The 72,089-nt window shown below is 39.8% G+C and overlaps 1 protein-coding gene across 1 annotated transcript; it reads left to right on the forward strand.

Annotated features, from left to right (window-relative positions):
• The first annotated feature begins 22,900 nt into the window (after positions 1–22,900).
• On the forward strand, positions 22,901–23,459 carry LOC147643629 (uncharacterized). Its single transcript, XM_086832949.1, has 2 exons — positions 22,901–23,248; positions 23,442–23,459. Exons 1-2 carry the CDS (start codon positions 22,901–22,903, stop codon positions 23,457–23,459), a joined length of 366 nt encoding a protein of 121 aa, XP_086689075.1.
• The last annotated feature ends 48,630 nt before the right edge of the window (positions 23,460–72,089 follow it).

Here is a 72,089-nt window from a genome sequence, read left to right on the forward strand (position 1 = left end):
AGTTTACTTCGAATCTGTGGCCAGAGCTACTTCTTGAAGTAACCATCTGCATTCCAATACAGAAAACTGGTGCTTTAACTAGGTAGCATTAAACTGTTAGACTTGTTACACCGTTCGTTAACCGTGGTTCATTGACATTCATTTTAGAATTTATCAATTTTGAAATTCCTACCCGCTTAACTTTCAGTGAATGAACTTTTAATAGGTTTAGGAGTCAGCTTGCTCTCACTCTTCATCCGTGGTCAGACGCCTACTATTCTAAAATATATGCATTCCTATTCGTCTGAATGTACAGAGGGCTGACTAAAGAATATCAAAAGTTAGAATTGAAAATTTTGAGAAAATAGAAAATGATATTTATGCTTATTAGCGTTAGGAAATTTTGTTGATTTTGTTTAGAATTTTTCCGTGACCTAACCCTTTAGTCGGTCTCACACCTTGGAAGAATAATTAAGAATTCCCTTTCGGTTCTTCGAATAGTTACGCTATACAGTTTGGCCCCACGTTGGACGCCATAATTAAAAAGATATTATTATAATTATTCCTGTAACGAATAACGTAGAGCTGTTGGTATTCCCGACTCTTAGCCTGCACGCAAATATATCCGGCTCTGTCTCGTCAGCAAGTGTCGTGGTGTTCATATGTGCTACAGTCATTGGGGCTCTTGGGTAATCTTTAATAACTAAAAATTGCGTGCTAAATCAAGAAAATAACTAACCGGAAAGAGGAATAAGCATAGGCGACAGACAGACTGAAGCATAGAAAGAAGAATCCTTTCAGCGTATAGCTTTCGCACCTGCAGATGTTATTGAGGTGTTTCATGCCCACCCTGCCATGGTCAATATCAACACGTAAATATTTATAATTGACCCCTTGATTCCAAGAGCTTTCACGACGACCTCCCGATCAGCATGGAGTTAAAAGTATTGCTTACTCAATCATTATAATTTGTTTATTAACATACGAAACGAAATATATTAAATTCCCTACATTCATATTCCTTTTCCTCTAATTCAGCTGTGTTCTTCCGATAATTCTTGTTTTATATTATATAATAGCATCTGAAACCAAGCTTTAAAATTTGAATTACTAAATATGTACAGTATTACTAGTAATATCATATATTAGCTAAACACAAAATATAATGATAATTCATAACAGCTTAGTTGACAGTTTTTTTTTTCTCAATTTCATTCATCACTATTTATGCTCAATTTAACTGTCGATTTAAAACGGAGGAGAGGCGGATAGTATATGTCTTAATTATTTAAAAGATTTTCGTTCAAATGATTTTTTTAAGTGCATGCATAATTATTTCTTTTCATTCAATATTCAATCATTAAATCAAGCTTTTTTGTATTTTTATTATTTCATGCTGCCAACGGGTATATCATTCGGGTGAACAGGGATTATAGTGTGTCTATACCAGATAAATATTTGGGAACGCTCACCATACTTTTATTTATCCATCGATGAAAGCGCTTCCATTTGATGGCAGTGTAGCTGAAAGTAAAATATAAGCCCAAAAACAACAAACACAATATTTTCCTTATCTGAGCCCGAAGATATGCAACCTTTTTCTATGCGTGCATTTTCTCTACTTATGTTTTTGCTTTTTGTTTGTTTACAAACTCATCAACACACTGCTCCTCTATTTCACTTGGTCGACATTAAAAATCAAAAAATCAAAAATCAAAAACTTCGTACTGATTTTAACTTTATCTTTTACCGTTTAAATAATAGAAGTAAGAACTCTTAATTTTTAATTGGAAAACCTACTACAACTAATATTACTTAAGTATATTCTTACCTATTTATATCCACTCCTTTGACTTCATATTTAGGCTTGGGACTGGGGTTCATTTGCAATTACTTGAATAATTTCATGGTGAGGAATAATCTTGACAGCGGTAAATTATATAGAGTAGCTAAAAAAATACTCCTCGACATTTCGCGAAATTAAATTAATTTAATCTTCACACCATGGTTCAGGCTAAGGCCCAATTCATGTATTTCACTGGCCTATATGCACCGATATTTTAGCAAAAACTGATATAAAATTAACGATTGGCACAAAAACAAATCCATAGCGAAAGTTTCCTGGTGATTACGGTGGCGCTTGATGAGGGTCAACAGTCATTGCTTGAAAACTCCTATTTGGCTGCCGAGCTACTGTCGGCTGCCCTTCTTGGCCTCACTTGGCTGGGTGCACGTAGCTGGGGCAGTTGGCTGGGGGAGGCGGCTGACGATCGCTTGAAATATTTCTGCCCGCAGCTGCCTAGCCGGACTTCTCAGCGCCAATTCTGTTATGGGCCGAAAGACAGGTTCTAGGCCGCCCTAAAATAATTTCCGAGCCTCGTTAGGGTTGCGTTCGAATATGGTTAATTTTGCCAGAACTCACCCCTGCAGAGCGCCTCTTCTGAATATTTTCCTTCCTTTCCTTTCGTGACCGTCTCTAACCTCTTTGGCGTGGTTTGGCCAAAGGTAATATAAAATCGCACAACTTCACTGTCTGCAAGCTCGAATTGAAAAGAATGCACGAGGCGAACAGCGTTTCCTATAAGGGTAAGTCGAACACCGTAAGCGTTAATCCCATCCCCATTAACGCCAATGCAGACCTACGTATTATCGGTATTCGTAATATGCAGACCTGCATATTATCGGTAAACTAAAATGCATTTCTATGTTTATTGTTGTTTCGCAACCGAGTCATAGATGGCGCTTCATGTATTCAACACTCGTCCGTTAGATATACGATCTAGATGGCGCCAATGATCTATACACTGCCCGTTACAACCTAAAATTACGCCGGAAAACTTCTTGGCCAATGGAATACGAAACCACGCGCGATCTCAGATTGTATCTTTCTTGATTTTTGACGTCCTGCTGTTTGGAAAGTTTAACTGCCTTATCATGAGCCAGCTCGCGAGAGTCCTCTCTGCTGAACGCGACTCCTCTATCTTGTAGCACTTGCAGAGATCTTAATAAGGCATAGGTTCCCCCGGAGGTCACCATATGTTGACCAAACACCATATAAAATGGTGAGGTGCCAATAGCTGAATGGGTGGCTGACCTCAACGCACAGCAGATACTGCTAAGATTTTCATCCCAATCTCTCTGGTTGACGTCTATGTAGGAACAGATTGCGGTAATGATCGACCTGTTCACTCGCTCTGACGCATTTGCCTGGGGCGAATGAATGGCGGTAAGCTTGTGGATAATCCGATGTTCTCTCGAAACAGCTTTTGGCAAACGGCTCAGAATGCCGTCAATTTGGGGAAGTGGATACGCGTCCTTGGCGGTCACCGCGTTACTTTACGGCTGTCGAGACACAACCTGACCTTCCCAGGCTTTTACACTAATACAACTGGTGAAGACCAGGCGCTGTCTGACTCCTCTATGACGCCGTGCTGTAACATCCGGTCGACCTCACTGTATAACAGCTTCTCCACGGCTGGCGAAACTGGAAAGTGGCGCTGACATCAATATGATGCGATAGAAGACTAGTTTTGCCTAAGCCGAAGATTAAAAACGACGGGAATTGATCTATTACTTTCTTTAATGCGTCTGTTATTCAGTTAGATTGTGAGCACTAAGCTCTGAGACTTGGATGTCTGGAGGTAATAATTCAAACAGATTCCAGAAATCTATACCTAAGTAGAGGTTTTGTTTTAAACAAGGAACTATAAACAACTGAATTGACTTAATTACTCCATTATATATATATATACTCTATATTTGATCTAATGCTACCTACTATGCTTTGCTTGCTGCCATCGGCAGTAGAAATATTGTTAAAAACACGTTTAATTGGAACATCACTTGCAAGGATTTCCTGTGCAATCTGCCCTCCTACGCAGCTCATTGATGCGCCTGTATCCATAAGACCTTTAATTCTCCTGTTCAGAATTACCACCGTTGTATATGGTCGACGATCCTTACAACTGTTGCGAAGAGCATTTAGGTCTCTTGTAACTTTCCAGAACCTTTTCAGCCTAGTTGTATTTCGCGATTTATCGTTAGTTCTAGATTTAGAATAACTTGCCTTCTTACTGCTATTATTTATCAGTCTAACTCTCTGGCGCCAACCCTCTTCAGGAGTAACCTCAGGAAGAACGGGAGCCTTGTGATGCCTGTGCGTAACAGAATCTATTGTATCTCGGTTTCGGTGGACGTGGACTGCGTCTTTTGAACACACCGAGAACGAGGAACTTGGGTGTTCTGCTGGATGTTTTTTAAACATCTTTGGCATGAAGGTTTATACGTGTTGCGTGCCCCGCACCCATAACAAAATACCTTTCGGGGAGCCGTGCAGTCTTGGTACCTATGTCCTTCCTTTCTGCAATTCCAGCAGATTAGAAACACGGCTTCAACAGTACCTTCCTCATCGACGAAAAATTCAGATTCGCTGTTCTTATTATCACCGTCGAGAAGCTCGGAGACATGGCTTTTAAACGGAGACCCTTTTTTGTAAATTTGGTCTCGCTTCACTTCCTCCAAGAAGTACTCTCGACGCCTACAAATCTCGCGAAGTCGGGAAATCGAATCCGTCTGAATATTTAAGATTTCGTGTCTTATTTCCAGGCGTAAATTTCGACGTAAAATTTCTACTAATGCCTTTTCACCCAACGGACAATCCAAACTATCAGTCAGCTGAACAACTGCATCATAAAACGAGTCAAAGTTTTCGTTTTCTTATAAGCTCGCGAATGTTCACATCACAGTTTATTTTATCTAAACTGGCGACGAAGTGCAAAACATAACTCGTCCCATCGAACAGCTTGCACCGACTTGTGATATCGCCAATAGAAGTCGTCTGCTTTGCCCTCAAATAAAGCACTTGCGTTGACACACAAGATACCAAAGTTTCCACCTAAGGTTTGGTGAGTTAACGCCTGCACCCTGTAGATAAAATTATCTATGCTGATTCCCCCAGCAGATCCACTATAACAGAGTTTCCAACCATTGATAATATGCGAAACTTTGCCTGGTCTCTGTGAAAGTTCTGATAAATTTGATCCCGGTGACAAATTCACATGCCCAGTATCTCGCATTGAAGTTGGCTGTCCTGTCTCTAAGCCGAGAAGCTGATCCATAGAGGGGCTGGCATTGGCAGCTCTACGAAATGGTTCTTGTGAAGGTCTGCTTGCCAAATTAGCTTCGATTAAAATGGTCATCTTTTCGGACAATTGTGTCAGCAACTCATTTTGCATTCCTCTTACAGCCTCAGTCACGATACTGTGAACGTCTTCACGCCCACTCAATCGAGCTTGACTTGAATCTTCTGCACCCACATTAACCTGACTGTTGTCTTCGTATTGCAAATTCACAAGCCTGTTTTGGTGTCTTGTATTCCGTGAGACACTACTATCAGTTCTAATTAAAGGTTCCCCAGGACAAACCGCTTTGCAGGTGGGACAGCTCTTCTTACTTGTCAAGTGATTTTTCATGCAATTTTTGTGGAAACTGTGATCGCATTTAGTTTTATACAAATCGCTTTCAGAAATATGTGTCTTGCACCTGGGATGACCCAGAAGCCTCTTCACCATCTGAATGATCTAACCCCATCTTAAAGAAACCAAAATGCTAAAAATAAAAACTATAAAATCGAATAAGATAAAATCACAAGCAAATAGCTTGTATTATAAAAGATAGATATACTTTTAAATCATACACTCCATTACTGATCGAGAGCTCATCCATCAAGCTCTTGTTGAAACTTATCGCTTAAAAGATTTTTTGAAAGACAAAAGAAACGAAAGGAAAATTGTGTTCGGGCAAGCCTACTGAGTGAACCGGAAGCCAAAAGGCGGTCAATCCGAAGTATGAAAACTTTACTTCCAGATTGCTTTCCAAAACCTATTGCACTTCAACAGATCCACTTTTGTTTATTTTTATCTATTTATTTATTTTTATTTTTTTTTTTTTAATCCGTGGCCAGACTTACCTTTTTTTTGTGTTTTCCCATAAAGTAATCTGGATTCCTAAGCGGACGACTGACCTACGCTAGTTTACTTCGAATCTGTGGCCAGAGCTACTTCTTGAAGTAACCATCTGCATTCCAATACAGAAAACTGGTGCTTTAACTAGGTAGCATTAAACTGTTAGACTTGTTACACTTGTTCGTTAACCGTGGTTCATTGACATTCATTTTAGAATTTATCAATTTTGAAATTCCTACCCGCTTAACTTTCAGTGAATGAACTTTTAATAGGTTTAGGAGTCAGCTTGCTCTCACTCTTCATCCGTGGTCAGACGCCTACTATTCTAAAATATATGCATTCCTATTCGTCTGAATGTACAGAGGGCTGACTAAAGAATATCAAAAGTTAGAATTGAAAATTTTGAGAAAATAGAAAATGATATTTATGCTTATTAGCGTTAGGAAATTTTGTTGATTTTGTTTAGAATTTTTCCGTGACCTAACCCTTAAGTCGGTCTCACACCTTGGAAGAATCATTAAGAATTCCCTTTCGGTTCTTCGAATAGTTACGCTATACAGTTTGGCCCCACGTTGGACGCCATAATTAAAAAGATATTATTATAATTATTCCTGTAACGAATAACGTAGAGCTGTTGGTATTCCCGACTCTTAGCCTGCACGCAAATATATCCGGCTCTGTCTCGTCAGCAAGTGTCGTGGTGTTCATATGTGCTACAGTCATTGGGGCTCTTGGGTAATCTTTAATAACTAAAAATTGCGTGCTAAATCAAGAAAATTAACTAACCGGAAAGAGGAATAAGCATAGGCGACAGACAGACTGAAGCATAGAAAGAAGAATCCTTTCAGCGTATAGCTTTCGCACCTGCAGATGTTATTGAGGTGTTTCATGCCCACCCTGCCATGGTCAATATCAACACATAAATATTTATAATTGACCCCTTGATTCCAAGAGCTTTCACGACGACCTCCCGATCAGCATGGAGTTAAAAGTATTGCTTACTCAATCATTATAATTTGTTTATTAACATACGAAACGAAATATATTAAATTCCCTACATTCATATTCCTTTTCCTCTAATTCAGCTGTGTTCTTCCGATAATTCTTGTTTTATATTATATAATAGCATCTGAAACCAAGCTTTAAAATTTTAATTACTAAATATGTACAGTATTACTAGTAATATCATATATTAGCTAAAAACAAAATATAATGATAATTCATAACAGCTTAGTTGACAGTTTTTTTTTTCTCAATTTCATTCATCACTATTTATGCTCAATTTAACTGTCGATTTAAAACGGAGGAGAGGCGGATAGTATATGTCTTAATTATTTAAAAGATTTTCGTTCAAATGATTTTTTTAAGTGCATGCATAATTATTTCTTTTCATTCAATATTCAATCATTAAATCAAGCTTTTTTTTATTTTTATTATTTCATGCTGCCAACGGGTATATCATTCGGGTGAACAGGGATTATAGTGTGTCTATACCAGATAAATATTTGGGAACGCTCACCATACTTTTATTTATCCATCGATGAAAGCGCTTCCATTTGATGGCAGTGTAGCTGAAAGTAAAATATAAGCCCAAAAACAACAAACACAATATTTTCCTTATCTGAGCCCGAAGATATGCAACCTTTTTCTATGCGTGCATTTTCTCTACTTATGTTTTTGCTTTTTGTTTGTTTACAAACTCATCAACACACTGCTCCTCTATTTCACTTGGTCGACATTAAAAATCAAAAAATCAAAAATCAAAAACTTCGTACTGATTTTAACTTTATCTTTTACCGTTTAAATAATAGAAGTAAGAACTCTTAATTTTTAATTGGAAAACCTACTACAACTAATATTACTTAAGTATATTCTTACCTATTTATATCCACTCCTTTGACTTCATATTTAGGCTTGGGACTGGGGTTCATTTGCAATTACTTGAATAATTTCATGGTGAGGAATAATCTTGACAGCGGTAAATTATATAGAGTAGCTAAAAAAATACTCCTCGACATTTCGCGAAATTAAATTAATTTAATCTTCACACCATGGTTCAGGCTAAGGCCCAATTCATGTATTTCACTGGCCTATATGCACCGATATTTTAGCAAAAACTGATATAAAATTAACGATTGGCACAAAAACAAATCCATAGCGAAAGTTTCCTGGTGATTACGGTGGCGCTTGATGAGGGTCAACAGTCATTGCTTGAAAACTCCTATTTGGCTGCCGAGCTACTGTCGGCTGCCCTTCTTGGCCTCACTTGGCTGGGTGCACGTAGCTGGGGCAGTTGGCTGGGGGAGGCGGCTGACGATCGCTTGAAATATTTCTGCCCGCAGCTGCCTAGCCGGACTTCTCAGCGCCAATTCTGTTATGGGCCGAAAGACAGGTTCTAGGCCGCCCTAAAATAATTTCCGAGCCTCGTTAGGGTTGCGTTCGAATATGGTTAATTTTGCCAGAACTCACCCCTGCAGAGCGCCTCTTCTGAATATTTTCCTTCCTTTCCTTTCGTGACCGTCTCTAACCTCTTTGGCGTGGTTTGGCCAAAGGTAATATAAAATCGCACAACTTCACTGTCTGCAAGCTCGAATTGAAAAGAATGCACGAGGCGAACAGCGTTTCCTATAAGGGTAAGTCGAACACCGTAAGCGTTAATCCCATCCCCATTAACGCCAATGCAGACCTACGTATTATCGGTATTCGTAATATGCAGACCTGCATATTATCGGTAAACTAAAATGCATTTCTATGTTTATTGTTGTTTCGCAACCGAGTCATAGATGGCGCTTCATGTATTCAACACTCGTCCGTTAGATATACGATCTAGATGGCGCCAATGATCTATACACTGCCCGTTACAACCTAAAATTACGCCGGAAAACTTCTTGGCCAATGGAATACGAAACCACGCGCGATCTCAGATTGTATCTTTCTTGATTTTTGACGTCCTGCTGTTTGGAAAGTTTAACTGCCTTATCATGAGCCAGCTCGCGAGAGTCCTCTCTGCTGAACGCGACTCCTCTATCTTGTAGCACTTGCAGAGATCTTAATAAGGCATAGGTTCCCCCGGAGGTCACCATATGTTGACCAAACACCATATAAAATGGTGAGGTGCCAATAGCTGAATGGGTGGCTGACCTCAACGCACAGCAGATACTGCTAAGATTTTCATCCCAATCTCTCTGGTTGACGTCTATGTAGGAACAGATTGCGGTAATGATCGACCTGTTCACTCGCTCTGACGCATTTGCCTGGGGCGAATGAATGGCGGTAAGCTTGTGGATAATCCGATGTTCTCTCGAAACAGCTTTTGGCAAACGGCTCAGAATGCCGTCAATTTGGGGAAGTGGATACGCGTCCTTGGCGGTCACCGCGTTACTTTACGGCTGTCGAGACACAACCTGACCTTCCCAGGCTTTTACACTAATACAACTGGTGAAGACCAGGCGCTGTCTGACTCCTCTATGACGCCGTGCTGTAACATCCGGTCGACCTCACTGTATAACAGCTTCTCCACGGCTGGCGAAACTGGAAAGTGGCGCTGACATCAATATGATGCGATAGAAGACTAGTTTTGCCTAAGCCGAAGATTAAAAACGACGGGAATTGATCTATTACTTTCTTTAATGCGTCTGTTATTCAGTTAGATTGTGAGCACTAAGCTCTGAGACTTGGATGTCTGGAGGTAATAATTCAAACAGATTCCAGAAATCTATACCTAAGTAGAGGTTTTGTTTTAAACAAGGAACTATAAACAACTGAATTGACTTAATTACTCCATTATATATATATATACTCTATATTTGATCTAATGCTACCTACTATGCTTTGCTTGCTGCCATCGGCAGTAGAAATATTGTTAAAAACACGTTTAATTGGAACATCACTTGCAAGGATTTCCTGTGCAAACTGCCCTCCTACGCAGCTCATTGATGCGCCTGTATCCATAAGACCTTTAATTCTCCTGTTCAGAATTACCACCGTTGTATATGGTCGACGATCCTTACAACTGTTGCGAAGAGCATTTAGGTCTCTTGTAACTTTCCAGAACCTTTTCAGCCTAGTTGTATTTCGCGATTTATCGTTAGTTCTAGATTTAGAATAACTTGCCTTCTTACTGCTATTATTTATCAGACTAACTCTCTGGCGCCAACCCTCTTCAGGAGTAACCTCAGGAAGAACGGGAGCCTTGTGATGCCTGTGCGTAACAGAATCTATTGTATCTCGGTTTCGGTGGACGTGGACTGCGTCTTTTGAACACACCGAGAACGAGGAACTTGGGTGTTCTGCTGGATGTTTTTTAAACATCTTTGGCATGAAGGTTTATACGTGTTGCGTGCCCCGCACCCATAACAAAATACCTTTCGGGGAGCCGTGCAGTCTTGGTACCTATGTCCTTCCTTTCTGCAATTCCAGCAGATTAGAAACACGGCTTCAACAGTACCTTCCTCATCGACGAAAAATTCAGATTCGCTGTTCTTATTATCACCGTCGAGAAGCTCGGAGACATGGCTTTTAAACGGAGACCCTTTTTTGTAAATTTGGTCTCGCTTCACTTCCTCCAAGAAGTACTCTCGACGCCTACAAATCTCGCGAAGTCGGGAAATCGAATCCGTCTGAATATTTAAGATTTCGTGTCTTATTTCCAGGCGTAAATTTCGACGTACAATTTCTACTAATGCCTTTTCACCCAACGGACAATCCAAACTATCAGTCAGCTGAACAACTGCATCATAAAACGAGTCAAAGTTTTCGTTTTCTTATAAGCTCGCGAATGTTCACATCACAGTTTATTTTATCTAAACTGGCGACGAAGTGCAAAACATAACTCGTCCCATCGAACAGCTTGCACCGACTTGTGATATCGCCAATAGAAGTCGTCTGCTTTGCCCTCAAATAAAGCACTTGCGTTGACACACAAGATACCAAAGTTTCCACCTAAGGTTTGGTGAGTTAACGCCTGCACCCTGTAGATAAAATTATCTATGCTGATTCCCCCAGCAGATCCACTATAACAGAGTTTCCAACCATTGATAATATGCGAAACTTTGCCTGGTCTCTGTGAAAGTTCTGATAAATTTGATCCCGGTGACAAATTCACATGCCCAGTATCTCGCATTGAAGTTGGCTGTCCTGTCTCTAAGCCGAGAAGCTGATCCATAGAGGGGCTGGCATTGGCAGCTCTACGAAATGGTTCTTGTGAAGGTCTGCTTGCCAAATTAGCTTCGATTAAAATGGTCATCTTTTCGGACAATTGTGTCAGCAACTCATTTTGCATTCCTCTTACAGCCTCAGTCACGATACTGTGAACGTCTTCACGCCCACTCAATCGAGCTTGACTTGAATCTTCTGCACCCACATTAACCTGACTGTTGTCTTCGTATTGCAAATTCACAAGCCTGTTTTGGTGTCTTGTATTCCGTGAGACACTACTATCAGTTCTAATTAAAGGTTCCCCAGGACAAACCGCTTTGCAGGTGGGACAGCTCTTCTTACTTGTCAAGTGATTTTTCATGCAATTTTTGTGGAAACTGTGATCGCATTTAGTTTTATACAAATCGCTTTCAGAAATATGTGTCTTGCACCTGGGATGACCCAGAAGCCTCTTCACCATCTGAATGATCTAACCCCATCTTAAAGAAACCAAAATGCTAAAAATAAAAACTATAAAATCGAATAAGATAAAATCACAAGCAAATAGCTTGTATTATAAAAGATAGATATACTTTTAAATCATACACTCCATTACTGATCGAGAGCTCATCCATCAAGCTCTTGTTGAAACTTATCGCTTAAAAGATTTTTTGAAAGACAAAAGAACCGAAAGGAAAATTGTGTTCGGGCAAGCCTACTGAGTGAACCGGAAGCCAAAAGGCTGTCAATCCGAAGTATGAAAACTTTACTTCCAGATTGCTTTCCAAAACCTATTGCACTTCAACAGATCCACTTTTGTTTATTTTTATCTATTTATTTATTTTTATTTTATTTTTTTAATCCGTGGCCAGACTTACTTTTTTTATTGTGTTTTCCCATAAAGTAATCTGGATTCCTAAGCGGACGACTGACCTACGCTAGTTTACTTCGAATCTGTGGCCAGAGCTACTTCTTGAAGTAACCATCTGCATTCCAATACAGAAAACTGGTGCTTTAACTAGGTAGCAATCATTAAACTGTTAGACTTGTTACACCGTTCGTTAACCGTGGTTCATTGACATTCATTTTAGAAATTATCAATTTTGAAATTCCTACCCGCTTAACTTTCAGTGAATGAACTTTTAATAGGTTTAGGAGTCAGCTTGCTCTCACTCTTCATCCGTGGTCAGACGCCTACTATTCTAAAATATATGCATTCCTATTCGTCTGAATGTACAGAGGGCTGACTAAAGAATATCAAAAGTTAGAATTGAAAATTTTGAGAAAATAGAAAAGGATATTTATGCTTATTAGCGTTAGGAAATTTTGGTGATTTTGTTTAGAATTATTCCATGACCTAACCCTTAAGTCGGTCTCACACCTTGGAAGAATCATTAAGAATTCCCTTTCGGTTCTTCGAATAGTTACGCTATACAGTTTGGCCCCACGTTGGACGCCATATTAAAAAAGATATTATTATAATTATTCCTGTAACGAATAACGTAGAGCTGGTGGTATTCCCGACTCTTAGCCTGCACGCAAATATATCCGGCTCTGTCTCGTCAGCAAGTGTCGTGGTGTTCATATGTGCTACAGTCATTGGGGCTCTTGGGTAATCTTTAATAACTAAAAATTGCGTGCTAAATCAAGAAAATTAACTAACCGGAAAGAGGAATAAGCATAGGCGACAGACAGACTGAAGCATAGAAAGAAGAATCCTTTCAGCGTATAGCTTTCGCACCTGCAGATGTTATTGAGGTGTTTCATGCCCACCCTGCCATGGTCAATATCAACACGTAAATATTTATAATTGACCCCTTGATTCCAAGAGCTTTCACGACGACCTCCCGATCAGCATGGAGTTAAAAGTATTGCTTACTCAATCATTATAATTTGTTTATTAACATACGAAACGAAATATATTAAATTCCCTACATTCATATTCCTTTTCCTCTAATTCAGCTGTGTTCTTCCGATAATTCTTGTTTTATATTATATAATAGCATCTGAAACCAAGCTTTAAAATTTTAATTACTAAATATGTACAGTATTACTAGTAATATCATATATTAGCTAAAAACAAAATATAATGATAATTCATAACAGCTTAGTTGACAGTTTTTTTTTTCTCAATTTCATTCATCACTATTTATGCTCAATTTAACTGTCGATTTAAAACGGAGGAGAGGCGGATAGTATATGTCTTAATTATTTAAAAGATTTTCGTTCAAATGATTTTTTTAAGTGCATGCATAATTATTTCTTTTCATTCAATATTCAATCATTAAATCAAGCTTTTTTGTATTTTTATTATTTCATGCTGCCAACGGGTATATCATTCGGGTGAACAGGGATTATAGTGTGTCTTTACCAGATAAATATTTGGGAACGCTCACCATACTTTTATTTATCCATCGATGAAAGCGCTTCCATTTGATGGCAGTGTAGCTGAAAGTAAAATATAAGCCCAAAAACAACAAACACAATATTTTCCTTATCTGAGCCCGAAGATATGCAACCTTTTTCTATGCGTGCATTTTCTCTACTTATGTTTTTGCTTTTTGTTTGTTTACAAACTCATCAACACACTGCTCCTCTATTTCACTTGGTCGACATTAAAAATCAAAAAATCAAAAATCAAAAACTTCGTACTGATTTTAACTTTATCTTTTACCGTTTAAATAATAGAAGTAAGAACTCTTAATTTTTAATTGGAAAACCTACTACAACTAATATTACTTAAGTATATTCTTACCTATTTATATCCACTCCTTTGACTTCATATTTAGGCTTGGGACTGGGGTTCATTTGCAATTACTTGAATAATTTCATGGTGAGGAATAATCTTGACAGCGGTAAATTATATAGAGTAGCTAAAAAAATACTCCTCGACATTTCGCGAAATTAAATTAATTTAATCTTCACACCATGGTTCAGGCTATGGCCCAATTCATGTATTTCACTGGCCTATATGCACCGATATTTTAGCAAAAACTGATATAAAATTAACGATTGGCACAAAAACAAATCCATAGCGAAAGTTTCCTGGTGATTACGGTGGCGCTTGATGAGGGTCAACAGTCATTGCTTGAAAACTCCTATTTGGCTGCCGAGCTACTGTCGGCAGCCCTTCTTGGCCGCACTTGGCTGGGTGCACTTAGCTGGGGCAGTTGACTGGGGCAGGCGGCTGACGATCGCTTGAATTATTTCTACCCGCATCTGCTTAGCCAGACTTCTCAGCGCCAATTCTGTTATGGGCCGAGAGACAGGTTCTAGGCCACCCTAAAATAATTTCCGAGCCTCGTTAGGGTTGCGTTCGAATATGGTGAATTTTGCCAGAACTCACCCCTGCAGAGCGCCTCTTCTGAATATTTTCCTTCTGTTCCGCTGACCGCCATTGAGCTCAGAAAGCGGTCTTGAATTCACTTGGCACTTAATTGCCTTCAAAAATTTCGTGACCGTCTCTAACCTCTTTGGCATGTGTTTATGGGGAAGACAACGAATTTGCCACCCTTAAGCAATAATTACAACGCACGAATCGGTTAATTAAATGCTGTGTATGTTTTCGTTTCTCTCTGGTCGGAGTTGCAACTACCGATCGAATTATTGACTTCAACATATATACATAATCTTAAAATGTAGCTTAGCATAGATAAGGCGACAGAAGAAGAAGAGAGAGAGAAATAGATAAACAAAGAGAAATGCTAAGAGCGCAGCAGGTGCAGCCATACACCCATGCGCGCATGATTAGGCGCTAGCGGTCTGCTCCGAACATACTCCCCCCGTTGGAAGAGGTACTGTTTCAACTTCATCGGCATCGTGGGGCAAAACGGCTAGCTTGGCGATTTTGTGGATCCTTGACGACGGCAGCTGAGACAGACTGAGGAGTTGACGCACTCGGCAGCCCTCCAGACACGATCCAACCAAGTTTGGTGTTCTGAAGGGTTGGCAACGCGCTACCCAAATAAATTTGTCCCGTAGCCATTATTTTGAAGAAGAGTCCAGCACCAATTATAAGATCAATCCGCTCTGACCGATTAAAATGAGGATCAGCAAGCGAAATATTTTGCGGAATTTTCCACGATGTGGCATTTATGTTAAAATGAGGCTGATAATCAGCGATACTGTCAGTCACAACCGCGGAGAATGAGGCACGATAGCTTGCATCCTGGGATTGCGCTACAATGTCGACTGCCGTATCGGAATTCAGAGAGGATTCCCCAATCCCAGCGACTAGGGTATGCGACTTTCTACAATTCAAATTAAGTTGATTCACTAGACGAGACGTTATGAAGTTTAGTTGAGAAGCCGAGTCTAAGAATGCTCGGCAAGGCACAAATTCTCCAGCCTTGTTTCTCAAATATATGATCGCGGTTGGAAGCAACACGTAATCAACAGGCAAAATATCTGTGGGGCTTGGTGGAGGGTTCGATGAACGGTGATTAGGTTGGGATGATGAATGCGATGATGAATGCGATGATGAATGCGATGATGAATGCGATGATGAATGTGATGATGCTGGCTGAGAGTTGGGAAATGGATCGGATGATAGAGATGAGGTGGTGGATGGTACAGATGGGTCCTGATTAAAATGCAACAATGAGTGGTGCTTCATATGACAGTATCTGCAGTGCGTTGACTTGCATTGCTGCAACCTATGCCCCTTGCGCAAACAGTTGAGGCACAGGTGCAACTTCTTTGCTTCTCTAAATCGCAGATTCGGGCTCAAATTTAGAAATCGAGAGCACTTTGGCAAATAATGATCCCTCGCATCACAAAACGTACATAGGGGAAGATTTGAGCTACCAACTGAAGCAATGAAGCTATACCCATGCAGGGCTTTTCCCACCTGCCGGCTTGGTGTTTGCGTTACCAAGGCTTGATCCGAATTTTCCATAATCCTACACCTCCTTTGCAAGAACGACTCCATAGAATCCCACGTAGCTAGGTTGTTGATGGACAAATCCTCCTCCCATTTTTCCCGCGTCCTCTGATCGAGCTTCCGTGCGACGATGTGAATCAGCAATCCGTCCAAGATTTGTTGCGTAGTGGCCAGGGTACGGATTGCTCGCAGATGCGAATTCATGCAATCGCTTAACTCGCGAAGACCCTTGGCTGATCCCTTCTCGACACCTTTTAACCCAAATATTGCCTGTACGTGTGCCTGAAAATGTAGAACTTTATTATCGAATCGATTTGTAAGTAAATCCAAAGCCTTTTTATAATTGGCATTCGAGGGCTCAAGCGAACGTATGGTCTCTAGAGCCACACCGCCAAAACTTGACCTTAGATATTGCAATATTTCAATATCACTTAGCTCTTCGTCGTTTCCGATGACCGTGCTGAACGTTGCAATAAAATCCGGCCAATCAGAGTAGGATCCATAGAACCGAGCTATCTTCAAAATTGGCAACCGAGGCTTCCTAGATCGGAAAGAAAGATCCGGATGATTAATTATGTCGATGGATGTTGAATTTGCAGCGGTTGCAGCCGGCTATTGAGATTTGCGAAGCGCCGCTCAACCTCGATTTATCTTCGCCTTCACATCCATGAACACCGTGGAGAACTCAATCCGATGGTCGCTTGCTATCTCCGAAAAGTCCAATTTTTCCAGCGAAGTCTGAGCGGAATCAAAGGCCAAATTTAATGAATTAATCCACTCCAGTCGCGCCAGTAAATCAGCTTCATCAAACTGATCTACAGTCTCCGGATTTATGAAATAATTCATCGAGCTCAATTGCCGCAAAAGGGAATGGGCCTTGGCTCGGTAAAAGTCCACGTCACTTGGCGGCTCATTTTGATGCTGAACCGAATTTTCCGTGTTAGACATCTTTATTTTCTCACGTGAAAAGAATTAACAAGAAAGGAAGCAAACTTCGGCACGCCGAAGTTTATATACCCTTGCAGATAGAACTTCGATGACTTCCTGGATTCCTTCCATACAATATAAAATATTTATATTAATGTTAAAAAAAACAATAAAGTAATACCTGCTCTCATTTCATTCACCTATACATATTATATTTTCAGTTTTACATTCACAGATTTGCATTTTTGCTCCACATCTAACGATCGTTTGTATGGCACCTATGTGATATAGTCGATTTTCATAAAATTTGCAACAAAATTCAAGACTGATATAAAACGCTATATTTCAAATTTAATGAAAATCTGCTGAAAACTGCAAACGTTATAATTTTTAATTGTATTCATTTTTTGATCGTTCGTTATATAGTAGTCCGGTTTTTTTTATAACTTTACACAAAATTTTGATTAAAATAAAATGATATTTTATGAAAATCTGGTGAAAACTGAAGAAGTTATAATCTTTAATTTTATTAACTTCTTTTATTTCTTATAAAATGGCTATGTATCAAATTTGATAAAAATCTGTTGAAAACTGAAAATGTTATACTTTTTAATTGAATTAATTTCTCGATCGTTCCTATAGGAGCTATATGATATAGTCGTCCAATTTTCGTAAAATTTTACACAAAATTGTTGAATAATATGAAATGGCTATATCTCAAATTTGATTAAATTCTGTTGAAAACTAAAAATGTTATCGCCACCGCGATTGTCAGTCTTCCGACAACAGCCACCGCCATTCTCATTCCTCTCAAATTTCTCGATCGTTCCTATGGGAGCTATATGATATAGTCGTCCGATTTTCATAAAATTGTACACAAAATTGTAGAATAATATGAAATGGCTATATCTCAAATTTGATCAAATTCTGTTGAAAACTAAAAATGTTATAATTTTTTTTGTAAAAATTTTCCGATCATTCCTATGGCAGCTATATGATATAGTCGTCCGATCCGGCCCGTTCCGACATATATACGAGTGAGAGTATATAGAAGACTAACTGCAAAGTTTCATTCAGATAGCTTCAAAACTGAGAGACTAGTTTGCGTAGAAACGGACAGACGGACAGACGGACAGACGGACATGGCTAGATCGACTCGGCTGTTGGTCCTGATCAAGAATATATATACTTTATATAGTCGGAGGTGCCTCCTTCACTGCGTTGCAAACTTCTGACTGAAATTATAATACCCTGCAAGGGTATAACAATAGGAAAATGTCTGACTGCTTCGGTATATAGGAACCCGTTTAGTTTTCACCGCGCAAATTAGAGGTTAATCAGCGTCACCGAGATGCAACGGAACCTCGACAATGTTGTTATTGTAATTGTCTGCCTTTTTTTACAATATTTGGCACAACACAGCTTTTGTTAAACAGCGCGATTAAACCGAAAATCAGAGGCCGGCTATATGCACTCAGCTTGTTATGTACAAGGTATGTGTGTATGAGAGTTTACTTGTGTGCTTATGACCGAATGAGGGTAAGCGACAGCGAAGCAAAGCGATTTGTTTAAACGATATTAAACAACGAACACCGGGTTGCAGGCTTCGAACCAAAGAATCACGTCGGGGTCACCAAAATGTTTATGGGGAAGACAACGAATTTGCCACCCTTAAGCAATAATTACAATGCACGAATCGGTTAATTAAATGCTGTGTATATTTTCGTTTCTCTCTGGTCGGAGCTGCAACTACCGATCGAATTATTGACTTCAACATATATACATAATCTTAAAATGTAGCTTAGCATAGATAAGGCAACAGAAGAAGAAGAGAGAGAGAAATAGATAAACAAAGAGAAATGCTAAGAGCGCAGCAGGTGCAGCCATACACCCATGCGCGCATGATTAGGCGCTAGCGGTCTGCTCCGAACAGCGTGGTTTGGCCAAAGGTAATATAAAATCGCACAACTTCACTGTCTGCAAGCTCGAATTGAAAAGAATGCACGAGGCGAACAGCCCTATAGGGTTAAGCCGAACACCGTAAGCGTTAATCCCATCCCCATTAACGCCAATGCAGACCTACGTATTATCGGTATTCGTAATATGCAGACCTGCATATTATCGGTAAACAAAAATGCATTTCTATGTTTATTGTTGTTTCGCAACCGAGTCATAGATGGCGCTTCATGTATTCAACACTCGTCCATTAGATATACGATCTAGATGGCGCCAATGATCTATACACTGCCCGTTACACATAGGAACTGACGAAATTACATGTAAGTCGATAGACCCCGTTGTGGAGGCAGAGGGAGCAGTTAATTAGCCTACGGAATTTCTAAACTCACTTGATCTGCCTGGAATGCCACCAAACATATTGAAATTAAAAATAGGTGTGCCGATTATCATGCTCCGGAATATAAATCAGTCGAAACTCTGCAACGGTACGCGACTCGCAGTCAAGAAATTGATGAACAACGTAGTAGAAGCAACGATCATAACAGGTCCTTTCAAAGGTGAAGATGTCCTCATTCCTAGGATTCCTCTGATCCCGACTGATACACCGGTCCAGTTCAAGAGATTGCAGTTTCCCATTCGTTTGGCGTTCGCAGTGACCATTAATAAAGCTCAAGGTCAATCTCTGGAGTTGTGTGGTCTAGATTTGGATGCAGATTGTTTTTCAGACGAACAATTATATGTTGCGTGTTCCCGTGTCGGAAAAGCAGATAGTCTTTATATTTACGCAGAGAATGGAGAAACGAAGAATATTGTATACCCACAAGTATTACAGAATTAAATGAATTTGAAAATTATTCTTTTTTGTTTGACTTATTTCTTATGCGTGCAACCACCATATGCCACATAATAGTGATATATGTGAAAATGGATATATGTAGTTTGAAAATAGCATTTCCGATTTTGGAATACAATTGTTTTTGTTTGTAAAATTAAAATTGACAGAGTAATTTATAAAAACATCTCCACGCCATGCTTAATGTATTCAAACGTTTTACGTATCCTTTAAATTTAAATAAATCTAATTAATGACTTTGTTGATAAACTGTTTCAGTGCCGCTGTAACCAAATGCAGCAGGAACTGATATCGGTAAAATGTGATGCGCAAAATATTAGATGCCTACAACTGGAGATTGACGAACTTCACAATGAATTGCTTAAGCGGGACATCGCATTGAATGCGTATGATTGCCAATATGAACAGCTCATGGTAAGGTTTTTTTTTATAATTATTGTTTGAATTTTATGTTGGTTACATATTATTAAATTGCTCTCTCCATCTGTCCGTCACGTCTGTCTTTCCGTCCGGCTGTGCGGTCTACTGCTCTACCGTCTTTTCGATTCTACGCCAATTGCATTGCGGGTTGTACTCCGGTCGGTCAATGATTTGACATAGTTGATGGTTGATGATGATAGTTGATTTGACATATGTAGTTGATTGGTTAACGGAGTCAAAGTTTTACTGAATTCAGTATAAACCTTTTTATTTATTTTTATTTATGGACGTTGATGCACTGCGGTCAGTACATTCAAGTGGCCTGTATAACACCAGGGACGTGCTTGTTGCGGTTAGGTGTTAGAATGCGCGATGGAAAATATAGGAGAGAGTACGAGGAAATTGACTACCGGCGTGCTGCCAGGTTGTTTGTTTGCATGTTAACTAAGTGTGTTGCTTCTCACAATTTAATGATTATAATTTTCGATAATAAGAATTTAAATTAAATGTGTGTTTGTGTGGAATGTGTGGTGCTACAATGCATGGAGATGTGTGATAATGACCTCTGAATGGATGGGCGTGTGCAGCTAATGCTATCCTCAATTGTTTTCGCTTTAATTTCCATGTCGTTTGTCTGCCTTTTATGGATGCCCTTTATAATAATATATGTACATATCAACACAAGCAAAAGGACGTGTTTACATTTACTTCGCATTAAATCTCTTTACACATTGAAATCATTTTTTGTTTTTCCTGCTGTGTAAAATAGCAGCAGACCGATAAAATAAGACCGATGTATGTATGTGTATACACATACATATGTACATATGTAGATAGGGCGTTTTGTGCAGATGAGTTTTGTGAAGTAATTAAGCCACGAAAGCAACGTAAAATCTAAGTTAGCTCGTATGGTAAGTAGCGAATACATATTATTATAATTCGTAATCCTCCTTCGCATTCTCTGACCCGCTCGCGCTCTTTGAGCAAAGGAAAACGGCTCACCTGTAACTGTCTCATTTCTTTAACCGCTTGAATATTGTTTTTCCTGCGTCCTGATGGAAACCGGTTCCGAGTGACGGGGCCGGCTTTTCCTTTTCAATTAGCTTCCTTCCGATTCGGGGAAGACAGATTCACGGGTGACGGAATCGGCCTTTCTGTGACCTGGAGACCGGTTCACGGCCGAAGGGGCCGGCATATTTTGGGATTTGGCAACGATGAGGGCAAGGTCGTAAGGAGAAATATTAAGAAAATAAATTAGAAAGGCGTAGGACAATAAGGGATAGCTCCACAGAAATTTTCTTATGTATTCTCACTGGTATTTAAGATGAAACTGTATAAACTTTATATTCTTATAACACGTGTAATGTACCCGTGTTCTAGTCTAGTCGTGCTCACGTTGGGTTGCCAAGTTGGTAATGCCAAATAGTGAGTGTGCCATTATATGTAAGGGTTCTTACTAGTTAGTCTTTTAATAGAGGGTGTTGAGTACTACTAGAGGAGACCTTGTACTTCTTTCGCTAGGCAAATGCTCGGGTCTAGCTGGCTACTACATTAAATTAGTGCGTCGTACACGATTATAATCTGATTGAAGAGATTCGCTAAAGAAGAGGATGGATCAAATTGATAACAGGTATTCACGCTGACTCGTGTATAGATGAACTAGGGCTTCTGATAGATTTTGGGAATTAAAATGGTAACAATTCCCTAAGTCTTTGCCCGACGTCACGGTACTAAAAATTCGGCATTGTCCCTTGGCCATTCTTCCAATCTCTACTACATATTGTAGTAGGCCAGTAGAGAGCCCATCTATGTTAAGCCTATGTTAAGAGATGTTAAGATCATGTGAAACAGGAGAAGTAGAACATTCGGTTGCGTGGAGTGAAATAAAGAAGTACGAATTAAAACGCTCGGTTATACCTGCCACAAATTCAGAAGTGGGATAAATCTACGAAATGTACGAAATTAATTTAAACAGTTTTTCGGTCATCCAGCTGAAAAGGGCAAATACCACCTGAGCAACGAGGTCAAATGCCAGAGGAGGAAGCCTGCCAGATAATTTTGGACGATCGGACCAGCACCTCCAGCACCGGACCCCAACAGGTCAACACAGAGACGGGAAATGCAACCCAATCGTTGCAGGAAAGTGATGCCGAAAGTTTTCCAGACCACCGTGAACTTCTAGAAATCATCGCACAACTACGGGCCACACTCGTTTCGCAGGAAAATGCGTTGCAACAAGCAGAAGCTCGTGGCGCCGCTCAGCAACAACAATTCGAAGAACTCAGCACCATTCAACGAATTCAAATGGAACAACGAGAGACGCGCGTCGCAATACAGGCGCGACAACAAGGCGCCGAAAGCCAGCAACAACATCAACAGCCAAGCTGCGGTACTGACGGCGCCCAGGAAGACAGACGCCATGCCGGGGCTAGATCACTCTCTTTTGCCAAGGAAGCGGACATCGATTTCGAAGGCGACATTTGCGCTCGAAACTGGGTGGATCACCTCAGGAACCTCGGTCAGATTTACAATCTTGACGGCGACAGTCTGCGGATGTTGCTCGTCAACAAACTGAGAGGCAACGCACAACGCTGGCTGCATGCCAACCCTACACAAATGCTGGATTCGTTTGAACGGTTGTGCGAGCAACTGATCGTGGCTTTTGGTAAAACGGCGTCTAAAGCAGAGCGCCGTCGGAAATTTAAGCAACGCAAATGGAACAGGGATGAGCGTTTCACCATGTATTTTGAAGAGAAATTAATGATGTCCCAAACCATCAACATGGACACAGAGGAGCTACTCGAGCATCTGATCAACGGAATCCCATCGGCGAGCTTGCGTGATCAAGCCCGCATCCAGAGATTCGCTGATCCTGAGCAAATGCTGCTGGCATTTGCCAACGTGCGCCTTCCACAAGCCGGAAACTATGCTACGAAGAAGTCGACACCGGAGACGTCGGAGGCCAACAACTTGCGCTGTAAGAACTGCAACTCCAAGGGCCATTTTGCGAAGGACTGTCGCAAGCCATCAAGGCAACCAGGATCCTACTATGCTTGCGGTGAGATGGGCCATTTCGTAGGAGAATGCCGCCAACGGAAAAGTAACAACGGCAGCAACGTTAACAACAACGTAAGAAGATTAAGAATTTTTTTTATTGATTTTACTGAACCCATTATTGCAAAATGCCAAAGTCACATAGAAAACTAGCTGTAGATAATCAAAATCGAGCACAGGCGTATAACGAAACATATTATGATAAAACAAGGAAAAAGCCAAAGGATTATGCTATAGGAGATTATGTAATGGTTAAAAATTTTGACAGTACTACGGGAGTTGCTAGGAAGTTAATCCCAAAGAATAAGGGCCCGTATGTAATAGGTAAAGTGCTTCGTAATGACAGGTTTTTGTTAAAGGATGTTGAAGGTTTTCAAGTTTCTCGGAATCCATACAGGGGTGTTTGGAGTGCTGAAAACATAAAACCTTGGATTGGAAAACGAACGAAGTCATATAGAAACCATTATTCGATAAACTTACTTTAAGAAAGGGAAGAATTAGTTACAAAAAATGTTTATCTCAAAAGAAACCTGAATCAGGGGATCCAGATGGTCAGGATGGCCGAATTGTAGTAGGCCAGCAGAGAGCCCATCTATGTTAAGCCTATGTTAAGAGATGTTAAGATCATGTGAAACAGGAGAAGTAGAACATTCGGTTGCGTGGAGTGAAATAAAGAAGTACGAATTAAAACGCTCGGTTATACCTGCCACAATATTAAAGCGAGTGTTCGACATAAGAACTCGACAAACCATTATGACTATTTATTCAAAATTCATATTCCTCAATTTAAGATTCATTTAGAAGTTCATTTATCTAAATTTAGTTCCTTCTGTTGTACGTTAACTTCCATTACTAAGCAAGAAACACATAGAGGTGTCAAACAGTACCAAAAAGTACTATCACAAAAACGGCTGAGCCTGGAACCCCAGAGCACCCGAACGATATGTCTAGAACCCCAGAGTGCCTTCGGCTTTTTCGAGTTCGAAGCAGTCGTTCGAAACCGAGCACAACAAGAATTCACTTTTCAGTGGCAGATCGACCGTGGAAGGATGAGCAGGGGTGCGTTTTTTTGCGCTGTGCTCTCGTTTCTTTGTATATGTGTATATGTGTACAAGCGCTCACACGTTTGTATGCGTGTTCAAATTTCTGTTGGCAGAGTCTTTTTCAAAGATTTGGACGACCACAGCCAGTGGGCCGAAGCGGCGGCTCACTTGCTTATGACGTCACAGCAATACTTAGCGGCTAGCGCTTGCATTGGGGGACAAATTATTTAAGTTATCTAACTATAATTACCACTTATTTTAATTTAATTTTTTTTGTCTGACAATATATTTCCCAAAAGGCATTTTTGACCGACCAGAAATTATTATTGCATTCCATATTGTATTAAAACATTTTTATTTGTTTCAGTACATTTGCATATTTATAAAATTATAATTAGAAACTAATTGTATAATTAATTAATTAATTGTAAACTAGAAAATAATAGATTTATGGTAAAGTTATGACATTATTTTTCAACTATAAACAGAACGTACTCACATACATACTTATGTATGTATGCAACAATACACCCGAAATCGTCTTCTGTTGAGGTAGGCTCTCAAAGTTGACCAAATGCGTGTTAGGTGCCTGCATGTATGATATGTATGTACATATGTGTTCATATGTTGTTAATTTCGAATATATTGAATTCTTTTGATTTTGTAATGATAATTTACATACATATTTATATTTTAAACTCTTTCGCCGCTCGAATTTGCTGCCGATTATAAAATACATTGCGTACATACATATAATCGGTACCCAGGGAACACCACGAGGAGGCCATTGTAATAACAATGGGGCCATCAAAAGATGACCTCCGAGTCGACTTGAGATAATTAAACGTAGTTTAAAAACCTCCTTGTTCCCAAAAAAAATAAATAAATAAATAAGCATGGATGTACCGACCCTGATTTTGAAGTTGATGGTGAGTTATTCGTTCTTAGGACTTTAATATGTCTATTTTTCTTATGCTTTTCAGCCTCTCAGATCTCCCACATAATTCCAGAAAATTGTAATAAAAACTCAAACCCTAATCAGAATTCTAAACCACACAAATTCAATACAAATACACAAACCCAATATCGACCAAGTTACCCACAATATTCTCAACCATTCCAACCTAATTTTAATCAATACACGCAATCATTTAGACCCACCTATACACAACAGATACCTAACAACCAAACTATGTGGCCAAATCATTTCGGACCCAACCAATACATGAACACACAACCATTTACTCACAAAAATCCTTTTCCACAATATTCAAATAAAATTCAAAATCCTCAAACAGCACATTTTAAAGGAAATACATACCCTCAACAACAACAACCCTCTACATCTAAAAATACTAACTTCCCGGTTACCAAACGACTAAGACCATCGGACAGTGAACAAACCAAAATGTCTATTGACGAATTAAGATTTCAAGACGCACACGAACACGAATACGAAGAAATACAACCTAATTATTATGAACAACAGTATTATGACCACAATCAATACCATAGGTTGACTAATGAACAACAACAGGTCCAATACACCCAAAATAAAGATGAACAAAATCTAAATAGCTCAGAACCAAACGAAAATTTTCGGTTAACAGCCCCGGACAACACCAATACATAGAAATAGCATACAAAGGTTGCACATACAATTGCCTTATAGACACAGGATCCACAATAAATATGATCAATAAAAATATATTTTGTCTTCCTATTCAAAATACTATATGCGAAGTTTTGACATCAAATGGCCCTATTACATTGAACAATTTAATTATTTTACCCAGCAATAGTATTTTTAAAACAACTGAACCATTTTATGTACACAATTTTTCTAATAATTATGATATACTAATTGGCAGAAAATTGTTGAAAAATGCACAATCAATTATAAATTACAAAAATAGCACAGTTACCTTTTTTGATAAAACATATAAATTAATAACTTCAAAATCAGAAAAGAACCACAATTTTTATATGCAAAACCCAATAGAACCAATTAAAAAATCACCTCAGGAATCAACAAAAAAAATTGATTTTGGATTATTTCGATTAGATCACCTGAATCTTCAAAGTTGAAAGGTTTATTAAATAAATTCTAAACCTGATGCATCTGGAAAAATTAAGTATAGAGTAGTAATTGATTATAGAAAGCTAAATGAAATAACTATTCCCGACAGATACCCAATACCAAACATGGACGAAATCCTTGGTAAACTAGGTAAATGCCAATATTTTACAACTATCGATTTGGCAAAGGGATTTCATCAAATAGAAATGGACTCAGAATCAATACCTAAAACTGCATTCTCCACCAAAAGCGGTCATTACGAATACCTTCGAATGCCATTTGGCCTTAGAAATGCACCTGCTACTTTTCAAAGGTGTATGAATAATATCCTTCGACCGTTGCTCAATAAACACTGTTTAGTGTATTTAGATGACATCATAATTTTTTCCACATCCCTTACCGAACATTTAAATTCATTACAGCTAGTTTTTTCCAAACTTGCAGAAGCAAATTTAAAGTTACAGTTAGACAAATGTGAATTCTTAAAAAAGGAAGCTAGTTTTCTTGGTCACATCGTAACCCCCAATGGTATAAAACCAAACCCCCTTAAAGTTAAAGCCATAGTTTCATATCCAATTCCAACAAAAGTAAAAGAGATTAGAGCTTTCCTTGGATTAACCGGTTATTATCGTAAATTTATCCCAAACTACGCAGACATAGCAAAACCAATGACCAAATGTTTAAAAAAAGCAGCAAAAATAGATACACAAAATATCGATTACATAGAAGCATTCAAAAAACTTAAAACATTAATAATTAGAGAACCAATTCTCCAATTACCCGATTTCGAAAAAAAATTCACTTTAACCACAGATGCCAGTAATCTAGCCCTTGGAGCCGTACTTTCTCAAAATGGTCATCCTATGTCCTTTATTAGCAGAACACTTAATGAACATGAATTAAATTACAGTGCTATCGAAAAGGAATTACTTGCCATTGTTTGGGCCACTAAAACTTTTCGACATTATTTACTAGGACGACATTTTCTCATTGCTAGTGACCATCAACCTCTTAGATGGCTGCATACTTTAAAAGAACCAAATGCCAAGTTACAAAGATGGAAAGCCAAGTTAAACGAATACCAATTTAAAATCGACTATATTAAAGGGAAAGAAAATTCAGTTGCCGATGCATTATCAAGAATTAAAATTGAAGAAAATCACCATAGTGAAGTTACTCAACATAGTGCAGAAGAAGATAATAGTAACCTAATTCATTTAACAGAAAAACCAATAAACTATTTCAAAAAACAAATAATTTTCATTAAATCCGATAACAATATAGTAGAGCATTCAACAATATTCGGTAACTCCATTACAACAATTCAATATAATGTAATGACACTCGACAAAGCCAAACAAATTTTACTTGATCATTTTATTCATAGAAACATTACCATTCATATTGAAAGTGATGTAGATTTTGAAATCATTCAAAGAGCACACAGAGAAATTATTAATACCACTTACACTAAAGTAATTCGCAGCCTCCACTTATTAAAGAATGTTTGTTCATACGCCGAATTCAAAGAAATTATACTTCAATCACATGAAAAACTTTTACATCCAGGTATACAGAAAATGACTAAATTATTCAAAGAAAATCACTTTTTTCCAAATAGCCAACTATTAATTCAGAATATAATAAATGAATGCAACATATGCAATTTGGCTAAAACAGAACACCGAAATACCAAAATGCCTCTTAAAATCACACCCAACCCTGAACATTGTCGAGACAAATTTGTGGTAGATATTTATTCATCTGAGGGAAAACATTACATCAGTTGCATTGACATTTATTCAAAATTCGCTACACTTGAACATATTAAATAAAAGGATTGGATAGAATGCAGGAACGCACTAATGCGCATTATTAATCGAAATAGGGAAACCCAATACTACAAAACACAATTTAAGAAACAAAAGAAAACTAATGCCGTTAAACTTCCACAGGAATCTTCTGTACGATGATGTTATTTCTATTATTCACCACGGGCCACACTCAACAAATTCAAATAACCAACACAGATTCCGACCTTGGCTATTTACTCTTCTCAAGCTTTCCAATTCAAATACCGGTAGTATATGAACATCACTGTTTAAGATTAATCTAACATAAATCAATATTATCACTGAATCTTTTGGTAACAAAATTAAAGACTCGCCCAGAATGAAATATTTATACAATAAACTACTAAAAGAATTAAATGGTATAACTATTCATCAGCAAAATAGGCAGAAACGTGGACTATTTGACATAATAGGTTCATCTTTTAAATTTCTTTTTGGCACACTTGATGAAAATGATAGGGTAAACATTAACAAAAAAATTGACATAATTGCAGAAAATTCAATTCAACTTCATAAATTAAATGATGTCGTAAAGTTTGTGAATGAAGGACTGGAGAAACTTACTAACTACCAAAATAACCGCAATAGTATTGACACACTTGTTTATGAAGACATCGAAATGGGCATGCAACTTTCACGTCTTGGACTTTTTAACCCAAAGTTACTCAATTACGACAAACTAGAACGCATTAACAGCCAAAATATACTTTTAATCAAAACATCTACGTGGATTGACTACAAAAATAACGAATTGTTACTTTGTAATGATTGATTTTAGGGTTTATTTTTATTAGTTTGGTTAGTTTCTCTGGAGCGACTAGATATGTCGCTTCCAAGTCTGAAACCCTTCTGGTTTTACAAAAATTGCTTAAGGCTACCCTTAGGCTAAACAGCGGGGCTGCGCTGCAGCAGCTCAGCTACCTTATGTATATATGCTTATGAGTAACTTATGCATTACATATGTTGCAGAGAGAGAATGCGAAATGCACGCTCTTTGTTATGTACTTATGTGTGCGACGGCTAGCGGGTAAACGCGTGGTCAGCACTTCAAGTGCATAGCGCATAATTGCGATCATGTTACAAATGCACTTAAACTTGAATATTTACTTGAACACTGCGACAAAGTGTCACAGTGTATACAAACATATAATTTATGTGTACCTCTACACTCGTACTTAGATACAGTGGAGTTTCGATAAGTGCGCATAGTACATCTCCCTCCTTTTGAAAAATGACGTAACATATGTACATAGTGAAGTCATTTTTGTAAGTATTTTTTTTTTTATTTATTTATTTATTTATTTATTTTTTTTTTTTAATGTATATATTCTTAATAATCAGAGTGTTCAAAGAAAAAATATATTTTTAATAAACAAAAATAGAACAGGTTATAAAAATGTTGTATTATTTGTTCGAACTTATTATTTTTTTTTTTTTATCAAATGAAAGTATTCTTGTCAAGTATTATACCGTTTAAGTCTATTTTTATGCACTATTTGTTTTTTGTTCTTATTCCCTGATATGACTATATTATCTCTATCTTCTATTTGTTCTACTCTATAGGGTCCCGTATATTTAAAATCTAGTTTATGACCTACTTCATTTCTTAATAAAACTTTATCTCCTACTGATAATTTTATATCTCTAGTTTTTAAGTCATATAATTCTTTATTTTTATCCTTATATTTCTCTAGCATATTTCTAGCTCGTGTATGTGCTATTTCTAGTCTATATTTACTTTCCTTAGCATAGTCTTCAATGTTGTATATGGTAGGTAGGTAGGTTTCAGTGGTGAGGCCCACTGCTGGGGCCTCCAATTAGAGCTAAGCTCCTTTTTGTTCCACACCCTCTGTTTTTCTTGTTGTTATTCACTATCAGTACCATCCTGAGTCAGCAAGGAAGCCTAGGATCGCTGAAACTTTCAGCTTTCCTATGCTTCTCAGTGACTCCATCTGGTAGGCACCGAAGTGGCGAAACCTGATGTGGTTTAGCGCTGGGCAGAAGCAGAGCAGATGTTCCGGTGTCTCTTGCTCTGTAGGTTGCTTACAGCTTCTACAGATTGCGTTGTATGGCAGTCCCATCTTCATTGCATGCGAACCGATCGCCCAATGTCCCGTGGTGAGTGCCGTGAACCTACTGATATCCCGCTTGCTGTTGGATAGCAGTTCCCTGGTTCGCTTCCTATCGTACCTCGGCCAACATTCCCTTGACCTTCTGTGATCGCTCTTCCTTTGCCATTCTTTACTGGCTATCTGTCTAAAGTGGTCATGGATCCTTGTCTGGATCGCGTTTAGGGAGATCGGTAACTCGAAGTCAGAGCTTAGCCCCGCCGAGCCTGCACGGGCTAGTTCGTCTGCCTTCTCATTACCTGGGATCTCGTTGTGTCCCGGTACCCATGTCACTTGTACCGTGTTTTTGTCGGCAAGTCTATTAAGGGCCTTCTTGCATTCTGCCACTAGTCTTGAATGTTGTTTTTACTGCAGATAGGGATTTTATAGCCGCTTGGCTATCCGAGTAGATTCGAACTCTTTTGCCCCTGAGTTCCTGCCTTAAGGAAAGTTCGACTGCTTCCCTTATGGCTAGTAACTCAGCCTGAAAGACCGTCGCTGAGTTAGAGAGATTGAAAGCCTTTTCAATTCCCCAGTTTTCAGCGAAGATCCCAGCCCCTACGCCGCAGCTCATTTTTGAGCCATCGGTGTAGAGGGACACCTCGTTCTCCACTACTACTCTGCCCCTACTCCAGTCGTCCCTTGATGGGTATGATGTCGAGAATGCGTTCCCGAAATTCATTTCCGCGATCATATAGTCGGTCTTAACGTCTGTGTTAATGCCGCTGTTTGCAAGGATCTTTCCGTGCCCGGCGCCGTAGTCCCTCCAGCAATTGCTCGCCTTCAGTCTTACTGCGCTCTGTGCCGCAGTGTCCTTCACGAACAGCTCTATCGGCATTATGTTGTATATAGTGTCTATTATTTATTGTATTAAAATATTTTGGTAAATTACTTGTTTTACCAAATACAAGTTCGTATGGGGCATAATTATGTGCCATAGAGGGGGTAGTGTTGAAACAGTACACAAAGTATTGGAGCCGTACGTCCCAATCAGTTTTATCTGTTGATATATAGGATCGTATATATTCGTTAAATGTTCTGTGGCTTCTTTCTACTGTTCCAACTGTCTGATGATGATGTGCAGTTTATGTTATATTATCGATTTTTAAGTATTTGCACAAGTCATTAATTATTGAGTTTTTGTATTCTGTTCCCATGTCTGTAATGAACGTCTTCATTGGACCGAACTTCAGAATAAAATTCTCAAATATTGCCTTAGCTACTGTATTAGCGTTTTTATTTGGTATTGGAATCGCGACTAGATATTTAGTCAAGTCACAAATTAATGTGACTGCGTATTCGTTACCATTTTCTGACTTGGGTAGTGGACCAATAGTGTCTACTATGACCTTGTCGAAGGCATGTATAGGTGTGTCAGTGATAGTTAAAGGGGTCTTATTATGTTTTGTTATCTTTGATTTTTGGCATTTTTGACATTTGCGTATGTACTCAGTAATATCTCGAGTCATACCTTTCCAATAATAATTTCTTTTGACCTTGGCCAAGGTTTTTGTAATGCCTGTATGACCTCCTTGTATTGGATCATCATGTAATGTAGACAATAGTGCTTCTTTTTCTTTATTATTTGTTATTGTGGTCACCGGGTTGAGTAGCGCTACTCTCAATGTTTTCAATATCTTATTGCCCATATTTTTAAATTCATCAATTGAAACATGTTCAAAGATGTTTTCCCAAGGTGCCAATTTAAGTTCGCTGATTGAATACATACCGGCTTGCAATTCAAGCCTTTGGAAGAATTGACCTAAGTCGAAGGTTCCATTGATACATATATCGCTAACTTCATATCTTGCTATAATCCTTTTCCCATGTTTAAATAAACATTCAGAATAGCTCATATGCAAGGTCACTACTTTGCGTACTTCGTCATTAGTAATGACTTCGTATACATTGGGCTTTGAAGCTTTATCTGTAGATTGCTTAGGCGTATCTACTTTAATGTTTTCTCCTGCGCAGGATTTTTGTCTACTTTGGTGCCTGGTAGTGACTTTCAGGACTTTATTTTGTATATCTTTTAATTCGTCAATTGTTATGCGTGATAACGCATCTGCTACATGATTGTCTTTTCCCTTTAAATACTCTACTGTGAAGTCGTATTCTTCTAATTCTAGACGCATACGTGTTAATTTGGAACTTGGATTTACCATTGAAAATAAATATGTCAAGGGTCTGTGGTCTGTTTTAACTACGAAATGTTTGCCATATATATATGGTCGAAAATGTTGTATTGCCCAGTGGATCGCAGCTAACTCTTGCTCTGTGGTACTCTTGTTACTTTCACCTTTGGTAAATGTTCTTGATGCATATGCAATTGGAAGTTGGAGTCCATTATGGTTTTGAGTTAAAACCGCTCCACACGCTTGTTTGCTAGCATCGGTAATTATGCAAAATTCTTTGGTGAAGTCTGGGTATTGTAACAGAGTTGGTTCACATAATTTTATTTTTAGATATTGGAATGCGTTTTGGCCTTCCCTCGTCCATTGGAAAGGAACGTTCTTTTTACATAAACTAGTTATGTGCCGTGAATAGTCGGCGAAGTTTTTTATAAAGCGTCGATAGTAATTGCAAAATGCAACAAAACGCCTTGCACTATCCGCGTCATGTGGGACTGGATAGTTTTTTATAACGTCATATTTTTTGTCATCGGGAAGAATTCCTTTGTCTGTGCATTTGTGACCAAGGAATGTAACTTCATGCATGAAAAATTTGCACTTTTGCGGATGCAATTTTAGATTGTTTTTTCTGCATAGTTCGAACACATTGGTTAAATTTTTATACCCTTGCAGGGTATTATAATTTCAGTCAGAAGTTTGCAACGCAGTGAAGGAGGCACCTCCGACCATATAAAGTATATATATTCTTGATCAGGATCAACAGCCGAGTCGATCTAGCCATGTCCGTCTGTCCGTCTGTCCGTCTGTCCGTCTGTCCGTCTGTCCTTCTGTCCGTCTGTCCGTCTGTCCGTCTGTCCGTTTCTACGCAAACTAGTCTCTCAGTTTTGAAGCTATCTGAATGAAACTTTGTAGTTATCCTTCTATATACTCTCACTCGTATATATGTCGAAACGGGCCGGATCGGACGACTATATCATATAGCTGCCATAGGAATGATCGGATAATTTTTACAAAAAAAATTATAACAATTTCAGTTTTCAACAGAATTTGATAAAATTTAAGATATAGCCATTTTACTATACTCTACAATTTTGAATAAAATTTAATGAAAATCGGACAACTATATCATATAGCTCCCATAGGAACAATCGAGAAATTAAGACAATTAAAAATTATAACATTTTCAGTTTTAAACAGATTTTCTTCAAATTTGAGGTATAACCATTTTATATCAGTCTTAAATTTTGTGTAAAATTTTATGAAAATCGGACTACTATATTATATAGGTGCCATACAAACGATCGTTAGATGTGGAGAAAAATGCACATCTGTGACTGTAAAACTGCAAATATAATATGTAAAGGTGAATGAAATGAAAGCAGGTATTACTTCATTGTTTTTTAACACAAATAAATATAATTTATATTGTTGGGATTCTAAGTCATAGAAGTTCTATCTGCAAGGGTATATAAACTTCGGCGTGCCAAAGTTAGCTTCCTTTCTTGTTAATCATGTGTTTCTCTGAACATCCAATAACAATTAAATCATCCATATAGAGGAAGGCTTGAGTGGGTTCTAGCCCTGAGAATGCTATGGTCATCATTCTCTGGAATGAATTGGGTGCTATCTTTAGTCCAAAGGGTAGTCGCGTAAAGCGATATGAACCATTGTTTATTGAAAATGACGTTATGTTTCTTGAACTTTCCTCAAGTTCAATCTGATGGAAACCTGACATTAAGTCAAGGCATGAAAAATATTTAGCTCTACCTAGTTGATCCAGAATGTCATCAATTCTAGGTAGCGGAAATTTGTCGGACAGTAGTTTTTTATTTATTTGGCGATAGTCAATTACTAATCTCCATTTTTTCTCATCTGAACCTGGGAGCGATTTTTTGGGTACTAATAAGAGTGGGCTATTGTATTCAGACACAGACGGTTCAACAATATTGTTATCTATTAATTTGCCAACCTGTTTCTGTATTTCCTCAACATGACTATGTGGGCATCTGTAATTTTTAATATACACTGGTTCATTATCCTTAAGTCTCAATGTTTGTTTATAAAAGTTATTTATCGTGACTGCTTCGGTTTCAAGTCCGAATACGTCACTATATTTTGAACATAATTCAGTTAATTGTGGCTTGAATTGTATTGGAAAATTTTTCTGTAATTGGGCTATGACTTCTTGTTTTCTGGTATTTGGGTTTATTTTTATTATTTCATAATTCGAGAGTTTTTCATACTTTAGATTATTTACGTTAACTAGTTGGTTGGTGCTATTTGTATTTAGCAAACGGACAAATGTGTTTTTGGATGTAGAAATTGTGTTGGCAGTGTATATGCCTGGTGCAATTTCTTGGTTGGGAATTAAAACAGAGTCCTCTGTTGTATTTAATTCTAACTGTCGAACAACTTCAGACCTTGCTGGTAATAATATTGAATTATTACCCGGACTAAACTCGATCGGGATATTGATTGGATATTTGAGGTTATTTGGCCTTAGTATGAAAGAATGGTTAGAGGGTTTGCAATCAATTTTGCAATTGAATTTTTGTATGAAGTCAAGTCCTATTATTCCATCACACGGTATTGCAAAATCTAAATGAAATTTATATGGAATAATGTACTTATCGCACTGTAGTTCAATCTGAGTAAGGCCATTGGACATGATTACTCCATGTCCAATGCCTTGAATATTTATTATGTTCTCTTTTTGGACATTATTAAAAAAATCTGAGTTTTCTTTTATCAGTGAAATATCTGCTCCTGTATCGAGCAAGAATATTAGATTTTTATTGGTGCTTACATTTTTAAGTGTTACAAACATGTTGAGACTAAAGTTTATGGTGTGTATTTTATAATCTAATTTTGAGTATTTAAGGGAGCTTGGGAGTTTCCCGAAGTGTTGTGGGTAACTCTGACATTTGAATTGCTAGTGTTGGTACGTGGTCGGTAATTATTATTATTTCCCCGTCCAAAATTTCCACGTCCCCTGCTATTTCCATTACTTCTATTTGTAGCATTGTAGTTGTTGTTGTTACCTCCGTAATTATTGTTGAATCTTGGGTTCCCTCTACCTCGGAAATTCGTTTTGTATGTATTTCCGCGATAGTGGTTTCTTTTTGCATAAAATACGGTATTTACGCTTCCAGTTAATCTGGTGCAAGTCCGTATGTATGCACCTATGGCATCATCCATGGTGATGAATGATCCTGACTCTAGGGTTGCTTTTATACTTTCGTATTCGGCTTTTTCGATCAGAACTTCTATAGCATCGTTTGTGCTTACTTTGTCTGCATGAGCCGCTGGCATACCTTCATCAATATATGCCGATTCTAATTGTTTCCTCAAACTATCTAACTCAGTGGTGAATTGTGTAGATGTCTTACCTTTTTGTTGAATTGTTTTCAACTTGGCTTTGACATTGCTTGATTTTTCACCCACTATTGTCGATTTTAATTTCTCGATTATAGCTCTTATCGACATCTCATCTTCTACTCTATTTGCGGTTGTTCCTAATATTTTGGATTTAATAACTCGCAATGCAATTTCCTCATTTTCACCTTTTGTTAAGTCGACTATTTCCAGGGCATTGATGAAACTTTTAAGGTTATCCCTCTTTCCATCAAAGCTTGGTACTGTCGACGAGACGTATTTGACAAATTGCTGAGTAGTTGTTAATTCGTCCATGTTTAATGGTTCAGGTGACTCTGACTTTAAATATTCTGGTAATGTTATTACCGCAGGTATTGTTAGATAGTGTAGATTTTCTTCTTTAATTGCTTGTTCAGGGTCACTGATATCGGAGTCGCTTGCTGCTTCTGTCTCCGTGTTTAATACTTCTTCGATTACTACAGGTGTGTTAAGTATCGAAGGTATTGTTATGTCAAGTAAAAACTTTGTCTTGACACTGGTTAAGTTAGTCTTTAACCTGTTTAGGAGTCTAGATACGTACGACCAGTGGTGAGAACTGAGTTTCTCTCTATTGTCGTGTATTAATGATCGTGCTTGGTTAAAGCATGCAACTAGTATTGTTGCGTGTCTGCTTATAGTCACGTCTGTAATATGTCTATTTTGCGATAAACATTTATATGATTTATCGAATTCAGTTTTTATATTAGTTAGCTCAATACTTATTTTATGCCATTCCATAGCATATTTGTCTTAGTTTGTATATATGTGTCATATTCATGTGTCTTACTTATGGCTTCAATTGTATTCATATTTGTATATTAAAATAAAAAAAAAATTTTTTTTTTTAAATTTTGTCAAGGTCATTAGCCTTGCTTATATATTTTTTTCTTAAGCACTTATTGTGCAGTTTATAAATTTTGAAGAATACATTTGCGCACATAATGACAACGATGATTATTAAGAGTGTGGTTACTAAACCCATGTCTTTATTTTCAACCTCAACTTTATTAATGACGTTTGCAGTGGAGTCCACTGTTTTTGTGTCTATTAACCCCATGTCGGTTAATGAATTATTCCTATATATTATTCTGTATTGTCCTATTCTTTTGTCTGTATTTTCTTGTATGTCTCTTTGGGTATAATAATCTTTGCTAATACTATTACTGCGCATAGTTTATATTGAACATTTTAATTTTAGAATATTTCATTTATATATATTTTTTTTTTGAACACTTGCAGCATCGACATTTGATTTAAAAGGGGTAAAGATCTTTTAACTTCACATAGAAGTGCATGCGTTAATCGCTTCTGACAAAATTTCTTAAACTAGTACATGTTCTTTACCTATAGCATGGCCTACTGGCCATACAATTGATCATGCGATATATTTATCGCATAATTACATAATATTATTATTAAATATAACTTATTATATATGTGTATCATGCACTATAATTACATAATATTATTATTAAATATAACTTATTATATATGTGTATCATGCACTCTTTGTAGTGCGGCCAGCTTCTGTGCCCCTTGCGGCACTGTCGGTTCCTAGGCCCGCTTGGTACGCGTGGCGTTGCCGGTGCTGGGTTGGCACAGGCTAATGCTCCTTTACTTCTGGTTGCATGTCCCAATGCAACTGGCTGAATACAGGGGGCCCTCGCAGTCTCCTGGACATTTCTTAGTTGGCTTGGGCAGCTTGGTTTGTTGAGTAGGAGTTTTCTTTAGTAAATTTCTTATTTGCTTAATATTATCTGGTGAGTTAGAGCTTGGGGCGTTTTCTTTCTTGACTCTAAGGGTCTCAATGAGAAAGTCTAGCTCAGTTTGTAGCTTCTGAGCTGTAGACCATGCGGGCGGTGGTGTTTGTTTGTACATTAGCCACTTTAGTTTGGCTATTCTTTTATTTATTTTGTTATTAAAACCACCGCGTCGCTTGCCCATCTCTTAACTCTACTCACTCAGATATATTTTTTTTTTTTGTTTCTCTCCTCCAGTTTTTTTTTTTTGCTGCTGCCCAATCGTCCATGCAATTTGTATTATGGTTGTGTTTGTTGTTTCTCTTTAGTCCTGAGGTCCTCCAGGACCTCTCGTCACGGTCGCCATGTAATGATTGATTTTAGGGTTTATTTTTATTAGTTTGGTTAGTTTCCCTGGAGCGACTAGATATGTCGCTTCCAAGTCTGAAACCCTTCTCAGCTACCTTATGTATATATGCTTATGAGTAACTTATGCATTACATATGTTGCGAGAGAGAATGCGAAATGCACGCTCTTTGTTATGTACTTATGTGTGCGACGGCTAGCGGGTAAACGCGTGGTCAGCACTTCAAGTGCATAGCGCATAATTGCGATCATGTTACAAATGCACTTAAACTTGAATATTTACTTGAACACTGCGACAAAGTGTCACAGTGTATACAAACATATAATTTATGTGTACCTCTACACTCGTACTTAGATACAGTGGAGTTTCGATAAGTGCGCATAGTACAACTTATTTCACATATCCCTATTAACCACAAAACCATTAACACCATTAAAATAATTCCTTATCCCGACCATAATGGATATCAGTTAGACTATTCAGATCAACAATCATATTTTGAAGATAAGAATAAAATTTATAATCAAGACAATAATGAAGTTAATAATGAATGCATTAAAAATATAATTAAGCGTAAAAATCCAATTTGTAATTTTATACCAACTCCTACAAAAGAAATGATTCAATATGTAGAACCAAATATTATACTTACATGGAATCTAACTGAAACTACAATCGAACAAAATTGTCAAGAATTAAATGGCGATATTAAAATAAATGGAAGCAAAATTATTAGAATAAAACAATGTAGAGTTAAAATTGGAAATGTTATTTTAAGCGAAAATTCGTTAAGTCCAGAATTTGATTTAACAGCATTGTATTCACCGATTAATGTTATTTAGATAAAAATAGTAGAACATAATGACGTTTTAAAACAAATTTCAGAAAATAATACCACACTTTACGTAATTATAATATTAGTAGTTATCGTTCTTATTATTTTTGTTGTCCTATCAAAATTGTATACACAAAATCCACTTACCTTTTTATATACAAAATTTAGAAAACAAGCAAAAAAATAATCAAGAACCACAACAAGAATTAGAACCGGCACAAAATCAGTTGCCTGCATTGTACCCTGAAATGCCAGCCCAATCATAGGCAACCCTTTTAAGGGGAGGGAAGTGACATATTCACAAATTCTGTTATGTTCCAAAAAATATGAATCTGCAGCGTAGGCGATCCCACGCTGAACCAATGTAAACAATCCACATCCGGAGCAAGCAATGCTCCTTCTCAATAACATAAATAATTCTTCAATCAATATCCCAAACGGGCGATCTCGCTCCCCAACTTTTGTAAACAAAGGGCAGTAGAAGTAAGATTTTTTGTCACAATAATTTAGTCTTAAGCTGAGATCATTTGAATAAAGACGTGAAGCGGAATATTCGTTTTATTAATTCAACTTAGCGTTGTCCTTAGTCAACTGACGGGACATTAGTTCGACTCACAAAACAGAAACACTTCACTATATATGTATGTAATAGCTGGGAGATCGATGCTCAGCGCAGAAAAGTGCGAAGCTTGCCCAATATATATGTATGTTCGCCCAATATATATTGGTATGTAAATATGTAGGGTTTGTATTGGCACAGTGGAGCGTCAAGAAGTGGACTGTATTGAGATGTGCGAACAGAAAAATGTGTATGGATACAGCACAAAAAATTTGCGAAAAAATATAGTGACAGCGGCAGACTGTTCGGCGATCAGGGTGAATTTCCGCAACAAGCGTACACCGACTGGCCGATATTAATTATGCCTTTCTTTTTGTAACACAATTTCACTGTTCACGGAGAATTTTTTTTGTACGGAAATATTAGAACAAGTTTAGAATGCGTGTGTGTACATATATGTGGCTGCACATAGGCCTCGACCGCAAGTGGATGAACAACGGGGAATCGAAGAGACGGCGAGGAGGATGGCGGCGCACACAAAACGGACACGGATGGAAAATTTCGAAGTTCGGAGGCGAATAGAAAATGGAATTTTTCACTGCCGTGGTGTCAGGGAAACTCGGACGGGGAGTTGACACGAACAAAACAATAAATTTTGCAGCGATACGACCGAAATTAAATGTTCGGCCCACTGTTGAAGACCGGCAGCAAGAACAAGACGGTAGAAAGCATATACTTATCTCTAACGGAAAAATCACCGCTCGAAGGACCACTGTTTGTAGGGGGGCGATCCTGCCGCTAAAGATCCTGGAAAATGTAGCCCAAGTGAAAATTCCCACGTCGCAAGCGAAGATGAAGAGTAAGGCGGGGGCGTCGTGGGCAATTCAAAAATCGTCAGCTTTATTGCGCTGCATACATGGTACTAATTAGCTTAAACGTAAGGGCTGCGCTCCCGACCGATAAGCTAAGCTTAACAGTGCGAGAGCGGGCCCGAGAAGTGGAGCGCTAACAAGCCGTCCCTCAGCTCGCCTAGCAGCGAGCGAAGCTCGGGAACTCGGGAGCGGGCGTTCGCGAACATCGAAGAGTGGGCGCGGGAGCGCTAAGAACTAGCCCGATAAGCCGTGCGAATTTTGTTTAAGGAGTTGCGAAGTTTTAAAAAAAATAAATTATTTGTGAGTAAAACACGTCAAGCGGGTTTGGTGGACAAAAATCAACTGAATATTCTTTATTGATAATGTTTTAAAGAAAACTTATTTTAGGTTTACAGAAGTGCTTATTAGTTTTTCTTATGAATTATTCTGATTGACATGTGTAAGATCGTTGGCCTTTAGTTAGCCTGAATCTAATAACGATCGATGAACTATGCATTTCCTGTTTACTGTGTTATATTGCTTATTTGGATTTTATATTTTCTTAGAACTCATTTTGGTTGGCATGTGCCAGATCGTTAACCTGTGCATTTCCTGTTTGCTATATTACTTTAATATATTGTTTATTTAGCATTTAATGAGTTAAGCAATTCTTGTACTTTATTATTAAGAGGTGGTAAAGAAGAAATTGGGTTTTGGACATATGCGGGAAGTGAAGTGGGGTTATACTTAACTTCTCCCTCTTTTAGATAAGAATTCTCCTGAATTCTATTGTTATTGAGCTGAATTTTAATTTTCTTGTGTTTTAAAACAATGTACGCAATTAATACAATTATTGACAAAAGTATGGTTGCATTATAAAAATAATTTTTGTCTTTATGTGTTTTTAACTTTCTTATGTTCGACCAATTATTATGTTCCAATATTTTCTCAAAAGTGATTTGTTTAGTAAAATTTTGAGTTTGGTTTGATTTCTCATATAAAATTATTTTCTTATCTAATTCGTATGAATTTGTAAAATAATTATTTTCTATACCTATTGTACAATTTGTAAAGTGTATTAGAATATTTTTTTTTCATTTTAATTTCATTGCTGTTGCAATTTTGATATAATGTTTCGTTTTTTGCATTCTTAATTACTACGGTTTCTTCGTCTAGTTCTAATATTTGCATTTCCTTTCTGTGTATCAGTTTGCAATTTTTCTTAAATACACAATGTTTACTTTTCCGCATATCTTTTAATTTTTTATTTGTTTTATAGGTGTATGTTGAATTTTTATAATTAAATATCAATTCTGATTCCTGATCTATTTCAAAGTTTTCTTCATTACTGTTATAAAGTTTTTTGGTATTTCTATTGCGAATACTAAAAGATTATTTCTTCACCGCCTTCAGAAAAACGAACTTGCTGTAGTGATCTAGCACGATAAATATGGCCACATTTCCACTTCTTGACCTAGGATACGGACCCAAAAAATCCACGTAAAGTTTTTGGAACGGCCTCGCGGGCTCTGGTGCTACTCCGATAGGTAGTCTTAAAGCGCTATTGGGTGCCTTGGTCATCTTACAGATGTCGCACGCCTGAATATATTCCTTTACATCCTTCACCAGTCTTGGCCAATAATAATACCTCCTTAATCTCTCTAGAGTTTTATGGACACCTCCATGTGACGCTAAAGGATCATCATGAGACTTTTTAAGAACTTCGGGCACCAAGCCCGTCGGAATCCATAGTTTCCAACAAAAACTGTCATGCATAGGATCTCCTGTTGAATGCTCTGTCTTCCTATAGAGAAATCCGTCAGCTACTTTTAAATCTGGCAGACTGCTAGCGTTAGCCTCAACCTTTTTGATCAACTCTATATAGTCAGGATCAAGAAAATGTGCAGATTCCAAATCAACTAACAATCCATGACTCGCATCTACGGCAGCTATCTATTCCTCATTGACTCGGGATAACGCGTCAGGGACTACGTTCAGCTTACCACTTCGATGCTCAATTTTGAACGTAAATCCTTGAAGTTTCAACGCCCACCGAGCAAGCCTGGAGTTCAAATCCGTTTGGGACATGAGGGACGCATGATCCGTGATGACTGTAAAGTCATGGCCCTCCACATAAGCTCGAAATCGTTTTATGCAAATAATTGCCGCCAAACATTCCTTTTCGCTAACCGTGTACGACTTTTGAGCCTTGTTTAACTTTTTTGAAACAAAGGCTATCGGGCATTCTTCACCACTCTCAGCTTTCTGAACCAAAACTCCTCTCACTCCGGAGTTGCTAGCATCGCAATGAACGTAAAATGGTTTACTAAAATCAGGACTACGAAGCACTGGAGCCGAGCAAAGCATTTCCTTTAATTTAGTAAACGCTTCTTCTCCTTCCGGAGTCATTACAAACTTCTGCCTAGGCTTTAAGTTGTCTGTCAAAGGAGCTGATACAGCTGCAAAATACTAATGAATTTCCTGTACCATCCGACCATTCCGAGAAATCTTCTCAGTGCCTTCAAAGATCGTGGCAGTGCAAAATCCGTCATTGCCGATATTTTTTCGGGGTCAGTTCGAACTACTCCCTCGCCCACAATATGGCCCAAATATTTAACGCTTTTCATGCAAAATTTGCTCTTCTCCACATTCAAAGTTAATCCAGCGGCCCTTATGCGACTGGAAACCGTTTCTAAAACCTTTAAATGGCCCTCGAAACTATCTGAGACAATTAAGAGATCATCTAGATACACAAAGACTTCATTTCTTAATTCTGCGGGTATCTCCTTATCCATCAACCTGGTCATCGTCTGCGAAGCATTAGTTAAACCGAAAGGCATTACCTTATACTGGTATAACGGCTTGCCAGGAATCGTGAACGCAGTTTAATCGCGCGACTGCGGATCTAATGGAATTTTCCAATAGGCGTCCTTGAGATCCAGACTTGAAATAAAATTTGATCTGGGAAGACGACTCAATATGGCATCAATTTGTGGCAAAGGGTACGCATCTTTCTTAGTTACGTTGTTTACCTTTCTGCTATCGAGGCAAAGTCGTACTTTTCCTGGCTTCTGCACCAAAACAACGGGCGAAGACCAAGGACTGTCCGATTCCTCAATTACGCCTAGCTGAATCATACGGTTGACTTCTTCATAAAGCAACTTTTCCACAGCTGGCGAAACTGGAAAATGCCTCTGTTTTACTGGCTTAGCATCTCCAACATCGATAGAATGAAAAAGCATGCTCGTTTTTCCCAGACCTAAAACCGCAAAAGATGGAAACTGCCTAATGACTGACTGCAATTTAGACTGCTGGATGTCAGACAAAACATGGGCATCATTACTTAATTCATTTATACTCATTTCAGGGGGCAAAAGTTCGAAATTGGTCCAAAAGTCAATACCCAAATACAGGTCCTGACTCAGAGAAGGAATAATATATAAATCAAGCTCATGTATCTTTCCCTCATACTGAATTGGAGTCTTTAATCGGCCTACCACTTTTTGCTGTTGGCCATCGGCTGTATTAACTGTAGTTGCCACCCTTTTGAATGCCATTCTCTGTTTAATAATTTGATTGGCCAAATTCACACCGACGGCACTCATAGATGCACCAGTATCTAAAAGACCGAGCACCAATCTGCCTAGAATTTGAACCTCTGCGTACGGCCGTCTATCCATGTTTTTGTACCTGATAGCATTTATCGTTTCAGCCGCTCGCCAAAAGTCTCTCATTCTTTTTGCATTTCGAGAATAAGTCCTAACTGGGTTTATTGATAAGTCCGGTAATTGTCTGTGCTGTATTTGCTGATGCCAAAAAACTGTTGCATCAGTAGCTGCCTCCTCTAAGCTTGTATTCATTGCTGACTGACATCGGAATTCGCTGGCTTGTTTCGGAGAACACACGGCTGTTGTCGGGGTCGTGTGTTCAACTTCCCGTTTGTTTGGCATTTGTGGCAGGACGGCTTGTAAGAATTAGGGGTACCGCAACCGTAACAGAATATTTTCCGTCTTTCCTCACAATCGTGATACCGGTGCCCTTCCTTTCTACAATTCCAGCATACCAATGCTAGAGCATCTACCTCTGCTACCTGCTCAACGTCCGAGAATTCAGCTGCATCATCCGACAGATACTCCTGCACAAGTTCAGATACTTGTTTCCGAAAAGGAACAGGTTTTCCATAAGTACGCTTCACATCTTCAAGGAAGCTTTCCCTTCGCCGGCAGATATCTCGAAGCTTTTGGACTAAGTCTATGCTCACGTTCAACAGCTCGTGCCTTATTTCCGGTCGCAAGTTCCGGCGAAGAGTTCCTACCAGATCTTTCTCTGGCATGGGAACTGTTAGGCAGTCTGTGATCTGTACCACAGCATCGTAAAAAGAGTCAAAACTTTCCCTCTCTCTCTGCTTTCTGTCACGAATTGTCTCTCCCAGATCCACATCCGTACGCGTATCTCGGAACTGCTTACGTAAAGCTTCAGTAAGCAAATCCCACCTGGAACTATCGGATTCTTTATGAAATCACCAATAAAACTCTCGCGCTTGTCCCTCGAACAGTACGCTGGCATTTCCACAAATTAAATCAAAACGCGAATTGAGAGTTTGTCGAGTTAGCGCCTCCACCCGATACAAAAATTTATCTACGCTCAATCCGTCTGGAGACCCGTTGAATCGCAGCTTCCAACTGCTAATAATTTGTCCAACCTTATCCGGACGACTACCTAAATCGGAGCTAGAAAAAGCTGACGTGGGCCTGTCTGGGATTTCAATATCCCCTGCTACTGATTGAGTTCCGATGTTATGGACAGATTCGTTTGACCTTGGCGGCCCATCTGTTTCGTAAGCTTGGTTAGCAAATTTTGCTGCACTGCCTTTAGCTGTTGCGCTACAATGTCGCTGATCGCTTCAGCATCAACGCTGCTCATCGCTTGCTTTCTCGGAGCTAGGGTCTTCGCCTTGGCGGAATTTCCCTTGGCCTCACAACCAGGACAACTGCCCTGCTTCTTGACCAACGCGTCTGCGCATTCCTTGTGGAATATATGCCCACAACTCCCACGGCTTACTTGATCCGGTGACAAAGCCTTTCCGCAGAGCATGCATTTCTTGGATCCCGAAGCCTCTGAATCCATGGCTAACTTTTAAATAAAAACAAAGCGGAGTAATAAATTCAGGACGACTACAAGTCAAAACGAACCGGATTCAAAATATGCCTAATAGAAATTCCTAAGATCCTCTATCCCTATATAATAATTAAAAACAAGCTAGAAATTAATCTAAAATTAATACAAAAAAAAAAAAAATGAATATAAATAATGAAGAATTTATCCAAGTTCCGAACCTCAAGATCGCTATGGAATCTATATATGTAGATCGAAGCCACACCTCAAATCCCTTCATTAAATGTAATTAATAATAATAATAATAATATTTAAGAAATACAATAATAACACCTGAAATATAGAAAAATATAAACACAAGCAATCAAAATTTTGTTTCGGAACGAAAATCAAATCAAATCAAAAATCGACAATCAATTGAATAACAAATCAATACAAAAAGTCTGGCCAGCAAGCATAGCAATGCTTGCAATTAAAATGCACTTATATACAAACAAAAGGTTTCGGTCAGCACAAAAGAGAATCGAGAAAAAAATTGACGAGCGTTGTTTATCGCTATTTGGCAATAACAACCACACTGCAGAGCGTGTTGCCGTGGTCAGACGAAAGCTTCGCTGTCTGCTATCCGATCGGCCCACGCTTCTACTCTTCCGTCAATGTTGGGTCTATGCCTTCTGCTATCATCCGTGGCCTGAGTTTCTCTTCTGAAAGATAAACGCTCAGTACGTCTAAAGACTTTATAACTTATAAGATGCCTCACGGCCATACATTCGTTTTGCAATATGAGGCTAATTTTTGATTCAAACGACAATGGCGCTCTCCCTGCTCTCACAAAGTTGAGAGCGTAAATATCTAAAAATAGAATGCGTTTGCATTTATGAGTAAACACAGAACAAAAAAGTGCTCATGTGTGCGTGAATATGTGTGTGCTTCTGTTCGCATGCCCAACGACGAAAAATTAAAATTTTATATTTAGCCTAAATAATTTAGGTCTGCTGACCGCTTGTTAGGTAGAGAGGGGGACGAGAACGGCAGCAAAAACAGCTGATGTATACATGTGCATATCGAAGTGTTTGTTTGTTTTGATTTTAGTTTGTTTACATTTTTAAAGAGCTTGAGTCCCTTTATATTGTTCTTTTTATGCCCTTGCAGGGTATTATAATTTCAGTCAGAAGTTTGCAACGCAGTGAAGGAGGCACCTCCGACTATATAAAGTATGTATGTTCTTGATCAGGATCAACAGCCGAGTCGATCTAACCATGTCCGTCTGTCCGTCTGTCCGTCTGTCCGTTTCTACGCAAACTAGTCTCTCAGTTTTGGAGCTATCTGAATGAAACTTTGCAGTTAGTCTTCTATATACTCTCACTCGTATATATGTCGGAACGGGCCGGATCGGACGACTATATCATATAGCTGTCATAGGAATGATCGGAAATTAATTCAATTAAAAAGTATAACTTTCAGTTTTCAACAGATTTTTATATAGTTTTCAACAGAATTTAATTAAATTTGAAATATAGCCATTTCATATTATTCTAAAATTTTGTGTAAAATTTTATGAAAATTGGACGACTATATCATATAGCTCCCATAGGAACGATCGAGAAATTAATACAATTAAATTTATAACTTTTTTAGTTTTCAGCTGATTTTCATCAAATTTGAGGTATAGCCATTTTATATAAGTCTTAAATTTTGTGGCAAATTTCATAAAAATCGGACGACTATATCATATAGGTGCCATACAAACGATCGTTTGATGTAGAGGAAAAATGCAAATCTGTGAATGTAAAACTGCAAATATAATATGTATAGGTGAATGAAATGAAAGCAGGTATTACTTCATTGTTTTTTAACACAAATATATATAATTTATATTGTATGGATTCCTATTCATAGAAGTTCTATCTGCAAGGGTATATAAACTTCGGCGTGCCGAAGTTAGCTTCCTTTCTTGTTTTAAACAGAAATAACTGCGTGCTACAACAAGCTTAAACCGGGACAGAGAAACAGACAACATATAAATAAAAGTCGAGGAAAATTGAACTCTCTTCGGCTTACTTCCCCTTTTTAGCACTCCTGGTGTTCTGGAGGCTCTAGTTTGCCCACCCTTCCTATGGTCGCTCCCATCCTCAAAGCTATATAGCTAGAGCGATCCCTATGACAAGTGCTACCCTACATCACAACGCATGCCAGCTGCGGCCAATACTCGACATTTTAAAACATTATAATAATTTTATTTAGAACTAGAAAAATATAAATTCATTACTTCAAATAGAAAACGTATATAGACAACTAGCGGCCCGTTCCGGCTTCGCACGGGCATTAAACATTACAATTAGATTTTTCAATTTTAACACATTCATAATAATAATAATAATATGACACATATTCATCGTTTATTTTTATTTTTTTCTTTTTTTTCAATTATTGAGGTCATAACCCTAAAAGAAAATACATTTATTTTGTTAGAGCTTCTCTGTAAACAATATTTTATGTTGTTTTATTTTGTGGCAGCAAAATAAATTGATTTTCAGGGGCTCCTACTCGCGATAGACCAGCATACAGTTGACCATGAGTAAAACATTTCTTTCGCAGATCGATCCCTACTAATTCGAAGGTTTGGCCTTGGGACTTGTTAATTGTTAATGCGAAAGATGTTTTTACCGGAAATTGAAGCCGTTTAAATGGGATTGTCATTTTATTTTGGATCATCGGTATCCTCGGTATATGAGCTAGTTGACCACCTGCTGGGCCATTTTTGTAGCGGTGGTATTTTAATTTCTTTTTTTTCAATAAAAAAACGCTTATGGTGACATGACTGTAATAGTTAGAGATATGCTGCCGCTGATTTTTTGTAGAGAATGGTGTGTTCTAAAAAAATTTAGTATATCATTTTGTTCTATCATCAATAGTTTTCGCAGCTCACGCGATGTAAGGTAGTTTTTTGATATTTTTTTTAACACCTCGAATTACGTTATCGTATTTTTTTTTTTAAGTGAAATATAGCCTATGTCACTCAGGAATGATGTAGCTTTCCAACAGTGAAAGAATTTTTCAAATCTGCCAAGTGCTTTCGGAGCCTATTCAATTCATACAAACAAACAAACAAAAAATCAAACCTTTCCTCTTTATATATGTATATGTATGTATAGATGTATAGATATATAGATGTATAGATTAAACATTTAAACTTAATTAATTACGCTGACTGAGCTTCAATCCAGATGTTGCAGCAACATAAATAATAATTAGAATTGGAGAAGCATAAAAGCCCTCAGCTTAAATAGCCTTATGTATCAGCGTTCCTCTTTTTTTTCCTTTCCCTCTTCGTTTTCTGCCGTTGGTTCGGTTAACTTTTCGCTCTTTCTTTTACTTTAACGGCTCAAGATTTGGGACATTTTCTTTCTCTCCAATTCATTTTTTTTTTGTACTTGAAATTGTTTAAATTATTACTTCGACACTCACCATTTTCTTAACTCCACCGATGAAAGCGCTTTCCTCGGAGGATGAAAATGATACATGCAAAAAAAATAAATTCACATCCCTAAAAGAGATTACGAAGATGGAAGGGTAAACTATAAAATAAAAGACGCATACGGCCCGCGCTATTTAAATCGATTTTCTCATTAATTTTTACCGGAATGCAACGAATTAATATTTTTCTTTACCGCACATTGCTCTTTACCTATGCCTAAGTTCATTTCACATCATTCTTTTCTTTCCTTGCAATTTTTCCGAAATTTAACCTAACTTAAAATTTCTATTTTGTCTTACACTAATTTTCCATATTATCTTCACTGACACTGGAACAAAATGGGGGTCGAAAATTCCCTTTTTCTTCACAATTGTTCGTCGCGATGAGGCATGGGGCTCGAATTAAATGTACTTTGGCCGGGATCGCATTGCGGCGGCGAGTTCAAAATGCCCGAAAGAATTACATTAAACTAATCGCAATGCTTTGCCGAAGCGACTGTTACCGAATTCTCTGCTTAGTTGTGCTCTCTAGAGCTGTTCGCAAAGGGGACAAAGGTCATTCTACTGCATTCGGCGCTTAATTATGCTTCAACCCCATAAAATTATATAAAAAATAATATATTTTCCCAGCTCTGGTGAGCGGGGCGACGGGGAAATCCTCCTCCTAGAATTCAGATCCAGGCGCTTAAAAGATCCAAGAAGCTGCGCCGGCGTCGTTTTCTTGCCTGCCCCTCGCCCTCGCCTTTAAAATTCATAAATAAGTTCAAGCTGCCTATACTTTTCTCTATCTGTACGCTCACCTTTCTATTCGTGGCTCAGTGGCCAATAAGCAAAATTATATTCTCAGCACTTTGAACACTCGCGATTACTTTTTCGAAATTTTGTCGCCAGTCGCCAAATATAGGAGTCACTACCCTTCAGCAGCCAAAAATGGAATGCTGGAAGATGACGCCGGAAAAGTGGCGGTAACCCAATGTGAAAGTGGGGGAAACGGGGAGACCGTTGGCAAATGCCTCTGCTGCTCTCTCACCCGATCTTCCGTGCCCTAGCCAACCTACGCTTGCTACACTGGCAAAGCCGCCTCTCGACCTATGATCGACCAACAGATGGCGCTAATAAAAAATATCTTATACCGAGCAAGCGCTACACTAATTTACAATGGCTGATCTGTGGAAGGCGTTGGGAGCAGCTTTGGGCAGAGGCGAGCGGAGCAAGTCAGGAGCGGAGACTGGAAGATCTGAGGCGAGATGACGAAATCTGGAGCAGGCGGAGCAAGCGGGCAAGCAGCGACGGTTACAATCTGGAGGGCACGAAGCCTCCATCAGTGGGCAAGCAAATCTTTCTGACGAGGCAGTTGGCCAGGAGATCTGGGTAAGCAAGCAGGCTGGAGCAGGCGGAAGCCGAGACGCGGTGACGAAATTTTTTGAGCAGATCTATATAGTAACCGCAGTGCATCGAAATAGGTGCAAAACGGAACGAAACGGAAAACCAATTGGAACTATTTATCTGATGAGGTCGAATCTGTAGTTGATCGTAGCGTGCATTAAAGACGTTCTTTGTTTACACTTAAAGACGTAGAAGGCAGCGTATCAATTTTTGCAGGAACAGGTAGCCCAGATGTAGACGAATGGATAGTGGAGTAAGAGGAATGCGCTTTGACGGTTGAGTAGAACCAGCTTCAATTATTTATTTACTCCAAGCAGTGGCTCAGTGGAGCCGCAAAATCATTCATTCGTAGTCAGGATAATATTCGCAACTGGGATTCTCTTAAGGCAGCATTGCGTGAGGAATTTGCTATCACAATATCGTCTGCTGAGGTGCATCGTAAGCTAGGTTAACGGGTGCAAAAGAAAGGAGAAACATTACAAGAATATTTGTCTGCTTTAATGGAAATTGCTAAGTCAGTCAAATTAGATCAAGAGAGTTTGATCAAGTACTTTGTGAAGGGAGTGCCGGATGCAAATGCATATCAGATAATGTTGTATCAGGCTAAAACGATAAAGGATCTAAAGGAGCAGATGGAAGTCTACAAGAAAGTTCGGGTCAGGTACAAGGCATTGTATAAGAATGAAGAGGGTGCAACAAAGACAGTGCGGGGATTCGTCCCACTTAAAAAAGATTGCAAGAAAAAGAACAACTACAATTGTTTTCGTTGTGGACAGCCAGGTCATCGTGCTGCACAGTGCACGGTCGAGGTGAGACAGGAGAGTAACACCAATGCCGTTCACTTCGAGAGTGAAGCCTCGAAACCAAACAGCGAGTTTACTGCTTCCGGCCTTGAACTAAAAGTTGTCAAGCATTCCGTCGTCCAATTCAAAGGACTTGTCGACACAGGTGCAGATTTATGTTTACTGCGCAGGAATATCTTCCTTAAACTGGGCAGCAAACTTCTTACTGGAAAAGAGAAATGCTTGACAGTAATAGGTGAGAGTCAGGTGTTGCCGTTTGGAAGCATAATTCTGCCAGTCGAAATAGACAACATACAAATGAATGTAGAATTCCACGTAGTACCGGAGGAAGACATGGGCTTCGAAGCTATGGGCAGAACTATTTTGGAGATAGTGGACATGAAAGTTACCAAAGAAGGCACTGAGTTTCTGCGTCGGAACGAATCGAGAAATATTGATGAGGAGCAGAGCAACACGGATATAGAGTTTCTGCAGAAGTTTAGGGGCATGTGCGCAAAACAGGTGGCAGTTTCAGATCAGGTTGATTTGTCCCACTTAAATCAATTTCAGAAGGTCGAAGTCAAGAGAGTTGTTAAAGAATACGTACCCGAACCAAACGTAAATGCACCGGTATAAATGAAAGTAATTCTAAAGGACGAAATACCAGTTTTTCAGCATCCACGTTGTTTGCAAGTCTGTGATCAGAAAACAGTTTATGACCAAGTCAAGGAGTGGCTTGCTGAGAAAATTATCCAACCAAGTACTTCTGAATATGCATCGCCAGTAGTTTTGGTATCAAAGAAGAACGGAAAGAAACGTCTGTGTTGTGACTATCGAAAGTTGAATGAAAACATTATTCGAGACAATTTTCCGATGGCTCACATGGAGACCGTTTTAGACAAGCTACAAGGGTTCAAAATATTCACGACTTTGGATTTAACCAACGGGTTTTTCCACGTTCCAATTGAACCAGGTTCTCGAAAGTTTACGTCATTTGTGACACAGTCAGGACAGTTTCAATTTTTATATATTCCATTTGGCAATTCACCGGCAGTTTTCACTAGATTCATCATGGTAGTTCTAAGGGACCTCAACGTCACCAAAATATTTGTTGTGTATATGGACGACGAATTATACACAGCCAGGACATTGGAGAAGGACTTGTTAAGTTAAAGGAGGTCTTAGAAGATGCTGCTAGAAACGGTTTGCGTATCAACTGGAGTAAGTGCCAACTATTACATAGCAGAGTACAGTTTTTAGGATACATCATCCACGGTGGAACCATCACTCCAGGTCCCGAGAAGATACAAGCCGTAAAAGATTTTCCCGATCCACGCGACAAGAAAGATATTCAACGATTCCTTGGTCTGACTTCATTTTTCAGAAAATTCATTAAGGGATACGCTACCATTGCCAGACCTTTGTCGGATTTGTTGAAAGGTGATTCCAAGTTTGAATTCGGGGAGAAACAACGATTGGCGTTTGAAAAGTTGAAGACTGCTCTTATCAGTGAAGCAGTCCTCAAGCTATACAATCCAACTTTACAAACTGAGATCCATACAGATGCGTCCAAGTACGGTTTTGGAGCAGTTTTGCTGCAGACGAAGACAGTTTATTTCATCCAGTTCAATATATGAGGCGAACCACCATTTGAGGAGAAATATGACTCGTACGAGCTGGAGGTGTTAGCTATCATTGGAGGTCTAGTCAAGTGGCGTGTTTATGTGTTGGGCATAAATTTCACAATTGTTACGGACTGTAACGCGTTCAAGATGACCATGAACAAGTCGGAAGTTTCTCGTCGCGTAGCTCGTTGGGCTTTATACTTGCAGGATTTCAACTACAAGATTGAGCATCGTTCCGGTACGAAAATTAAACATGCGGATGCTCTGAGTCGAGTCTCGTGTTTCTTTTTATCAGACTCTATGGCCCACCGTTTGAAAGAAGCCAAACTAACGATGAATGGACACAAACAGTTAGAAGTCTTGTAGAAAGGGATGCATACCAAGATTTCTACATGGAGAATAACGTTCTTTTCAAAGACGCGAATCACGAACTAGTTGTTGTACCATTCAAGGAGTATTGCGAGTCGAGCAATATACAGCATTTGCTCATAGCGACAGGTGTATCGCTCGGAAATGGCCAAGTCGAAAGGATTTACAAGATCGTCGTACCAATGCTTGCTAAGTTGAGTTATGAAAGTCCTTTTGCATGGTATAAGCACGTTGGAAGGGTTCAGCAGATTATAAACAGCAACGAGCCAAAAAGTACCAGTACGGAGTAGGGTTAAAGCTTAAGGGAAAGTTCTTAGGGCCATACAAAATGGTTGCTGTCAAAGATCATGGGCGATATGAAGTAGAGCGCATAGGGGACACAGAGGGTCCGTTCAAAACATCAACCGTTTCTGAATTAATGAAGCCATGTCCAGGTCCATTAGGGGCGAATGAACAGTCAGGAGGGCCGAATGTGGGATTCGAAATAGGCGGGTTTCCTTCGTGGCGTACTTGAAGTGGGTTAAGCTATCTGGCAACCCATAATCAGTTTCGATATTTAGATAATAGCCGATAGTTTTAAAACTGAATAAAAAAGTAGAAGTAAGAGAGTCGTCGTTTGAGAGAGCTAGTGAGAAGTTGTGAAAAGAAGACGCTGTGTGTGAAAGGCGAAAGAAAATGAACTTGTGAACCTAATCTAAGGACTTATGTTTAAACCCATCCTGTAAATAAATTATTGTATATGAATCATTAAACTAAATTCCCTACAATTTGCTCTAACTACTTTTGGCTGAGTACGTTGATGTTAAGGAGTTCGAAGCGATGAAAATGAAAAAGCGGCCTGTAGGAGTAACTCTTCCCAGGCCTGATCAATCCACTGCGCCTTCTACGTCTTCCAGTCCCGGCCCAAATAACTAACCCACTCCCTACGAATTTTCTATCAGAATACTTGAGGTTTACTTAGTAGGCTTCTTAATTTATATTCAGATAGTCTTTCGTTTGCTTCTCAGGTTATTGTGCTCACAGAAAGTATTTCGGCTAGCTCGCCCTATCAGGCGCTGGGGTGGAGTTCTTATGGCGGTGAACTCCTCACTCACGTTAGAATTATTAATTTTCGAGGAATGCAACGATAATGAATTCCTTTGTAAGAAACTATATATCAATGGTAGCTCCATTTTTATTACCTGTTCCTACATACCTCCATTGTCGGAACTTCCTATTTATTGGAACCACCTTTCCCCTATTCAGTTGGTTTCCAGTAGACTTTTGGATAGAGACCAGTTGGTACTCCGAGGTGATTCTAATATCCGTGTGGCTATTTGGTATTTAAATAATTCCAACAATAATCTCCTAACTTCTACAAAACATAACTTTATCGCTGACTTGTCCGACATTTTGCTGTCTCAAGTCAACCATGTACGAAATTGCTTACAGCGCTTGCTCGATCTTTTGTTTTGTCTCAGATCCGGCGAAAGTTAGTTTAGCCAAGGTGGCACCTTTTGACCGTCCAGCCAAAGAAGTCCGTTGTTTCCCTAAGACGGACTATGAATGGCTGAATAATTTTATTTCGGAATTTAATTAGTCGGACATTCCTGATGCCGAGGATATTTGTATACCCTTGCAGGGTATTATAATTTCAGTCAGAAGTTTGCAACGCAGTGAAGGAGGCACCTCCGACCATATAAAGTATATATATTCTTGATCAGAATCAACAGCCGAGTCGATCTAGCCATGTCCGCCTGTCAGTCTGTCCGTTTCTACGCAAACTAGTTTCTCAGTTTTAAAGCTATCTGAATGAAACTTAGTAGTTAGCCTTCTATATACTCTCACTCGTATATATGTCGGAACGGGCCAGCTCGGACGACTATATCATATAGCTGCCATAGGAATGATCGGAAAATTTGTACAAAAAAAATGAGAACTGATAATGTAGTTTTCAACAGAATTTGATTAAATTTGAGATATTGCCATTTTATTATACTCTGCAATTTTGTGAAAAATTTTATGAAAATCGGACTACTATATCATATAGCTCTTATAGGAACGATCGAGAAATTAATGCAATTAAATATTATAACTTTTTCAGTTTTCAACAGATTTGAGGTATAGCCATTTTATATTAGTCTCAAATTTTGTGTCAAATTTCATGAAAATCGGACGACTATATCATATAGGTGCCATACAAACGATCGTTTAATGTAGAGGAAAATGCAAATCTGTGAATGTAAAGCTGCAAATATAATATGTATAGACGAATGCAATGAAAGCAGGTATTACTTCATTGTTTTTTAACACAAATATATATAATTTATATTGTATGGATTCCTAGTCATAGAAGTTCTATCTGCAAGGGTATATAAACTTCGGCGTGCCGAAGTTAGCTTCCTTTCTTGTTTCTCTTATTCTTCGTTTCGTTTCACAAAGTCCCGTTTGGCTAACTTGTGTTCGAGTGTTCTGCTTCCATTGGAAACAGGGTATAAAGGATATATCCGACTAGGCAACAAGTTACTTAAAATGTTATTGCAACTCAAACTATTTTTCTGCAATTATTTTTTCATTCGCGTTTTATATTTAATGAATATTTATTTCTAATACTATCATTATAATTGTTCAAGATAATATATTATACACATACATATGCTAAATTTCTAGGGTGCGAAACAGTTGGTTCGATTTTAATAGTTAACTTATTTGCTGTTGGCTCATCTTGCTTTTTTGAAGAGTGAGTGAGGCAGTGAGAGAGACAATCACCATGGCAACATAAGGTGTAGGCTCCGTGCAAGTCGCAGTCGGCAGAGCGTCGACTTTATAGAAGTCGCAGCCGGCAGAGTGTCGACTCGGTAGAAGTCGCAGTCGGCAGAGCGTCGACTCTATAGAAGTTGCAGTCGGCGCGTTGATGACGGGTTGATGACAGTGGCTATTGATGACACGCGGTACTGCAGGGATGCTTTAATGAAGCACGAATACTAATATATGAACATAGAGATAGGTTTAATCAAGATCATTGGTCTCAAGTATAAAAGTTTTTGATCAGACTAAGATCCAATTTAACGACCATTAGAGAAAAGTTCAAGCTAGATACATATGTATACAGGGTTGCCCATATTCGACGGACCCATGTTTTTTTTAAAAAAATCAAAGAAAAAAATAAAAATTTGGCGGTTGGCAATCTTAATCATTTAATTTGTTCCAAGTAGATTTGTTCACATCAATTTTTGAATATGATATCTTTCAAATGGCCGCCTCTGGCGTTGATGGCGTATTGTGCCCTTTTTGCAGCATTTTCCATCGTTTCGCCAACATTTCGGCCGGAATAGCGGCTATTTCTTCACGAATGTTGTCCTTGAGCTCTTCTAGGGTCCTTAGCTTGTTAATGTAAACCTTTGACTTCAAATATCCCCACAAGAAGAAGTCAGGCGGCGTCAAATCGGGCGAACGCGGTGGCCAGTCCAAATCACCACTTTTCGACATCAAACGGCCCGGAAACAATTTCTTGAGTTTTCACAATTGATTTGTTCTGTTGAATGTAAATTTCAACTATTTCAGAGCGCTCGCGTGGCGTGTATTGTTCCATGGTAAAAATCTGCTTGGACTGACGGTATGTCATTAAGCGATCTGGCATCTCTGTCAAAAGTTATGGCGTCGTCAGATGGGTCCGTCGAATATGGGCAACCCTGTATCTATACCTAATATACTTAATACGTCAGTAATAACCAGAGCTCGCAAATAACTGTCGACCGATTTTTTTCTTGCGCTCTCGTTGCGAGCACAACCGAAAAAGTTCATACTCTCTCGCTCTCGCTCTGAGCAAGAGACTCTTGCTGTATTCTTTTATGTTTTCTGTTGAACGTTTTTCGTTGAGCTCTTTGTGTGTCGCTCTTTCAATGAGCATTGCCTAAAGAGCGAAACGAGAAACGCTCGCACAATGAGAGTCAGCAAAAGACCGATTGACCGAAAAACTCAACGCAAACGGTCTTTGCATTTACTCACACACACTCAATTCACGATCGCAATACAGACGCTTAACGACTTGCTTGCCTATGCGTGTGAGTGTATACCAATACATATGCAAAAGACTTTTTGCCTCACTGAACACGACAAAACGGTCTTTGAACAACCAGAACAAAACAGAATTAAAAAAAACGGTTTCGCTCTGAGCGCGAGCGAGCTCATTTAACCACCCTTATTTCGGTTGCTCTCTGAGTTTTTTCGTAAAGTGTCAGGAAAAGACACTTATTTGCAGACAACGAGAAACGGTCGACAGTTATTTGCGAGCTCTGGTAATAACTGAAACTGGTGAAGATTCAGAATCAAAAGAAGTTATTTACATTGATCAAGAGGATTTGGAAGAGGAAGATATAAATAATCTCACTATCCCAGCTATATTATTGTCTGAATTGGACAATTTTGCATATTCAGACACTAGCTCGAGCATAATTGAAGAAAAGTTTATTACAATGGGACAGTCAAATACTGTTTTAATCAACACTGCATCGAAGCTTATACCAGTATTTGATGGTAAAGTAGAAAACTTAACAAGTTTTCTCGATGAATTGAAGATTGTAGAATCAATAAAAGGCAAACACGAAGCATTAGCTATTTTAATAATAAAAACAATGCTAAAAGGTATCGCCAGAAACCTAGTCGGAAATGAAACTACTATATCAGAAGTCATTTCCAGACTAAAAAGCAATGTCAAAGGCGAAACTGTAGAAGTATTATCAGCTAAACTGATGAATCTACAGCAACGCAACAAAACTGCTAACCAATGTACATCAGAGGTTGAGCAGATGACAAAAGCTCTAGAAAGTGCGTACATAGCGGACGGCATAACCCTTGAGTTAGCCAGAAGTTATTCTACACAGTCTGCAGTTAAGGCAATGACAAAGAATTGCGCAATTGATAAGGTCAAACTTATTAAGCAGGCTGGCACCTTCAACACCATGAATGATTCCATATCCAAGTTCGTATATAGTTGCAACGGTTCACGCAATTAATCTCAGTTTTGTTACTTTTATTAACGTATCTACAGGAAAAGAACTGGTGTTTCTAGTAGACACGGGTGCAGACATTTCAATCAAGGAGAATTCTGATGTCTATCATGACATAAACCTTAACTATATCTATATATATAAAAATGCTCTGTTCGTGTCTACATCCTTCATAGACTTGAAAAGTTCTGAACCGTTTAAGCCCAAATTTTTACATAACATGCGTTGAGGTTCCAGCTCGGTTATTGTCTACTTTTGATGTTGATAGCTTATCTGCGGTTGCGAATATATCCATTTTTTTAGCGTTTCCCCGAGCCCCTACTGCTGCGCCCTCTACAGCCAGCCAGCTGAATCAAAGCATTTCCTGTCAAACATTCAAAACATATTGAAAGAAGAAATTGGAGATACAAATTTTATTTTTTTGTTTAGGTTCAGTAAGAAACGAAGTCATGCCACCAAAGAAGGCGAGATTGGGTCGTCGTATTCGCAATACAGAAGCAAAAAGACGTAAGATTACGAATATGACTGACGAAGAACGGGCCTCCATCCGAGAGACTGAGCGGCTGCGCGATGAACTTTTACTCATACAGGTTAATGGTTAGGAGGACCGATTGCAATCATATATTGAAATGTCGTCAATTCTTTCATTAGTACATTGTCGATATGTATGCAAAAATTGAAACAGAACGTTTGCTGTTCCTCCGATTGAATCAGAAGAAACTTCGGTCCGAGGAATATATCCATTTGCGGGATGCTGTGATGAATGGCCGTAATACAACCAACTTTGGAAAGCTCACGATTTTGTTCATCCTCATACATAGGTAGTCCACGCCACATGCATTAATATGCTCAAGATGCCCAGGCATATGTTCGTTTCTACGGCCGTCCAGACTTATTTATCACCTTCACATGCAATCCAGCTTGGGACGAGATAGTACAGCTGTTATTTCCTGGACAATCATATAGGGATAGGCACGACATCACAGCCCGTGTTTTCAGACAAAAGCTCAAGTCACTGATGGATTTCATTGTGAAACATGGAGTTTTTGGATCTGTGCGGTGCTGGATGTATTGAGTAGAATAGCAGAAGAGAGGATTGCCGAATGCGCACATTGATTTGATTTGGCTGAATGATAAAATTACTCCAGACAAAATTGACAATGTGATATGCGCTGAGATTCCACGGGCAGAGGTTGATACAGATTTGCATGCAGTTGTCATCAAGAACATGATCCATGGCCCATGTGGTACCCTCAACCGAAGTTCACCATGCATGGTAGACGGGAAGTGTTCCAAGCGATATCCTCGAGCATTTACAGCCAACACCGTAACAGGGGACGATGGATATCCTCTGTATAGGAGACGGTCAACTGAAGATGGAGGGACTTCGGCAACTTTAAACATGAGAATTGGTGATATTGAGGTAGACAATCGTTGGGTGGTTCCATACTCACCACTATTGTCAAAATCATACAAAGCGCACATCAACGTAGAATATTGCAATTCCGTGAAATCGATTAAATATATCTGCAAGTACGTGAATAAAGGCAGCGATATGGCAGTTTTTGGTGTTCAGGCAGAAAATGGTGACAGCAATCAGTACGAGTTGTCGATGAAATCTCTCAATACCAGGCTGGAAGATGATACATAAGCAGCAACGAGGCTGCATGGAGAATTTGTTCGTTCCCCATTCATGAACGCTATCCAGCTTTAGTTCACTTGGCAGTCCATTTGGAGAATGGTCAACGTGTCTATTTCACAGAAAGAAATGTGCAAGAAAGAGTCCTGAATCCTCCAGCGACAACTCTGACTGCCTTCTTCACCTTATGCCAGGAAGATGATTTTCCGAAACATTGATGTATTCAGAAGTGCCCTCTTAACCACAATATGCCACAGAGCAACGTGGCAGGGTACAGCTAGTAAATATATAAAACAGTAACACTAGTGGATTCGTTTATAAACATTAAAAATTGGTCCTTCGAGCAGGATTCGCCAGAAAAGCGTTATTTTTTTGGATATTTGATTTGATTATTTTTTTTTGTAAATGGTGATCTAGACATTTCTATATCGTTTACCATCGTTATCTTATCTCGATCACGATGCGGAGTGTGATTCAACAACGGGGCTTCTGCAACAGTCAAATTACTCGAGATTTTAATAACGCAGTCAAATTTGTTAATGAAATTCATTCAGTGCAAACTATAGAGGTTCGCCTGGCACAACTGCAAGACAACTATATGCGGTTTGTGCGGCTCACGGAGGAGCTGTATGCGTTTCAGTCGGATCCAGATTGGGAAAACCCCGACGCCGATTTTGATGCCTATGAGGAAAAACACTACGCTACACACGTCATTTTGAGCAACACTTTGGAGGAGTTACAACGTTTTGGATATGTTTACTGGATCAATCGCTTGCAATCCGAGCCTGACGGATTGCAAACGATTTCATTATTTAAAATCGTTCCTCTCCGGAGACGCGCTCACATTAGTTAAACACATTCCGGTTACTAATGAAAACTATCGTGGAGCATGGGATCACCTGGAACAGCGATATAACAAACAATCGCTAGTTATCCGATCATTTCTAAACAGTTTTATGATGCTCTCCAGTGCTACAACCTCTAACATCAGTACAGTGCGTAAACTTGCCGATGGTGCAGATGAAGTTATTCGTGGCTTACGCGCTCTTAACTGCGAGGAACGGGATCCCTGGCTTATCTTCATATTATTGTCAAAGTTGGATTCGGAGTACCGTCAAGCTTGGGCTCAGTGCCCAGACTTTAAGAAGAAAGGTGTGACCATAAATCAATTTTTGAAATTTCTCACCGCACGCTGCGACACCTTGGAGCCTTTTCACTTAGTACAACCAAACCAAGCTCGACGCGCAGCTACAACGCATCACGCAGATATGCATTCAAGACGAGACGAACCTAAATGTCCATCGTGCCAGCAGAATCATCAAATGTTTAAATGTCCTCAATTCATCGCCCTCAACATTGCATCTCGCCGGGAGTTTCTTAAGTCGAAAAAGCTCTGTTTCAATTGCCTCAGCCCCACTCACACGGTGGGAAACTGTACCTCAAAGCATACTTGTCGGATCTGCCGCCTCAAGCATCATACTTTGGTTCATGGCTCGTCACAGCCAAGTCAAAATGGCAACTACGTTGCGACAGTCAATGTGAACAGCCATGAGCAAACATCGGTATTACAACAGGAATCTACAATTGGCCATAATCAACCCCCTGTTCGAAGTCATCATTTAGCGAATGAACCTCCCATGGAAACCAATTTCACTCATCATACCCTGGAGAATATTCCTGCGGCAGGGTCGCACACTCTGTTGCCAACCATCCTCGCAGACGTCGGCGACCCATGGGGAAACACTACAACCTGCAGAATGCTCCTGGACACTGGATTTACAATTACCTTGGCTTCGGAATCATTTGTTCAGCGAATAGGCGTGCGTCGAACGCACGCAAGGATTTCCGTTCTCGGTCTCGCCGCCAACAGCGCGGGCGTTACCCGTGTTTTTGTTTTTTAGTTGGACACACCACGCGGACTTAGATACGATGGTTCGCTCATTCATGGAAATGGACAGTATACAGCCAAGCCAGGCTCTCCTGGACGCCAACGATCCCACCGAGCGTCATTTTGCTGCCACACATATGCGTTCTGAGAGCGGGGCTTACATCGTTCAGTACCCGTTCAAGGAGAAGGCACCGCCTATTGGCTCAACCTTGCCGCAGGCTATTAATTTCGTCGGTCTCTGGAATTGAAGCAGCAGTACGAAGCGCTCCTGGACGACTATTTGAAACGTGGACATATGGAACAACTAACATCAGCTCAAGTTGACGAATCCCCAGAGGGTTATGAATCTAAAGAACGATATAATTGGACTTTTGGAAAAGGTGCAATTCAAACTCCGGAAATGGAGTTCCAATAGTTGTCGTCTTCTAAAATCATTTCCAGAGGAAGATAGGTGTTTTGAGCCTATCCAGCTCCCTAACAAATCTGCCGCGGACTCACATGTAAAAATTCATGGTATCTAATGGAATCCCGGAAAGGACGTCATGTATCTCAATCTCAGGGAATGCGATACGACTATTCACCTACAAAACGGGAACTCTTGTCGCAACTATCGAGAATCTATGATCCGCTTGGACTTATAGCGCCGGTCGCAGTTTTACTCAAGCTTATATTTCAAGAAATTTCAATTTCTGCAACCTTAGGCTCGCGCTGGAAAGCCATGGTGGAGGACCTGCCATCGCTTACGCAGTGTCATGTACCACGATATTTAGCTTCACCATTCCGAGACGTAGAACTACACGGATTCGCAGATGCATCCACGCACGCCTACTGTGCGGTTGTCTACACTCGGGTTACAGTTGGAGGCAGTTTTCAAATATCCCTCGTTGCCGCCAAAACAAGGGTGGCCCCAATTAAGCCAGTCTCGGTACCACGTTTGGAACTGAATGCTGCACTACTTCTTTCCCGATTGCTTACTGTTGTCAAAACATCACTAATAATTCGTATTTTCAGCACGAGCTGCTGATTGAGAAATTGTGTTACATTGGCTATCAGCTCCACCACGACATTAGAATACATACGTCTGCAACCGGACAGCTGAGATCCTGAACGACTTTCCCCCATAACTGCTGGAATCATGTCCGGACTGAAGACAATCCGGCTGACTGTGCCTCTCCGGCTGTGGTGGAAAGGTTCGTCTTGGTTGGCCGTACCGACTTCGGATTAGCCACCTTCCACAAGCAAGTGCAGCGTATCTTCAACTTTCGATGTCAACGCTGAAAAACGAGCTATAAAACCTACGACTCTGCGTAACTTTCTTGATGAAAGTTTTAACGAGTTACTTATCCACAAATTCTCTAACTGGACGCGTCTAATAAGGGTATCTAGTTGATGTTATCGCTTTATTCACACTCTTCGATCTCATCATAGATTCCATCCAAAGAGCTGCTGGCAGCACGACTACGACTCATTCGACATGTGCAACAGAAATTCTTTGCCAGAGAATATGCGCAGCTCGAGAATAGACGCCAGCTTAATGCTATATCGCATTTACTCCGGTTCTCCCCATTTTTAGACAAAAATGGGATAATGCGAGTCGGTGGAAAAATCGAGCAGTCTACAAAAATTACAATGCTAAACACCCAATCCTGATACCAAAGGAGACACCACTAGCTGGACTACTTGTTCGACATTTTCATATCTCCAATCAGCACACTGGAGTTGATGCAACGTTTACGAATCGTCGTCAGCAGTACTGGATTCTGAATGCTCGAAATCTCGTCAGAAGAGCTGTTTTCCTATGTTAGCGCTGCTTTCTACAACGCAAAGGCACCAGTCAACAGATCATGGGAGAACTACCAATACCTAGAGTGCAAGCTAGTCACTGTTTTCAACATACAGGACTAGATTATGCTGGGCCGATCGCAATTAAGGAATCAAAGGGACGAACTCCACGAATCGGAAAAGCATGGTTCGCTATTTTTGTGTGCCTCACTACATCGAGCTTGTCAGTGATCTGACTACAAAGGCCTTCATCGCCGCCTTTCAACGATTCATTGCCCGCCGAGCGAGGCCCACTGACCTTTATTCGGACAACGGAACCACATTTCATGGCGGCAAGCAGACTCTAGACGACATGAGACGCCTGGCCATCGAGCAAACGAAGGATGGAGAATTAGCTGGATTTTTCGCCAATGAAGGCATTTCTTGGCACTTTATACCTCCTTCTACTCCCCATTTTGGAGGGAAGCTAGAGTCCGCTCCATCAAACTTCATATGCAATGGATTCTTGGGTCGAAGGCCCTAACCTTCGAGGAACTCTCAACTGTATTGACGCAAGTTAAAGCTATCCTGAATTCCCGCGCACTGTGTCCCAACGGGGATACTTCGTTGGATCCGCTGACGCTGGCTCATTTTTTGACTGGAGTTCCATACACAGCACTACATGAACCTTGCCGTCTAGATACGCAAATTAATCGATTGGAAAGGTGGAATCAGCTACAAGCCATAGTCCAAGGTTTTTGGAAACGCTGGCATATTGAATACCTTACATCGCTTCACAAACGTACCAAATGGCATCTAGAAACAGAGAATTTGAAGATCGACACACTTGTAGTCCTCAAGGAACCTAATCTACCACCCTCTAAATGGATCCTTGAACGTATCACCGGGGTGCACCCAGGATTGGATGACGAGCTCCTGGTCGTAACGGTGAAAACTGCCCACAGATCATTCAATCGCCCCATTTCAAAGATTGCTGTCCTGCCTCTGTGCTGATCTTTGTGATCATATAGTATTTTTTTATTTCTATTCTTATTTTCCTCTAATATAATCTATATTTACTCTCCTTAGCATAGTCATCTATATTATATATGGTTTCTATGTTATCTATACTATTAAATTCCTTTGGTAAATTATTTGCTTTACCAAATACTAACTCATATGGACAATAGTTATGTGCCATTGAGGGGGTCGTGTTAAAACAAAATACGAAATATTGAAGCCATACATCCCAATCTTTTTTATCAACCGATATGTAGGATCGTAAATATTCATTTAAAGTTCTATGACTTCTTCGATTGTCCCAACTGTCTGGTGGTGGTGTGCGGTAGATGGTATATTTTCAATGTTTAAATATTTGCACAAGCCATTTATAATTTTTGTGTTCTGTTCTCGTTCGTAATAAACGTCTTCATTGGACCGTACTTCAGAATAAATGATTCAAAAATTGCTTTAGCGACAGTATTTGAGTTCTTATTTGCAACTGGTATGGCAACTAGATATTTTATTAAGTCACATATTAGCGTGACTACATATTCATTGCCATTCTCTGATTTTGGTAGTGGACCTACAGTGTCCACTATCACTCTGTCGAAAACATTTATAGGTGTGTCAGTTATTGTTAATGGGGTCTTACGTACTCAGTTATATCTTTAGACATACTTTTCCAGTAATAGAGTCTTTTTACTTTGGTCAAAGTTTTTGATATGCCAGTATGACCTCCTTGATTGGGATCGTCATGAAAATTAGACAGAAGGGCTTCTTTATGTTTTTGTTTATTTATTAGGGTCACCGGATTGAGTAACGCTACTCCTAATGATTTTAATGTTTTATTACCCATTTTCTTGAAATCATATATTGAAACGGTTTCAAAGATATTTTCCCACGGTGCCACTTTGAGTTGGCTGATTTTATGTATACCGGCGTCTCAAGCCTTTGAAAAACTGACCCAAGTCAAGGACTCCATTGGTATATAAATCGCTAACATCATATCTTGCAGTAATTTTTTTCCCATGTTTAAATAGACATAGCATACTTTTTACGTGCAAGGTCACTAATTTACGTACTTCGTCATTGTTTATGACTCCGTATACGTTGGGCCTAGAAGCTATAGTTAAAGATTCTTTCTCCGCGCGGAGTTTCTGTCTATTCTGATATCTTGTAGTGACTTTGTTGATATTGCCAGTTATGTTTTGTAGGTCTTTGATGGTTATTCTTGATAACGCATCAGCTACATACCCTGTAAATATTCGACTGTAAAGTCGTATTCTTCTAATTCGAGCCTCATACTTGTCAGTTTAGAACTTGGATTATTCATCGAAAATAGATATATAAGAGGTCTGTGATCCGTTTTAATTATGAAATGTTTTCCATAAATATACGGTCGAAAATGTAATATTGCCCAATGAATTGCAGCTAATTCCTACCCAGTAGTACATTTGTTACTTTCTCCTTTTGTAAATGCTCTTGATGCGTATGCAATGGGAAGTTGGAGACCATTATGGTTTTGAATTAAAACCGCTCCACATGCTCGCTTACTTGCATCTGTTATTTTACAGAATTCTTTAGTAAAATCTGGATATTGTAGCAAAGTAGGTTCCATAAGTTTTGTTTTTAAATATTGAAATGCATTTTGACAATCATCCGTCCATTTAAAAGGAACATTCTTTTTACATAATCTTGTGATGTGCCGTGAATAGTCCGCACGACGCGGACAGTGATAGATATTATAGAAACGTCTATAATAGTTACAAAATGCTGCGAAACGTCTATCACTGTCCGCGTCGTGCGGAACTGGGTAGTTCATAATGACATCGTATTTCTTGTCGTCTGGAAGTATTCCTATATCAGTGCATTTATGATCTAGAAAAGTCACTTCATGCATAAAAAATTAACATTTTTCTGGATGTAACTTCAAGTTGTATTTCCTACATTTCTAAAAAACATCTGTTAAGTTTTTAAGCATATGTTTTTCGGAACAACCTTCTACTATTAAGTCATCCATATTGTCTTGAGGAGGGCATTAATTTATGCCACCTATTAAGCGAGTTGATTTAGCGAGGGGTTTGTTTTGTGTTGGCGTAAAATTAGTTATGTTTTAATTTGTGCGTGCTTGTATGTGGTTTTGGTTACAAAGTAAGTGAGCGAATGTAAGCGAGAGAATAGATAAGCAAAACAGAAGAGCTGCGGCGGAAGAGCTTTCAAGCCGGCTTATGAGTTAGAAAGCTTCTGCCGCAGCTGATCTCTTGTTTACATATAATGATTTTAAACATGTTGATATGAAATCTGCTGCTTCTGCTCCCGACACATATAAAGGAATGATTGAGAATGTTCTAGACCAAAGAATCCAATAGTCATCATTCTCTGAAATGAATTAGGAGCTATTTTTAATCCAAAAGGTAATCGCGTGAAGCGATATGAGCCGTGTCTCGTTGAAAAAGACGTTATATCTCTTGAACTTTTTTCTAGTTCAATTTGATGGAATCCTGACATTAAGTCAAGACATGAAAAGTATTTTGCTCGACCTAAAGGGCATTCCAATACCGAATGCAGGCTAAAGTGCAATGATTTTATAGCCTAAGGAAAATATTGCGAGCGTTTGCGGACATCAAGCTGCCAGCAAGGCACAGTGGTTGCGCCCATAGGCCTAAAATAAAAAAAGTTATAACAAAAAAAATGTACGAAATGTAAACAAATCGTTTCTAAAATATCCAAGCTTCTTCATGGCAAATGAAATTTTTTTGGAAATCTAACGGTTTCTAAAAATAAAATTGAAGTTTTGAGCAGGTGTTCATTTGCACATATTTCACAACAAAACCGACCTTTGTAGTGGTCAGTTCAATTATTACGTATCCAAATTTAAAATATTTGTAGTGGATTTTGAAGTTTCCTAAAATTTGAGATATAAAAAAACGTACTTGTTAAACTGTTCTTGTTATTTTAGTTTTGAATGATAAATGTTTTTTGTCCATATTTTGAACGTCTTTTTTATGTTTAGATAAATTTTTAGTAGTGACCCCATAAAAATCCACAATTAAGTTGTATGCCAATGTATTTGCCTGGCTCTTAAGGTAAATAAATGTGTGAAAAAATTTTGCAGCAATTTGCAGATGTGTGTAAAAAAAATTTTTAATTCTAACACTGTCTTAACTTTTTCAGGGTCAGTTTTGTCCGATCCGGCATGTTCTGAGTTAGTTTGAAGACTAACTGCAAGTTTCATTCAGATAGCTGGAAACTGAGAGACTAGTTTGCGTAGAAACGGATGGACGGACAGAAGGACAGACGGACAGATGGACATGGCTAGATCGACTCGGCTGTCGATCCTGATCAAGAATATATGTACTTTATATGGTTGGAGGTGCCTCCTTCACTGCGTTGCAAACTTCTGACTGAAATTATAATACCCTGCAAGGGTATAAAAATATGCATCGCAGTGCAATCAAAAAAAGTATGCAACGCAGTGCATTGGTGAAAAAAATATACGCTCTTGCAACGCTGTCGGTTCCTTTCTTCTTCTTGGTCTAGGCCGCTTTTGACCACGACAGCTGGTCGTCGCCGGTTTTGCTACGCTGACGATCCCTCGATGGCGCAGGTGGCGGTCGTGCCTCCCACGCTTGATATCTGCTGCTGCTGTCCTGGGCCTATGGGCTTAGGCGGTACCGGTGCTGGCTTTGAACACGGAAGTGTAAGGGGCGGATTGCCTCTCGCACTTATCGTCTTACTTTGTGTTAGGGCAGGGCAGCTGACAATTCTCTTCGGTATTTCCTTAGGTGATGGAGGATTAATTTTTTCTTTGTTTATGGATCTTATTACTGAGTAAGTTGTGATTGGTGTTTTGGGCTTATTTATTTTTGATTTCTTAAAAATAAAGCTCATTTTGTAGTTTTAGAGCTGTGGCCCATGACGGGGGTGGTTCATTTGTAAATAATAGCCACTTTAAGTGCGCTATTCTTTTTACCTGACGGCGCTCTCCTCGTACTCCCAGATTTCTCCCTGGTTCGTCGTCGATCATCGTAACGGAGGATACTTCATTAATGAGCGACCAGCTCGGTACAGCGTTACAGCGTTACAATATACGGAACAGAAGACGGCTTTCACGGCGTCAACGCAGCTTAAATTCCTCTGCACGGGAGCATCCGCTTCCTGCGGCGCCCTTCTATCCAGGCTGTTTATGGCGCGCTGCTGGTTCGCCTCCAGGTCCCTGTAAACCTCTCGTGGCAAAGACCTCCTGTTTCTGCAAGCCGCTGACTTCCCTCCGTTGTGGCGACTGAGCCCACCTCGTTGCTGCGGCCTTTGCTATTCGTCCGCGCCTTGCGGCAGATGGTGATGTAACTTCCAACAGTCATTAATATGGCGCTCACTATGCACATTGCAGAATCTAGTCATGTGCCCACTTCATAAGCATGTGAAGCAGAGCCTATGCCTCCTCACAATGCTCCGCCCGCCCCGTGGCGAAGTTCCAATAAATTCCTTGCAGTTCGTAACTGCGAGTTGTCCTCCACAGATTGGACAACATCCGTGCCGATCATCCTGTTGATCGCATTTCTTGGCGTTGATGATAGCATGTAGAACCCGACGCTGCGGCTCCTTTTCCTCTACATCCAAAACGATACACAAGACATTTGCGTACTTCTGTAACCACGCGCTGAAGTGCACTATAGTGGGAAAGGGCTGAATCGTCGCAGCATACTTGGCCCAATCCACTCGCTTGCTCGAAGGGAGCTTGGCCACAAGCTCCTCCTTGAGGGATGGGTTCCCCAGATGCTGCTCCGCCTTCGCAGCCTGCAAGAAAGCCATGAGGGTACTCACTCGGGATGCGCAGAAAACGATCTTCGCTAGATTGTGCTCCGAAATTAGTTGCACTTCTCGCACTTTGTTCAGCTGACTTGGTCGGCCAAACATAAAGCGCCGTTGCTCCATCACGGCGCTGACGTTCCCTGGATGAATCAATAGCGACTTCACTGCATCGCGAGCGTCATCCTTTAACACCTTCAACAACCTCTGATTGTTCTCCAAATCCGTGCAGTTATACGCTCGTGTCGTCTGCGTGACAGCTAAAGATCGGCCACTCCTCGGGCTGCCCTCTAAATATAGGCAGATCTGGGAGCTTTCGTGGCCCATATGTACCTTGAATTCCATTCGACGTTCTTTTAGTGGGGGATACGAAAAGTGGCGATGCTGGTTCCACGTTGCGGATGTTCCCACCCGGTAGTGTGAATCCATGCGCTGTCTGCGCAGTACTTGTTGTGAGTGGCGGCCCACTGCAAGGTGGCGTCAGCGTGCAGGACACCGTTAAAGGGCACTGACCCGACCACGTTATATGAGGTCTCCCCGATCGATGTCGCTAATGGCGGACCGCTCCAAAATGGCGACCTCGCTGACGCTACACTTTGCGCGTCAACTGCAATTGGCTTCCCAGGGCCTTTACCTGCTGCAGTTCCTTCTCCAACGCTGCGATTCTCGCCAGGAAATCCAGCGTGGGATCCTCTCTGGCATTGAGGATCCTCTCTGGTACTGAACTCGCAGCTGAGACTGAAGTGTTTCCATGTTGGGGAGCTGCTGTAATCTGCGTAGTGGCTAGGCTAGTGATAGCCGCTGTCGTGGTTTACCAGCGGCCAGGTTTCTGTTGCGCTACTCACTGGCTGCAGATCTACTTGTGTTGTTACCGCTGACTGCGGTCTCCTCAACTGACGCTGTCTGCGTCTCCTTGTCGCTGACTGCGAATCAATTGACGCTGTCCGCGTCTCCTTGTCGCTGACGGCGACTCGACTTTTGTTTGGCGCTGACCGCGCTCCTCTACGTCGCTGCATGCGACGTTTATGGATCTTATTACTGAGTGAGTTGTGATTGGTGTTTTGGGCTTATTTATTTTTGATTTCTTAAAAATAAAGCTCATTTTGTGGTTTTAGAGCTGTGGCCCATGACGGGGGTGGTTCATTTGTAAATAATAGCCACTTTAAGTGCGCTATTCTTTTTACCTGACGGCGCTCTCCTCGTACTCCCAGATTTCTCCGTGGTTCGTCGTCGATCATCGTAACGGAGGATACTTTATTAATGAGCGACCAGCTCGGTACAGCGTTACAGCGTTACAATATACGGAACAGAAGACGGCTTTCACGGCGTCAACGCAGCTTAAATTCCTCTGCACGGGAGCATCCGCTTCCTGCGGCGCCCTTCTATCCAGGCTGTTTATGGCGCGCTGCTGGTTCGCCTCCAGGTCCCTGTAAACCTCTCGTGGCAAAGACCTCCTGTTTCTGCAAGCCGCTGACTTCTGGTTCCCTCCGTTGTGGCGACTGAGCCCACCTTGTTGCTGCGGCCTTTGCTATTCGTCCGCGCCGTGCGGCAGATGGTGATGTAACTTCCAACAGTCATTAATATGGCGCTCACTATGCACATTGCAGAATCTAGTCATGTGCCCACTTCATAAGCATGTGAAGCAGAGCCTATGCCTCCTCACAATGCTCCGCCCGCCCCGTGGCGAAGTTCCAATAAATTCCTTGCAGTTCGTAACTGCGAGTTGTCCTCCACAGATTGGACAACATCCGTGCCGATCATCCTGTTGATCGCATTTCTTGGCGTTGATGATAGCATGTAGAACCCGACGCTGCGGCTCCTTTTCCTCTACATCCAAAACGATACACAAGACATTTGCGTACTTCTGTAACCACGCGCTGAAGTGCACTATAGTGGGAAAGGGCTGAATCGTCGCAGCATACTTGGCCCAATCCACTCGCTTGCTCGAAGGGAGCTTGGCCACAAGCTCCTCCTTGAGGGATGGGTTCCCCAGATGCTGCTCCGCCTTCGCAGCCTGCAAGAAAGCCATGAGGGTACTCACTCGGGATGCGCAGAAAACGATCTTCGCTAGATTGTGCTCCGAAATTAGTTGCACTTCTCGCACTTTGTTCAGCTGACTTGGTCGGCCAAACATAAAGCGCCGTTGCTCCATCACGGCGCTGACGTTCCCTGGATGAATCAATAGCGACTTCACTGCATCGCGAGCGTCATCCTTTAACACCTTCAACAACCTCTGATTGTTCTCCAAATCCGTGCAGTTATACGCTCGTGTCGTCTGCGTGACAGCTAAAGATCGGCCACTCCTCGGGCTGCCCTCTAAATATAGGCAGATCTGGGAGCTTTCGTGGCCCATATGTACCTTGAATTCCATTCGACGTTCTTTTAGTGGGGGATACGAAAAGTGGCGATGCTGGTTCCACGTTGCGGATGTTCCCACCCGGTAGTGTGAATCCATGCGCTGTCTGCGCAGTACTTGTTGTGAGTGGCGGCCCACTGCAAGGTGGCGTCAGCGTGCAGGACACCGTTAAAGGGCACTGACCCGACCACGTTATATGAGGTCTCCCCGATCGATGTCGCTAATGGCGGACCGCTCCAAAATGGCGACATCGCTGACGCTACACTTTGCGCGTCAACTGCAATTGGCTTCCCAGGGCCTTTACCTGCTGCAGTTCCTTCTCCAACGCTGCGATTCTCGCCAGGAAATCCAGCGTGGGATCCTCTCTGGCATTGAGGATCCTCTCTGGTACTGAACTCGCAGCTGAGACTGAAGTGTTTCCATGTTGGGGAGCTGCTGTAATCTCCGTAGTGGCTAGGCTAGTGATAGCCGCTGCCGTGGTTTACCAGCGGCCAGGTTTCTGTTGCGCTACTCACTGGCTGCAGATCTACTTGTGTTGTTACCGCTGACTGCGGTCTCCTCAACTGACGCTGTCTGCGTCTCCTTGTCGCTGACTGCGAATCAATTGACGCTGTCCGCGTCTCCTTGTCGCTGACGGCGACTCGACTTTTGTTTGGCGCTGACCGCGCTCCTCTACGTCGCTGCATGCGACTCCTCAACCGACACATTGGGCGCTGCCTGCGCTCCCAAGTTGCCCTT

Source organism: Drosophila serrata, unplaced genomic scaffold, assembly GCF_035046125.1.
Source record: "Drosophila serrata isolate PLE 108 unplaced genomic scaffold, ASM3504612v1 contig_258, whole genome shotgun sequence".
NCBI classification, from domain to species: domain Eukaryota; kingdom Metazoa; phylum Arthropoda; class Insecta; order Diptera; family Drosophilidae; genus Drosophila; species Drosophila serrata.

Excerpts from the sequence above, each read along its gene's own strand:
- LOC147643629 (XM_086832949.1), top strand. The coding sequence starts at position 22,901 with ATGGACACAGAGGAGCTACTCGAGCATCTGATCAACGGAATCCCATCG.